General features: G+C 39.1%; 3 protein-coding genes across 7 annotated transcripts; 1 reads left to right on the top strand and 2 right to left on the bottom strand.

Annotated features, from left to right (window-relative positions):
• Positions 1–12,090: 12,090 nt before the first annotated feature.
• eva1ba (eva-1 homolog Ba (C. elegans)) lies at positions 12,091–24,625 on the top strand. 3 transcript variants are annotated; one of them, XM_086311167.1, is made up of 5 exons: positions 12,091–12,360; positions 12,473–12,550; positions 21,837–21,990; positions 23,115–23,207; positions 23,291–24,625. In XM_086311167.1, exons 4-5 carry the CDS (start codon positions 23,141–23,143, stop codon positions 23,716–23,718), a joined length of 495 nt encoding a protein of 164 aa, XP_086167293.1. In that variant the 5' UTR covers positions 12,091–12,360; positions 12,473–12,550; positions 21,837–21,990; positions 23,115–23,140; the 3' UTR covers positions 23,719–24,625. The 3 variants fall into 3 exon arrangements, with proteins under 3 accessions (XP_086167293.1, XP_086167296.1, XP_086167294.1); XM_086311170.1 differs by lacking the exon at positions 12,473–12,550; XM_086311168.1 differs by lacking the exons at positions 12,091–12,360; positions 12,473–12,550 and adding an exon at positions 20,959–21,117.
• A 2,915-nt stretch (positions 24,626–27,540) lies between these two features.
• On the bottom strand, positions 27,541–39,963 carry mnmip1 (manchette microtubule inner protein 1). The gene is made up of 17 exons (XM_086311156.1): positions 39,754–39,963; positions 38,989–39,146; positions 38,820–38,877; positions 37,763–37,869; positions 36,737–36,827; positions 36,595–36,656; positions 36,474–36,513; positions 35,970–36,064; positions 35,535–35,636; positions 35,150–35,201; positions 33,048–33,101; positions 32,840–32,957; positions 31,870–32,035; positions 30,460–30,528; positions 30,144–30,340; positions 28,514–28,577; positions 27,541–28,368 (listed from the first exon to the last, which is right to left on the bottom strand). The coding sequence occupies exons 1-17, from the start codon at positions 39,755–39,757 to the stop codon at positions 28,336–28,338; spliced, it is 1,470 nt and encodes a 489-aa protein (XP_086167282.1). The 5' UTR covers positions 39,758–39,963; the 3' UTR covers positions 27,541–28,335.
• Positions 39,964–41,382: 1,419 nt separating this feature from the next.
• On the bottom strand, positions 41,383–56,972 carry thrap3a (thyroid hormone receptor associated protein 3a). 3 transcript variants are annotated; one of them, XM_086311143.1, is made up of 11 exons: positions 56,796–56,972; positions 51,741–51,885; positions 48,390–49,301; positions 47,099–47,770; positions 46,828–47,000; positions 46,525–46,636; positions 46,158–46,242; positions 44,800–44,981; positions 44,502–44,691; positions 44,227–44,370; positions 41,383–42,811 (listed from the first exon to the last, which is right to left on the bottom strand). In XM_086311143.1, the coding sequence occupies exons 2-11, from the start codon at positions 51,860–51,862 to the stop codon at positions 42,572–42,574; spliced, it is 2,832 nt and encodes a 943-aa protein (XP_086167269.1). In that variant the 5' UTR covers positions 51,863–51,885; positions 56,796–56,972; the 3' UTR covers positions 41,383–42,571. The 3 variants fall into 3 exon arrangements, with proteins under 3 accessions (XP_086167269.1, XP_086167270.1, XP_086167271.1); XM_086311144.1 differs by lacking the exon at positions 56,796–56,972 and adding an exon at positions 51,972–52,157; XM_086311145.1 differs by lacking the exons at positions 51,741–51,885; positions 56,796–56,972 and adding an exon at positions 50,332–50,481.
• Between the last annotated feature and the right edge of the window lie 3,945 nt (positions 56,973–60,917).

The following is a 60,917-nucleotide window of genomic DNA, read 5'->3' as shown; positions in this document are numbered from 1 at the left end:
CAGAAGAAAGCGCGTTGCTAGGACTGATTAGAGGGAAATTTCATAAGACTATCCAGGGGAAGCCTTAATAGAAACATTGTTTTGTGCAAAGTGTGCAGAAAGGAGTTTGCATACCACCGAAAAACTTCAACCATACAGTAACATGTAAATGCAAAATATGTTGCAGTGAGCACAGAAACTGTGGGAGCTGTTAGCGCTAGCAGTACCAGTTCAAGTACCAACAAAAGGTGTCGGCAGCCCAAACTGGATAAAATAACTGGCTTCAGGCCAAAATTAGTAAGTCAGCATCGGACAAACTAACAAATTCTCTCGCAAAATGGACTTTTCTTGACATACAGTGCAGTGAAAAAGTCTGCACCCGTCCTGATTTCTTATTTGTTTGCATATTTAATAACCCAAGTAAATACAAAATGCTGTTTTTAAATGAGGATTTCATTTACTAAAAGAAAAAAGTTACCCAAACATACTGGGCCCCATGTGAGAAAGTAATTGCCCCCTAAACATAATAACTGGTTGTGCCACCCTTAGGAGCAAGAACTCCATAATTTCACTGTGCATGTGCAATGTCAATAAAGGGCTATTCTATTCTATTGGATTCTATTTTATTCTAACTGCAATCAAACATCTGTGATGACTGGCAGTGAGTCTTTCACTGTGGGGGAATTTTGGCTCATTCTTTTTTGCAGAATTGTTTTAATTCAGGCACAGTGGAGGGTTGTCAAGCATGAACGGTCTGTTTAAGGACATGTCAAAGCATTTCATTCTGATTTAAATCCAGACTGTGGCTAGGCTACTCTTGATTTTGTTTTTGTTTTTGTTGAGTCATTCAGAGGTGGACTTGCTGGTACATTTCAGATCACCATCATGTTGCTTAACCAAAGAGGGTTTGAGCTTCAGGGCACAAACTGATGGCTGGAAATTCTTCTTTAGGATATTCTGGTGGAGAGGAAAACCAAATCAATCAGTCATCCAGGCCCTGAAGTAAAAAAGCAGCCCCAGACCATTACACTGCCACCAGCATGTTTGACTATTGGTGTAATGTTCTTCTCTTTCTGGAACAAAGCACTTCCAAAAAGTAAAACTTTTGTCTCTTCAGTCCACAATATATTTTCTTGAAAGTACTTGTTTTTTCAGTGCACTTCTGGAGTAATTTTTATAGGATCCTGGGAAGGTTCTTTACTTCTCCAAGTTTCATCCATTTGTGGATAATGGCTCCCCCGTTTTTCACTGGAGTCCCAAAGGCTTAGAAATGGTTTTGTAAGCAGATAGATGTCAAAGATTTTGTTTCTTGGCTGTTTCTTTAGATCGTGGCATGATATTTTGCTTTTTTAAGATCTCTTAGTCTACCTCACTTTGGTTCTATTTAAGTGATTTCTGGATTCAACAGGTCTGGCAGTATATGTGGTTAATCTCAATTAACCACAGGGAGGGAGGCTATTGGGTGTTCACATAAGGTGAGATAGGTTTGTGTAACTTTTTTGTCTTAAAAAATGAAATCATCACACACACACACACACACACACACACACACACACACACACACACACACACACACACACACACACACACACACACACACACACATATATATATATGTTTGATGGTCTGAAACATATAACTGTGATAAACTATGATATGAGGGAGGGAACAAATGCCTTTTCAAAGCACTGTATTGCTGTTAGAGTCTGCTTTCATGCTAACAACAAAGAACCCAGTCAGTTCAAGAACTCAGTAGCCCTGCATTTTGAGTGACAGTTATATAATCTCAGGTGTGCCTGAAGGAAGAGATAGATTACAGTAAGAGGGTGCTTTGATATGGGTTGATGGTGGTCAAAAAGATGAGATATGTCCTGTACATGTCAGGTCTTGCTCCAGCTTCTCATAGGTAGGAGTAAATCATTAAGTGCTTCAGCTGTTATCTGTAAAGGTGTGCATGCATTCACAGAAGACGCTTGGACATTTTTGACAACTCCTGTGCTCTGGAATGCAGTTGCTGGTTTGCAACCAAACCAATTTCCTGCTGGCTTATCTGCAGGCTAAAGATATTTTCTGAGAACAGAGGACGGAGGGTTTTTCCCCAAGACCCTTGAGTTTGTGACAAACTCGGTCTGGCATAATTAAAAGCTGTTCATTCACTTTTGACAGCATTTTGCTCTACCAACTGTGCACCAGTGTCAAAGTGCTTGTGCGTTTTATATGAAAAGCAGCCCAGCTTGTTATCACAAGTGTCAGTGTTTGTTGACTATAACTGCAGGGGTTTGTTCCGCCAAAGAGGTAAATGACCAGCAGCCCACAGCAGTGACCACGGTCCAGATGGATCAGATGGATGCCTCTGTTTCAACAATGTTGATTTAGTCAACCATGAGTCAACAGTTCCCAGCAGAGGGGGACAGTAGGATGGAGGGGGACAGAGGAAAGGAAGTGCAGTGGTGTTGAACGATTACATGGGGCTTAAGCTTCTGGGATGGGGGCAAACAGGAAGCAGATGCCTGAATGATTCACAGGCAAAAAAAGTGAGCTGTGTGTACCAAAGGATTTGGGTGTGGACTGTTATAATTATGTGATGTTGGTGTGCGTGAGTGCATAAGAACACAGCCTGCCTGCTTCTTTTAATTTACAGTAAGACAGAGTCCTCTAAAAATCTATTTTTCAGTGCAAACTTTTCAGAGCGATGAACTAATCTTTTACCCTTTTCATTATACTTAAGGAGATTTGTCAGAGTAGGCCTATGCTACCATACATGTACTAACAGCAAGGTTTGCAGAGGCACAGCAGCTCTACCTTTTACATCTGCCCTGCCATCTGTCTCTTTTGACCTGTTGGATCTTGTTCTCAAAATGTGCTGTCAAGCAAACCTGCACTCTGACTTTCAGCATGGTGACTTTCAACCTGGCCCAGCTCCACAGTCCCTTTCAACAGCTGTGGAAGTGTGTTATTATCTCGATTACACTCCTCTAGCACACTCCTCTGTGCACCACCCTAATGAGAGGGAGAAAAAAAAGAGACAGCATCTAATGACTTTGACCTCCATCATTTACACATAAGTACATGCTTATGTTTGTCCTTTTACATGAATGTTCTCCTTGCGTATGTGTGGCCTTTCACTGTAAGAGAAGTCTAAATGGAAACATATCGTTTGTTGACATCTTTTTTTATAACCATTTCTGTTTCACTATATGCTAGGGCTTTTAAGCTTTTAAGAGTGCTATTCTCCAAAGGCTGCACAATTACTTGTGGTTTATAGTGAAAAACAGCCTTTGCCACATTTCAGCTTGATGTTTCACTTTAGCTTGTTCCCAGCAGTCATAAATACCAAAGACGGCCTGTATTTTTAGCCCATTTTATGTGGGATAATTCAAGTTCAACTCTAGAAATCTGTCTATCACTGTATATGTGAATACAAGTGCATGCAAGTGGATATATGTGTAAGAGATGACTGTTAGGCTGGGAATTCTTAAGTAAAACTGTGGCTTTGAGTCATATGTCAGGATTCTTAAAAAAGGGATGCACCCTGTGGATTTATTTGGCACCCGGTAGTTTGATTAAGTCCCAAGAGGGCGACTTTCTGCCGAAAAGCAAAGGACTTGGCATGAGGGCAAACATATTGTCTGTTTTTGTCTGGTCATAGTCTGTTTTTCTTTGGTTATATCCTGCTTCAAAATAAGCTGATTCCTTGTGTATATAAAAAGGAAAAGTTCTGAGTTTTCTTTATGGTGGAAAAACAGAATCCAAGTAAGTAGTCCGTATGTATAATTAGTTCAGCATCCTCATGTGACTTCACAGATTCTTTCCAGAATAAAAACGCTCCTGGGGCTTTAGGCCAGATTTGAGGATGATCGTTGCACTTAAAAAAGCGACTCTTTAATTTTGAAGCATTTTTTTCCCATTTTCTTCTTCATCTTTTAACACTGCACAGAGTCACAGTTTTTTGAATCCCAAATAAGATACAAAGCCATTGGTCAAATCAAGTGGGATAGGCTCCAATCCTCCACTGAATTGGATAAGCGGCTAAGAAGATGGATGGATGAAAGATGTATTAAACTTAAATTTAACAGAAAAGATATCTTTTCAGTTTATAAATTTAAGCCTACAGAATTATTTGCAGCATCATTATTAAAAGTACAGGTATTTAAATGGAGTTGCTAAAATACCTCAATTCAGGTTCCAGTTTAGCTCAGTGACTGAGGTTGACAAGATACCCATATGCTGAAATGCAGCAGTCCTTTGCTGTTTGTCTTCCCCTGCACTCTCTCCCCTGTTTCCTGTCTACTCTTCACTGCTGTCAAAAAAGACAAAAAAAATCTGTTTTAAAAAAGTGTTTGGCGATACACAAGAACAATCCATTGGAAGACAATAAAAAACCAGACTTTAAAACTGAGCAAACGTGCAGTCAGGAGTAAGTGTTTTATTTGCACACATGTTAAGCAGATGTTTGAGAAATATGTTAATATCTCGTTTACAATGGATTTGTAAAATGTGTAAGGTAGTTAAATGCACTAGTTTGGCATTCAGAAGTGATCTCTGAAGCATTAAAATTATATTTCCTAACATCAGCAAATCCTTTCTATATTCGTTAACAGGGACTTTTGGACTGTTATGGCTCAAGGTACAACCAATATTCTTGTTCACTGTGAACCATAAACAGTTAAAACCAGCTGAAAATTGCATTCTTGTAAATTGGCCCAAATTGTAAACTAAATTGGTAGCTCTGAAATCCCCTGAGGCACCTACACTGCAGTTGGAGCCTCCACTTGCAACATGTGTGGTGCTCACTGTGTAGTCGAGGATGGGAAGATGGCTGGAAAAGAGACTGGTTTGTGTTTGAAAGGTATTTCAAAAAAAAGTTTCAAGCTGTCACTTCCTAATCTGTGATACCAATAAGCAATGGAATTTTATACTTGGGGATAAACAGTAATCCTTATATTTGGTCAAGCTCTATTGACCAAATTGCTCTTGAGGAGGTTTTGTTTGCATGCAGGTAAACATTTAATGTGAAGAGAAAGAGTTGACAGGTTTCCAGATTGGATGAATGGTGAACATGCTTTTCTTGCACGGTGAAACCAATGATTTGTTTGTTTTTTCGTAAAGAATTCATTCATCAGCTTGTTTGGAACGTGTCTATTTTGCAAAGCTGGAACTAACATAGAGTCAATGCAGGGCAGAAGGCCACAGCAAAGGTATTGTTTGGGCCAAAGCTGGCTTAAGCTGTAGAAGTGGAGTATTTTACATGTGGCAGCCAAACAACAGCACTGTCATTTTGACAGTCAGTATCAGGTCTCTCCTTTTCTCTGCATCTGTGTAACTGTCTGTGTGCGTTCCTCTGCGTGCATGTGTGTGTGTGTGTGTCCGTGTGCGTGCAGGAAAGACAAGCAAACTGGCTCCAGCCTGCTCTGGGATTAATGCCTTTATCAAGCCATAATGACTACTTTAGCTGTTTTTAGTGTCAGCCTCAAATTTGATAGTGTGTAAGTGTTGGTGGCCATGGGTATGCTCCAAAACCTCTGCTGTTCTGTATAAACAGCCGTGTCTTTAAAACGCACTGGCTGCAATTGTTCTATCTTGGCTTTTCATTAAAGTGACATCCAACTGAGCTACTACAAGAGCTTGATGTATCGTATGAAAGTGTTAAATGCAAAGTTTTGCAAAGGAAAGTCTGAATACATTTTAAATCAATGTTGAATTCGTCACGATTTTCTAAGCTTTAACAAGACAGCTGTGCTTCATCTGTGAGAAATACAAAGAAACCGGCTTTCATCTCTGTCTGGACTTTGTGTAACAGTGTTTACTATTTTTTTGTTGTTGTTGGTTGTTATATACACATACACATGTGGAGCAGAATATGAACTGTGCTTCAGTGTTTTTACTCTACTTCTTAAATCAGAAACCAGCGTTTCACTGGCTGTATGGCATTGATCAAGTTTTTAATGATTCTCTAAAGGAAGCCATACACACAGTGCTGCATTGTTCATGCTTATTTTGAGGTATATACTTAGCATCTTTTACAGTTCTCTGCACACGAAAGCCCATCATTATGTCTCATGTGCAAACAGATGGGGAGTTTTGGTGTTGCTAGGAGGGGTGCTGCTTGCAGAGGTGGACGGAGGTGGAAATAATTATTCATTATCTTGGACTGCAGCTTTTCCTCTCCTACTAGATGTTGCTCTCACTGGTCTCACAGTGATCCTCCGCAGACTTTTACCCATATAGCCTGTGTATAGAGCACTCTAAGCCTGGCTGTGGTGGTTTGTCAGTCACATAGTTTCCACGTAGTACATACTTGTATACACACAAAGAGCTATTCTTAAATATGCAAAGTAAGGCTGGTTTATAAAAGAACAGTGTGGCCTGTTACATAGTCTTTGTAATGTTATTCAGATGTTTACAGCGACACCGATGGGACCATTGTTTAAGAGGAATATCAGTCCTTTTGAATCAATATTTGTGCTCACGTGTGGTTTTAAGTTGTTTCCCAATTTAAGTAAATTAAACAGGGAATCATACTTAAAACAGTATTAAAATGGATTAAGGACCCAAATCTGGTATTGGAGGAACAGAATAATTTTTAATGATAACATTCAAAGGCTTTTGCAACTCTCTTGGAACAGAGACAGGGGACATCTGTTTAAATCTACTCCTGTTTGTATGTTCTGAACTTATAAAATGCTTTATAATCATTAGCCCAGACTGCCAGAGTCACAGCAATCTGCTTCCCACAACAATACAAGCAAAATCATTACTACCAGTGAGTCACTACATGCAGTGTTGATCTACTAAACATACATGAAAACTATTTATGCCCATTTTTTTTTTCATATTAATCAGCCTGGTGACAACAGCTAAACAAAGCTAAATGGAGGTTACAGTCATGCCGACTAAACATGCCCCCTTGGGTCCTTTGTGCGGCTGACAGTGGGCTGCCTGTGCACATAGGTGTGGGTGACCTGTGGGGCTATCCATGCAGGGCAAACCTGCACTTATCCCACATGGTACCATGGTCAGTGTGCCCACACAGCGCCCAAAGCAGTTTTGCTCTTATATGGGGCCAAGAGAATTCTTTCTTGGGAACCCAAAAGGGCAAAACTGCCATGGACCCCAAATGGGTTAGTCTCATATGGGCCTCATGGCCTTCATATGGGTTTTCACACACAGAAAACCCATATGAAGTACCCAAGGTATGACGTACCCAAAAGGACAAAACTGTTCTAGGCCCTGTGTGCTGCCTGGTGCTCATAGGATGAATGTGAATTTGCCTTTCCCCACACAGCCTCATGTGTGGCAAACATAAGCTTGATACTGACACAGAGTGCATTCTGGTTCATCAGCTGGGGAATATCGTGCATTGTCATGCATGTGTTTTTGTTCCTAACTAAACCGTCGGAGAAAGTTTTAGAGGTGTTTATGTTTCTATCTGTTCTCTGTCCAGTATCTGAACTGGTTAACAAACAGCATTAGTATCCCAGGAGTACTGCTGCTAGCATGGAAAAAGTAAAATGGCAAAGTGACTGATGCATAATATTAGCAAAGGTTTAGGTTCCAACATTATCAATTTCACACACAAAGAACTGCATACTTGCATTGATTATTATTTTTCTTATGAAATCCAATAGTCTGCCATGACAAAGAAAACACATGTTTTCTGTTCTGGAAGGAAATTTAGCTCCTGTTACTTTATTTTCTTATTTTAATTTTGTCTTGTATTTTATTTAAAAGCTCCACAAACTTCACCATAATAAGATAAGCAGATCTTCATATTTTGGGAACTAACTGCTGTAAAACAAAGAGAGAGACAGTGAAAGAGATTTAGGAAGAAAGGGAAACTATGCAACTGTCAAGTTGCCAAGATGTTAAGATGTTTATGTAATCTCTCCCCTGAATTTTTGCAATCTTTGTGTTCCTTCCCCACTCATTTAACCCCTGTCAACCCTTCTGTGTCCATTGACTTGCGTAGGAGTGAGCGTGAGCACTGGGAACTTGGGAACAGTGTGCAGTATGTGCATAGACTGCGCCTGAACAACTCAGGATCATTTCCTGTCCTCAGCTTCCAGCCTAATACCAAACAGACCTCTTCCTTAATATCCTTTCTATTTACCACTCCATGGGTGTGCCGGAAGTGAGGTCATGGTCTTCTTGGCATGGTCTTCTTATTATAATAAAAGAACTGTACAACAATAAAAAAATAAAATAAAATAAAAAACAGCATACCTTTTTAGAGGTGTACCTATTATATACATAATCTGCATACCAGATTGTCACCAATGAAAGACTTTCTATAGTTTAAAGTACTTCCAGTAAAAATACTTCATAAAAATATCCACAAAGACGGCCGAAGACACATGTGCTGAAAACAGTAAAATTCCACAAAGTAATGGCTCCTGACAGTTGCAGTCATGGTGGAAACATTTCCAAAGATGCGCAGAAGATTTTGGCTGTTCCACTTTCTGGTGTCAGTGAGCCTCCTTGAGAGCATTGCTGACCCAAGATATCTGCATGATCTGCAGAGTTAAAACAGTAAGATTTAATACAAGAGCTAATCCATCTGTTTGTAATTGTGGAGAAATACTGAGTCGTCGATATGTGCTTATACACCTCTATTCATGTGTTCTAGTGTGTTTCTATGTGCCCAGGTATGTGCATGTGATTTATTATTGATGAACAGGGAGTGGAAAATCACAGCAGGAAAGAGATCAGGCTCGTGACAAAACAAACCCTGTGCACAGGAGCTGCCTTCTCAGGATCCCATCTGTCCCATAAAGAAGCAACTGCAAGCAGATGCCTCCAGTGTGATTGGTTTTTATGGGGGGGGCACAGAGGCCAAAAAGACAAGTATGTGCTTTCACGCACTGGAAAAAGTGCAGAAAGCACCTGAAAAAGACCTTGATGAGGTTAATCCAGGTAATCCACGAATGCATTAATGAGCCATTTGTGAAGGGCAAGTTGTTTGTACCTTGACAAACTCGAGGATACATTAAAAATGTTTCTTTTCTCTTTTGTCTTCACTCAAGCTGATGGTTGCTTCAGTGTTACTTCTTTGCAATATTTCTTTGCAGTTTTATGTCATTGTATGCTTTTGATTAAAGAAGGAATGATGCTAATTCTCTCAGGGCGCCCTCCCTGGATATTAATTTCAGTTTGCTGTTGAGTCATAGGGATGGTGTTTTCCTCCCCCTATCTCTCTCCCCTCTCTCTAACAGGAAGACAAAGGTTTATTATTCTTTCATAACTATAATCACATTATTGCAATACTTGAGAAAAAAAAACGCAGCCGTTCCCTAAACAGATTGTTTTGCATTTACATTTTAAGAAAATTGCGGATGTCAGAAGTGCAAACAGCCTAAGCACTTCTTCTCTTTATTCCGCTTGCTCTACTGTGGTTTCAGCCACCCGAATCCAAGCCTTTCATCAGAGGTTTCCATCTACTGTTCATTCACGCTGCCTCGCTGCGGTGCAGATCCCCAACAAAGGCTGTGCATGGCAACCTTTGGAAAATGAGTGGGTGTGGCAGCTCTCTCATGAAATGTACTGCAAATATTAATCTAGGTTAAATACTGTAGTTAGCTTTTGTTACTATGAAACCTGCCTCGAACACACAGCCTCACCTGATCCTGGCAGTTAGCTTTGTGAGCAAGTGCTATCTTGTTTAACTCTCCCCACCACCACCACTACAGTCTTTACACACTTTATGTTTCATTCTTCCCTACCTGCAGACAGACCTTTGCCAATCATTAGTCACACTCCCTTCCCCCATCACCGTTTCCATCTCCAAAAATGCTGTGAATTTATATTTATATTGAGCACCACACGGGAAGGTTTGGGTTTGTCTGACATGATCCAGGAAAAGTCTGTCTTAAAGCCATACGTGCTCTGTAATTAGACTGCTCTCATTATCTTTAAGTCATTTTCACCTCCTCCTCTTCTTCTGTTTCTTCCTGTTTTTATCCCCAGTCTCCTACCCTTAACATACCCACCCTCCTCAGACTAACCCAGTACTGGCGTGTAAATCAGCCCCAGGGACAGGTGGACATCTGCCAGTTATGAGGAGATTCAGGCAGGAATGTGATAGCTGATGCAGCAAAGAGAAGCATTCAAATTCTGGCGTAAAGGAACTCGGCTTTTCCACTAAAGGTGCTACAGGTTCTCCTTCAGCACCTCCTTCATCGATGCAGACGACTGGGTGGATTTTTGGAGAGATGCCTTCCACTTTCTTTTTGTTTTGCTTGCATCCAAAGACAAAGGGGGAAGCAGTAACTTGAGAAAGTGGTGGTGGGAGGATGTTTGATTTGGAACGATGATCCTGAAAGACCAGTGGGTGCAAAATTAAATGCAGTTTCAAGTGAAGTGAGTGAATGCTTAGATTTTAGAGCCTCCAAACTACGTGGGTTAACGAGCGAAATATGTGACCGAAATATCTAGACCAGGATGTTCTTTCAAGTCCCAGAAGGGTGTAGCACAATAACAGCTCAGTTCTGACACTGACCCTCTGGAAGGATAAAATGAACACTTGATTTCACTCTTCTCAGCTTTTCTTCCTTATTTTCCCATGAAGACTATGGGCAAAACTAATGAAAAATGTCACATTGCCCCCGCAATCATATGGCTTCAATAAACCTGGCAAACCCAGACCTTGTTTAAAAATGCTGGTAGTTAAACTGCTTGCAAAATATGACAAACAAAGGTCGGTGCATGCTGAGAATACAAAAATACTGTTCATGATATGCAGCAATCAAACATGAGAAAAACATTATTATTACCAGTGTTAACTCAGTGGTGCGGTCAATTCCTGATGCAAGATACTTTTTCATGTATCTTGCAGCTGTTCTCAATTAGTATGTCAACTCCTTCAGCGTAGCAGTTGACATATTATTGGGATTACATGTTTACTATGTTTTGTGTGAGGCTGCTTTTACCAGTGCTGTTACCAGTCGCACTATCTCGTAACACGACTCTTTTAAGTTACAAATATTCATCAAAAACACACATTTTGAATTATAAATCAACATTAAGCTTTGTCATTGCATCGTAAGTACACTGAGCCACATCAGTTTTTGTCAAAATAAAGCCAATGGAAGCTTTAGCTTACTTTACTTAAGCTGCATGTACCAGCCATACAAGCCTGGGATAGAATTAATGTAAAGTTATTTAAAACTTTATTTTCAAAGTAGATTTTAACATTCTGAAAGATGCACTTACTTTCTATTTAGTATAGAAGATCAAGGGCATTCGCATATATGCATTAAATATAATTAAGCTACAGGTTATATGAGCATTAACAGTATAAACAAGGGGAATTAGGAATCCTGGGTCTGTCTGCTAACATCTCTAAAGGTTACTAACTAACATGTTTTATTTAATATGTGCAAAAATTAGAGCACAAAAATTGCATGTTGTGTATTCTTGGTTATTCTCTTGAGATTGGGAGGCATACACTGAGAACTAGAATTCACCGCAACAAACAATTTCAGCATGTATTCTCTCCATAGCAATGCAACTTGACATTTTCAAGTGTCAGTTATTAAGCAGATTACTTAGACGTGACAGATCCAGGTAGCTGCTGTTCCCTTACAGTCTTTAAACTACACAAAACAAACCGGCGGCCTGCACAAAGTTTTCTATCAACACACTTGAGAGCAGAACTGATCTCATTCCTCATAAAAGAAAATGTTCTTTTAAAGAAATAGCTTGGAGGGAAAGAAGACTAGGATTTGTAATCCAGCATTTTCCTGAAGCTATTCACAACACCCATTAAACGTTTAGATGCGTGGGTGAAAAAGTGCAAAGCCACAAAACAGCAGTTCTTACACCATGTAACATATTGTTTCGTTTCTTGTCAAACTGCATGGAAAAACTTGGGCTAATATTCCTGGAGTTGCGTTTTGCCTGTTTTCTCAACAACAGAGGGAACCCCCGCTCTCCAGTGCTCCTACACACCCTCACCACACTACACACACCACAGCTTTCCTCCCTCCCCTCTTCTTGGAGCTTGCCCTTTTTTGGCTGTTCCTCTTTCTTTCTTTCTTTCTTTTTTTCATCTTTTTTTTTTTTTTTTTTTCTCTGAAAGAGGGATAGTGTGACAGCTTTTCCTGCTTGTAGATTGGAACCGGGAGAGAGAGAACTCTGTTACTCGCTCCGTCTCCAACTTTCAGAGGAAGTTACCACCTCTTCCCCAGACCCTGTACACATACTCAGGCAAACACACGCTCCCTTCAGGACTTGACCACAGCAGCAACAGAGCAACAGTCAAGGCTGCTTTTAATGCCGTGCTCTTTTTTTCCTTTTCTCTAATTCAAAATTTGGAGGGAAGGAAGATTAAGATTTGCAGTTTGCTTTCTGCGAGGACTGAACAGCTTCTCTCAAGAGTGACGGGTGAGTTTAACATTCATATCATAGAAACTCCTGTGAATCACGAACACTATTTTTTTTTTTTAAATTAACTCTTTCCTGTATTAGAGAGAGTCTGAGATTTAATTTGTTTTAGTTTAGAGAGATGCTTGGTCTTGGGAAAACCTTCCTGTGCTACAAAGTCTGATATCTGGTCTTCATCACAGCGAGTCTGGTAAGTTTTTACAAGAAAAAGCAGCTTATCTGCAGTTGTTTCTGTTTTGATTAACTGTGTTCAAAGGTTTAGAGAAGCTTGAGTGAAGTGACTGAGTTTTAGTAACAGCAGTGTGAATACATTCTTCAAACCTTTTAAGCACCTGGCATCTTTTTTACATAAAAACACGTTGTTCTACTACAATCTACTGTCTCGAACTAAGCTGGATCCTCATCTGCCGTGTCAGTGCATCAGAGCTGAGTTAAAGTGTTTTTAGCTTGTAACAGATCTAAGAAGAGCTGGTGCAGCACCAGTTCAGACAGGACAGAAGAGCTGGATTTCCTGTGCCTCTGCACATCATTTCTAAACTTAAAGCCACTAGATAGTTGTCTAATAAAAGGTTCAATATAAGCAAACATCCTGTTGCTGTTTTGTTGTGTTTTTAAGGCCACAAAAGAGCAGATTCTTACAGTAAAATAAGAGAGGTGAGAGAATTTTAAAAGCAGGGCACACATGGTGCGTATGGCTCTATTCATCTGTCAGTTTTTCTTTTCCTTTTTTTTTTTTTTGCATAAGCACTAAGAGAAGATCATGGTCAACAGCAGCTGACCATATGCCTCATTTCCATTAGTTCTAGCTTTCTGCTGGATGATTGTGGTTAGCACCTCTTATCAGAGAGAAGAGCGCTGATGGGTGGAGGCTGGAGCTGCTCTCCAGTGTCTTTTTATTCACACTATCTGAGTGGACTGCTTGCACTGTAGCCTCCCACATTCAATCAGATAATCTCCCATAGGAAGAGCATGTAACAGGGTTAAATGACCCCTTGGAGCCTGATTATCAAGACTTGACTTCTGCATGACCTCTCCAAGCTATTCATACTAGCAGACTTTTCTTTTTCCAAAACCCAGTTGACTCACTTGTCAGTTGGCCTGTCTTATCTGTCCTGAGGATGGTTGGTAACTCTCTCCATTTACTCAGAGGTGAAAGGTCAGATTCTGACTTGATTTGCTTGTCTAAAGTCCCATGGTACCAATCTGTTTGCAGAAAGTTTCAATCCACACAAAGCCAGGATAAGTCAAAAGAACTTAGCCCAATGGATAGCATTCATAAACAAACCCAGTGCAAGAGAAGGGCTAATATAGGCAGCTAGATATATTATCGTTACTCTTTGTAATTTATGTTTACACATGAACAAATAGCCTGTAATGATGTAATGCTATTGAAGCCCTGCAGAGGTATAGTGTGTACATACATTTGGCTGATTTAGCAGGACTCAAAATTGGGCAACAGTGCTGTTTTATCAAATGTGAACAATGCATTGTTATCACAAAAGCATCCCAGTAAACATTCTCAAAGTCCCATGTGTAGACCACCGCATCAAACTTCATGTTTCCAGTTCTTGGCTTTGGGAGAGAACAATTGTACTAAAAATTGAAGTAAGAGCAATGAGGTAATTTTCCATCAGTGCATGAATTAAGCGAATTAGATCTTAATGCATATGCATTTAGTGTGCCTCTTATGTCCCTTGGACATAACTTGGACAGATGGAAAAATGCTGAATCAGGAGTTCACTGTTGGTTGCTCAGTATTGCAAATTGTCCCAAACAAAAGTTACAAAAGATGGGAATGTCAAAGAAAGTAAATGAAAAAATGTCAGCCAACACCAATGAACCACTTTACCTACATTTATTCCTTGGAGTATTTTCAGCTTGTTCCAACTTTAACATTCCATGCAATGGAAATACGGTAGTTGTCTTGTGCATCACTTTTTAATTTCACATTGATTGTCGCTGACATCTTTTTAGGTGAGTTGGGTTTAAAGTTAAACTTGCAGTGGTTTGTTTCATATATGGATGTATAGCATATGTTTGTCCTAAGGTCAGAGTGCCTTTGATAACCACTGCATGGGGAAAAAAATGCTTTGCCAAAAAATGGTTTATTTACAGTGAAGATGCTGTGATAATGGTTTCATGGGGCATATTTAAGCTAGGATATGAAGTCATGCAGGATCAGATGATCATCAGCAGATCTCTCTGAACAACACCCAGCCCCAAAACAAAGTGCTCCATTTAAACAGCAGGCCTTCTCCTTTTAACTGTTAGTGCTGGTGGTTTTATTATAGCCGCTAACTGTTGTTACCAGGGTTGAAGATGTGGGAAAAATGGTGAGTGTTTATCACTTGTCTAGTTTTTCATCAGGTAAAAACACAGCTCCAAAATCATGTCATTCATCAAGCAGCAGCTGGTTTCACCTTAACGCCCTTTTAACACACTCATATATGTATACAGATTTAATTACTGCACTTTTAACAGCGGTTTTGTTTAACAGTTATATGGCCTTGGTCAAAAGGTGATAGCTAACACATAAAAAATATATATATTTTAGGTCACTGACAAATATGAGTTTGATAAATGAGGTGTCTCCAAAACTATGTTTAGCAAAGCTTCAACTAGCCGGTGATGCCTTCCAGGACTCAGGGCTTATTGTCTTCTAGCGGGAGCCCCACTGGCCTAGACAGTCTGGTCTTTAGATTTCAGTGGATGGTTGACATGTTAAGTCCAGTGGGTTTACCTAAGCTTACACTCCTATCTTGGATACATGTATGCTGAGACATATTTGCAGCTGGACACACACATACTGGAAGAAGAGGGGCATGCAGGAAAAGACACACGTTGAAAAAATGTGCTTGAGCATGCATAAATGTGTGGTGGGCATATTTTTGCTTAGGCTGCAATATTTAGTACATTTGCTGTTTGAAACAATGACAAGAGCTGAATGAATGTTATTTAGGCCCAAACTCAAGGCATTATTCCGCAGATATAACAATCAACAATAACTTGGCTATTATGTTAAGTAATATTTGCACCCTACAAGAACACATAAAATTAGCTCAAGTGACAACAAAAGCACTGTCAGCAAAAGCCATGTCACATTTTTATTTTTGTCTTGCTGTAAATAAACCCAGAAAATTGAAAGGATTAGTTTTAGAGCACCATGCCATCTTATAAACTATCATTTTTAAGCTATGCTATGATCTGTGCTCTAAGCACCTCCTCACATCTCTATTGTAAAAATATGACACTATCATGATCTAAGAGTTAACCATAACAGATGACAGCGCTGTTTTTCTAATTGCTACTGGTTACTAAAAGAAGTCAGTAGGAGCCACTACCTCAACAGCCCCTAAAATAGTCATACAAGCAGCCTTCACTTTCACTACACAAACTCAGTCCTGCCAGAGCAACACTTCGAAACTCCCCAAATCTACTGGAACTGCAACATATTTGTGGATAGCCTACAGCGAGCTGTATGGGCCCAATCATGGAAAGGGCAAACACGTGTTTTGTGTCACAGAGTAATCCGTAGGGTCCATGTAATTGATACAGTATGTGGTGCTGGCTTGCTTGCTGGATGATGGCCAAGGTCAATGAAAACGATGAGATCATGTCTCTATTTTTGGAGATTTCAATTTGTGCTGATCTAAAGCCCAAAGTAATTTAGGGAATTGTAGAGGAACGCTCAAATGAATCGATCTAAACATCCAGGAATTACTCAAACAACCTATAAGAAAAAACTGTACACACACGAATATATAAATAAACCTTTTCAGCACAACACACAATGGTTGTCATAAATTGGATTCCCTACTGCCATCAGCTATTTGACTTATACCTTGATGACGTCAGTATTAAGAAGGAGCATGGGAAATCTCTCCCTGATTTACATAGCAAAGCATTCTCTCTCTCCTCATATCAGGAACACATCTGGGTGCTATTAACCACTTGCTCTAACCCCAAGCTCAGTCCTGCATCTCTATTACCCTCCCATTACCTGCCATAACCCACAAAACATATTCTCCACAGGGCGAGCAGTACACTGAGGTTCACTTCTTCATGACATGAAGATGGAAAGGAATTAATCAGGGCAAGAGATGCTTTGCCCTGAGTCTACCACTGCCATCACGTTGGACAGTGAATTCCTAACCTAACTGTTGTTGAAAGCTAAATATCTGTTGTAAAATAATTGGCTGACAATACTGCCGGGAGTTTGTGTTCACTCCTGGAAAAGGGTTTGTCCTTGAAAGAAAAGCTGTTGTTCATTAGGCTTATGTAAAATACAGTACCCAGCGCCCAGAGCCATCAACGCATAAAAACCCAAGGTCTTTTTCAGCATCATATCCAACACTAAAAGATATTCAAGACATTCAAGACTCTCTAAGAGTCTCAAGAGGAAACTTGATAAAAGCTGGGCATGTCCTGACTTTTAAATTTGCTATGCTGTTTGTCTTTGCAGCTGGCTGTAGCTAGGGTGAGTAGTTCAGAATGGGGTCAAATATGATTGAAATTCTGTTTGTTTTTACCAACCGTGAATGTTACATGGGTAATTTTTTTTTCTCGATGATTTAATCATGTTCTGTCAAACTACTGGGAGTGGTTGGGTTCTTGTAGTAGTTCTTGAAAACTGAAAGTCTTCATGTTCATATTGGCAAAACAATCTTCAGTCATCAGCAGACAAAGCTTTCACTGTGCTCATCAACCTTTTCTTGAGCTGAGGCTGGAAATAAATGCTGACCTTGGAAACTTGAGGTAATGAGACAACCTGCACTCGAGGACCTCTCATTCGCTTTGGACGATGCTCATACTCTTCACCTGCAAATGTGGTTTGAAGCCCCACAGGCACTTAAATTCAAGGGAAGTTTGAAATCCTGCTGGTCTGTGATAACAGCGAAAACTTCATCTGCTTTTGTAATCAGTGTGATTCTAAATGGGCAAAAGAGCCAGGACAAGACAGCAGGTATACTTTATATTTTCAACTCTCATTTCCACTGTCAGCCCCAAAAAGCTTTTTTTTTAAATCTTATTTGCATGTTAAAGCTCTTCCTAAAACACATCTTTTTCTGAGAAGTTACGTTAACCACTCTCTGTTTAAATAAATGGTGGAAAGAAACATATCATTAATTTAAAAAAATACTTGATTTAGTTATTAACTGTTTGATCATTTTTCTAACCGTTTGGCTTTTAAGAAGCATTTTAAGAGCAGTGGTTCAGATCTGCTGGCCAGCTACACCCCTCTGTGTGGAGTGCACCTTCCCTCAGTATTCCAGCTTCCTTCTACAGTTCAAAGACAAGCTTGTTAAGTTAACTGGTTATACTAAATTGGTGTGACTGTGAGCATTACTGATTGTCCGTCTTTGGATGTTAGCCCCGTGATAGTTTGGCAGTTTGTACCTTGTCGCTTGCCCCATGACAGCTAGGCTAGGTTCCAGCCCTCCCACAACCCTCAGGTGGATTAATGGTTAAAGAATACCATATCTCTGTCCTTTCAATATTTTTCTAAAAGTTATCTAGCATAAAAATTTGGCTTTATTTGATTGTTTTTTGCTGATAAATACTACGCCTGATCAAACACTCTCAAACTCTCCAAGCTGTGTCTGCTCATGTTCAGCCTGGGTTTCTGCATCTTTCCTGATGTTACCCTTATGAATTTTTTGTTTCCAAATGGAACAACCTTCCTGTCAAGCTTTCACAACGGGGTAGCAGAACTGACAGAAATCATAGCTTGAAATCCAAGATGTTGGTGTCAAGAGTAACTTGGAAGAAATGTACTTTTACTTTCTCCAGAAATGCAGCTCTGTGCAACCCTCCGCCGTCTGAAGAAAACTTACAGGCACTTCCAGAAGAAATTACCCTTCACCCTGTGGACATCCATGAATGCTTTCACAGACACAGTTGACAGAGATCTTGGTTTGGACAATGTTTCTATTTACCAAGTGGAAAGTAATCTACTGCACTTCTGCTGTTTTGCGGAGAACTTGAAATTCCATTATGTTTGAGTGCTTGGAGACGGTTCGCTGGCTTGATTACAGGTGTCTGATAAATGGTGTGCACATACATCCAGCAGATATTTTTGTGATACAGTTTCACATTCTTTGGCATGTGAGCCAAAACGAAGCTATGATTCAGTAAATCTTTTTTTTTCTTTTTACAGGAACTTGCACGGTTTCAGAATGAGATCTGAAAGCTGGAAATAATGCGTTTGTTTGATGTTGTGAATCATTTAGAGTTTTTTTTTTTTCTATCGGCAGCTACAGAATAAGAGCATAATTAAGACCAAAAAAAGATGCTATAAATCCTACACAGCAAAATCTCCAGTGTTAAATTAACACTGGAGAGTGTCTATATGGGTCCACACCTCTGAGTGTTAAATACAACACTGTTGAGTGTTAAATTAACACTTTTGACAGTGTTATATGTTTAAAAGTAACCTGGTCAGTTTTGAAGATTAACAAAGACTAACACTGAGCAGTGCTGATTTTCTAACAATGGAATATTTCTAACATTTTGAGTTATTTTCCAGTGTTAGAAAATCATCACTGCTCAGTGCTAGTCTTTGTTAATCTTCAAAACTGACTAGGTTACTTTTAAACATATAACACTGTCAAAAGTGTTAATTTAACACTGGAGACTTTGCTGTGTAACAGCACCTTTTGTGATCTTGGCTACTAGAGAGAGTCTGTGTGTGCATGTAGATCTGGGCATTTTCATTTTGTGAAGTTTCATCCCAGGCAAACCACAGACACACTGTCTGTTGTGCTAGGAATCATTGCAGCTGCAAAGAAATTGGAGGTATTAAAAATATTTATTTTCTTCTGTGGTTCAGTGTGTGTGTCATTACAATGCGGAAATAACACAGACAGGCTTCCTTGTGTAATCTGACCTTTTCATGTTCTGTGTATAAATCAAATGTGGCTTGACTCCTCGCGTAAATTCCACTGAAGAGTTACAACTTTGACTTTTTCATTGTGGAAAAGGAGCAATATGGTTGGATGGTTTATGAAACTACTGTAACTGGTGAACTATCCAAGGGGAAAAGTGCGTCTATTCTGTGACAGACCTTTGCCTTGGAAAGCTGCCCATCTAAGGAGCCACCTGATAAACTGCTCAGCTGACATCTGTGTACAGTAAACAGCCCAGTCTATTCTGTCTCAACCTACTTATCTAAGACAATGAAGCAGAGGAAAGGCTTTGCCCTGGATGTTGCCTCTGTGGAAAGGGATAAACCTTGTGGGAAGGAAGAGCAGTTGTGGTTATCACCACAACAGCAAAAATATCACACTGCATAACATTTTGTAGCTGGTCCTCCACTCAGCTATTTCTTCTAAACCAAAGCAAACAATGCCGGGTCAAAAATAGCGCCTGACCTCTTCTCAGGCCACAACGTCATGATGTGTTTATCTTGGCTTCTGCAGTGATCTGACACAAACAGCTCATTGCTGAGTGACACACACACACATGCACAGAGATGAATGGTAATTTAGTTGATGCCCTTTCCATTTGTTACTGGAATAATAGCTGTTTTGATATAACAGGACATAAAATATAGACTGTGTGTTTCGCACAGAAAAAAAAGAAAATAATGTCAGGATGATGATTTGAGTGATTATTTAATATTCAGAGACATGAAGAAGACCTCAGACGGGGTGAGCCTAAGTCTTTGACCTGAGGGTATGAGACCCTCAGAAATTCTGCCTTTTTTGGACCTTAACAGGGCCAAAAAAGGTAGAATTTCAAAAGAAATGCCTCTTTCTGCACCTCGAACCAGATGAGTAGGGTCACAATATTTTCCAGGCTGTTAAAAATTTAACAACTGTTTAAGTAAAACATGATGGAAATAAATGATACATCAAGTCCCCAAAGCATGACTGTTTTCTTATAATGAAGGTCTCCTTTTTAAAGCTTTCGGGTTGTGCAAAACCTGCAAAAGAAAAACAGATTGGGTCACTTTGAGAACATGACTGAGAACTGAGTCATGATACAGTGCATGCTGCTGCAGAGGAACAGGTCTGTTAATAATTTCCTTGTTTGACTAAAACAAACACACAACAAAACAACAAGCCAGGATAATTAGTGTTTAAATAGGTTTTAAACAGCTCTCCAGTTATCATTAGCCACCAGTAACAGATGCCAAGATCCTAAAGCTCAGTTTTGCTGCATAGCGGTGTGAGTAGAGGTCAGTTAATGTTCTGTAGGTACCCAATCATTAGCTTTGACCTTGGCTTAAAAAGACTGTAGTCATCTGAGCCGTTTACTTTATTACCCCTGGGACAAAAACAAAATATTTCATTTAAAGTCTGTGCTTTTCTGCTCAGCTTGGATAATGATGATAGATTCCATTATGTGGATTCTATCATCGAGTGGGATTCGCCTCAGCAGGAGATCGGAAATGAATCTGTTCATTATTTGTTTATCTACTTTTTATAAAGAGAGGAAGCTTGTTTGGAAGACAGTGCACGGGTCTATCACTGCATCGTGGAGCAGCTGCCTCCTGTACGGGCCCCCCCCCCCCCCCCCGAGTGCTGTTTCAGTTAGGCACTGTGTAAAGTGCATAGGATCTGCCAAGAGTCAGCAAGATCAAAATCTGCCCTGGAAAGCTCAGAGGCTCTGCTAAACCAACTGCTGCTGGCAGAGGATCTTTTTTCCTAAACAGGGGTGCAAGTCAAAAAACTCCACAGCTCAGCATTTTCACAGCGCTCAGCTCTGCACCTGGCATGTAAACCGCAAAACCCCCAGGATGTTATAGGGCTTTTAGTAAGTATAGAAAATTGATTGTTATTGTTCAAGGTGCTAGAAACAAAAAGAAAAATCTCAAGTTCGTGTCACTTGTTCAAAGTTCAAAATGTTCTGTTTTGTCATCCTTGCACAATGCTGCAATGAGAGAGCAGCATTACAGGTCCCTGAGGCTGGAGAGTGGAAACACCTCACTTGTATTTTACTATTGATGACAGCTTTACATCTAATAGGTGTTTTTTCCCTACAGAGCCAGAAGGGGACCCTATGTTTTTGGGGATTTTTTAGCTGTCAGTACTCATTTTGCTAGTATCTTTGTAATTGGATCTGATGTTGTTCCCAGCTTTCTATGCATAAAAGTCTAAATGTGGAGTATCTTCAAGTCATAGAACAAAGTCCCACTAAGTTCATATCACAAAATAATTTAGTTCCCAAGATCTAATCAAATGTATTTAAAGACATCAAAAAAAAATTTACTTTTTCTTTTAGCAAAAAAAAAAAAAAAAGTTACTTTTCATGTTGCTTTTATGACACTAATATGCACAACTTGGCCATACCTGTGTTTTTTTTCTGTGTTGGAACAACTTAAGCACTAAAAAATGCAAAAAGTCTGCCTCTGGTCTCCTGCTGGACCACGTAACCTGCAATAGGTCTGTCTTTGTTTGCATTGCAGACGCCTCACTGAGTTTGGCTCTAACATAGCTTGACGTGTCTGTGTGTGTATTTGCTCTTTTTTTCAGGGTGGCCAAATCAACTATTTAGCCTGAAGACCAAAGATCACAAGCCGTGATCCAACAGCAGAGAGAAAAGAGGAGCGTGATAATTTTGCATCTGTTCTCCAACTTCTCAGAACAATATGAACTGGAACTGAAGCTCCATAGTTTCATTTTTGTGGTAAGTTTTATACTTTATCTGCACTCCCCTTTCTGTTTACTTCTACTTTTACAAGAGAATGTTTGCTGTGTTTTAAAGTTCATTAGTGGGCCATATTACATATGGTTTACACATGTGTGGTTTCATGCTTGAATTTTACTAAAAGTTCCATCAACAAGTAAGCACACATGCTAAATAAATTATTGAGGTAGTCACATCATGATAGAGATCAGACATTGAGATTATCACTGGGTGCAATTTAGAGGTAAATGGAAACATAAACATGTGGTTTGTGCAATATGAACGAGTCCATATGATCTCTATAGGCACAGTGACATGTGGTTTAACTTAGAGAAGAGCGCACACAGGTTAGAGTGAGATGGTTGCAGCGCTCGTCATCATATCTCGTGAACAGAATGGTTTTTTTTCCACAGTCAGCCACAACACAAAGCACATGCTAAAGAGGGATGGTGCTAACGTGTGTATGTGTGTTATTCTGAACTGGTCTTTTTTCTGTTGTCACCAGCACTCTTTTATGTAACTTGGTGCAGCTCTATGATGCCATCCTTGGGTAGTGACAGAAGTTATGGCTGCACATAGCAGCGGAAGAAGCACAACAAAGTTCATTTGACTGACAGGATATGGGAGGATAAGGCAGCTTAAATGTCAAGGAAACAATGGCTAAACATTAGAAAAATGTCAACCGTGCACTGGCTGCTTCCTCTGAGCTTTACAAATCGATCTGACAGTCCCATCTGACACGAAGGAGCCCGTTGCGGCTACTTGGGAAATTGACTCTTGACCTCATTTATATAGGGTTGTCATGGTTCAGAGAGAATGGCTGAGGCAAAGTGCCATGTGCCAAATGCATTATGATGATCCCACATCAAGCTAGTAGTTAATAGTGACACAAAGGAGCTTTTGTTGGGGACTCGAAGGCCTCATCCCACCCACCAGGCATATGAAGAATGTTGTGGTCAGTGGGTTTGACATCCCGGCGCTGCACAGAATATAAACCTGGAGGAAAAGAAGTCTGGCAGATATTTCAAAAGCGACTTTTAGCACCTGGAAGAGAACTGATTGATTAAGTGTCTTGTATCTTATAGCAGTCAGATTAAATATTGTGTGTCAAATGTCTGCTACAGGTGTAAAAGAAGAAAACCGAGTCACCATGGATGTGAAGAAAAAGGAAATGGACCTCCTAAGTAACAGCATTGCTGCCTATGCACACATCAAAGGTAAGCCACAGTGTGAATTTGCCTCTCATTTTTTAACAACATTTAACTGTATCTAATGCAGTTTGTTTTTGTCCCTTCTTTAGCAAATCCAGAGAGTTTTGGCCTTTACTTTGTGCTTGGAGTGTGTTTTGGCTTGATACTCACACTCTGCCTACTGGTGATTCGGATCTCCTGCAAGCCACGCACTACCATTACCCCCTCCACTCCTGAGAAAAAAAACTTAAAGGACATCAACGAGGAGGATGAGGACAGTGATGACGATGATGAAGATGAAGAAGTGGACGATGTAGAGGCGACTGTGCCGTTGCCCACCACAGAAATCTCTGTTGACAATCACACCAGCCAGTCGGATGGGACACTGAGCGTGAATGTGTTTACTTCAGCCGAAGAGCTGGAGCGTGCACAGCGACTGGAGGAGAGGGAACGCATCATCCGAGAGATCTGGAGGAACGGCCAGCCAGATATCCTGGGGACAGGAACGGGAACTATTGGAAGAGTGCATTACTACTAAGAAACATGAGGCTAAGGAAAGTGAGCCCTGAGGAAATGAGACATAGACTTTTGGGTGGGCCTGGTGTCCCTCAAGCCCGAAAGCCTGCGTTAGATACAAAGTGACTGGATATTAGTCATATTTGACATACTTAGCTCTGACAGAGCAGACTGAGATATTGCACTTCTTATGTAGCATTGATAAATCTGACTGATTAACCAAACCAATGGAGGTCTCAAGGACTGAATAATTCATATGGAAGAGATGTGGAGTGAATGTGGGGAATGATGGGACACTTGAAGTAATCAGTCTATTAAACTTGGTGCTTAATTACAGAAATGAAAAGTAGATTTGTGTATGTAATAAATGAAAAATGAAAGTGTCAATAAGTAAAAAAGAACTGTTTGTTTAAACAAAGACTATTTCCACTAACAATTCTCACATTATAGGATAATGAATTTGCAGGATAAATCAAAGCACTTCATGAGCATATATACGTGTATTCAACAACATCAGATACTGAAGTCCAAAGGTATATACTGATCAGCTTCAAAATGAAACTCTATCTAATTGTTGATGTTCTTCCTGCACTGCTAAAACAGCTCTGAAATGTGGAAGAATAAATACCACGTTTGTAAGGCTTACTGGGATGGGAGGAACAGGTACTGAATTTTAAAATAAAATCCAGACCTCAAAGTTTTTCAGGAAGAACATTAGTATTGCAACATGATATCCAGTGCTATTGATATATTAATGCTGTGGCTGATCAGTGTGTACAAATCTAATAGATCTAATCATGTAAAAAATAAATAAATAAATAAAATAAGCAAACATGTCAAAATGTCAGAAAAACACAACAAGAATCACTACACCTTTGGGCCATAAATATATTTTCAATAATAATAATAATAAAGATCGAGAAAGATCACTTTTGCCACTTTTATTTCTCAATATCACCGTAGTGCTTGATGCACATTTGTTCTTGATACAACTATTCAGTTTGGCTCTTGGCCACTTTAACACAGTTTTCTTTCATCCGCTGACATCCGGAAACTACAAAAGCTAATGTTTCCCTCCATAAAGCTAAGTAGCCTGCTAGCTTTTTAGTCTAATACATGCTAACTCTGCTACCTGTTGCCACTGCCTTTGCAGTCGAAGCTGAAGCAGGGTTGGAGTAAGGCTCTTGGCCAGGTTCCATGAACTCTGTGGTCTACACCACAGACCTCTAGTGCTAAGATTTGTCTGACATGTTCAGCGTCTCTGGAACATGAATCTTTTCGACTTATGTGACCTGTTTTACACGTTTAACTTCAAATTATTCCATATATGTAAGATGGGCATTAGGATGTTGCGTGAACATGCTAGCTTGTTAGTGCAGCACTGAGCTGTTAGGCTGTTCACCTGCATTTTTTTTGTTTTGTTTTTGATTGCTTATCTGTTTTTTCAGAGCTGCCTGATAATATCTGCTAAAACTGCTCATTTTTTGGTTGATAACCTTTTATATGCTCGTGGCTAATTTCTTCTCCTGCAACCCAATCCTAATTTACTTTCTACTACAATGCTAACCTGCTAACCTCTTCTCTTATTCTGTTGACCTCATGGTTGAATTGTCTTTCTTGGTGCTTTTACTGTTTCATATGCCCATTATGATTTTTTTTTCGTGCTTTTGATTCAGATTTAGAGAAAAATAATGGCAGTGTTAATGGATGAATTAGTTTTGGATGCCTCCTGTGGTGGAGAGGGTCTCCCATAGCTCCCTCCAAGTCTGGGTCACTGCTGTAAACTTGGATGTAGTTATTAGCCAGTTATTAGTGAAAATGAAATTGAATTTAATCCAACGATGACACTTGCAACCTTCTGCTGCACTCATTGCCCAGTTTCTCTGGACTAGGTTGTATGTTGAAGGTGTTTTGTTTAGAGCTGACCACAGAGGCCATTAGCATGGCTCATGCACACAAGGTGCTTACTTGGCAGCCTAATTCCATCTGTGGTCTCGTGCAGGGTAATGGCCCCAAACGCTTCACATAATGACTAAAGTCAGACTCTGTTTCTAATGTGGTCTTCAGAGACGTGCTATCATCACTCCCACTGCTCAGCTGCTCTGAATTTCAGAGCTTAGATGTCCAATATCAACTCTGTGTATTAGTGTAATAAATCTGTTCCATGTGAGTTTATAGCTTGGAACAATGTTTGGTTGCCAGTAAAGACTTACAGAACATTGATGAATTGTCCACACTGGTGGTGTGTTTGTGTTGAATATTATCACAAGTCACCCTTCAGCGGTTTGGTGATTTACAATAAATGTTAGCATGAATTCATGACACATCTGTAAATCCATAGAGAGGGTTAGTATGCACTAAAATACACATCATTGTAAGGCAATAATATTCCTTTTTTTGGGCACCCTGAAGCCGGTCTGGTCCTTGTGCTGCAGGACCAGATAGGGCTCAGGTTTGCCTTCGGGTCTCCGATTTCTGATAGCATCTTCTGTGTTGAGGTCTTGGAAAAGGTTCTCCTGTGGTCAGTGGCTTAGAGAAATTAGTAGCTTTGATTGTGTGCAGTCCTTTTAAGAGTCCAAAAAATATATTTTACTAGAGTCACGACTAAATATTGTGAACAGTGTCATTTTCATTTTGCTTAGGGCAATTAGTTCCAACATATATATGTGTATTTTTTACATAGGTAAAGTTAAGTCAACATCAACATGATTGAAATCTAGTAACCAAAGCCATAACTGAACTTATTTGACTTCAAAGTTTAAACAATAAGAAAATATATCTGTATGGATACCTCATTAAAGGTGACGTCTTTAATTTACGATTAAACAATGAGGAAAAATATGATAATAGGTTTACAGTTTGGTCTTCGAGAGGGGGAGGTGGTGCTCATAAGCACTGACCTGCCCTTTACTTGGCTTCTGGAAGCTGGACACTCAGTAGGAAGTGGGCTTCTAGGGAGGACGGGATGTTTAAAGACACTTACTGGAGCTAATGTTACTGCTGTTTCAGGCGATGGCTCAACTAAGGGGCTATAGAGCAGGCATTATGAAATGACGTGCTTTTTAATTGTGCAAAGCTTCACGGTTCCAAAGTAAAAAATAGCTGAGCCGAGAATCAGAATACAATGTTCCTTTTAAGCTTAGATCACAAATCTGTACAAGCTGTACAAATCCAGATTTGTTTCAGCATCTGTCTCGCTTTCTTTGTCAACATCTTTCATTATTTCTAAATTTAACTTGGGAATTTTTTTTGTGTGTGTGTGTGACCTTTGGGCTCTGATAACTTTTTCACTACTCCATTTTCAGTGCTCTCTACAGAGTTTAAATTCCACCAGTGTTACTGTACACTGTACAGAGTTCACCATCTAAGACGAAGGAATAAAGTATCTGTGCAGATATTCCACTTTATTTGTGTATCTCTGGTGTAAGAAGAACTTACCTTCTATAAACATTTAAATCACATGCAGTTCTTCACAGAGAGGACATTATTGTTTTTAGATATCCTATGAAAGGTTTCTGCACTGTCAGCAGACTCTTTGTTTTACTGTTTGTCCATAAAGGAACACATCAATAATGGGCATGATTAACAATATTTTTTTGTTTCCACGAGAGTTTCAGAGCTTGATTCCTAAATAGCTCCAGGTATTGTTCATATATGCTCTTCACAGAGACACTACCATTAGCATGTTGTGAAGACTGCATTGTCCAAAGCTGTTCCTGCGATGGGTGTAATAATTTCTCAATAATTTTCCTCCCATGTGTTCCGCATCCACTGATGAGTCACCTTTTGGTGTTTTAAGAGTGAGTCAGTGTTTCTCCGACACAAACTGACCACAAACTCCTGGTGCATTAAATCACAGTTTTATTTCTTTTCTTTTCCTTTTTTCCCCCTCTTAAGGCACTACCCATTAACATGAGCCACTCGCTTAAATCTTAAATGTTAACACAGTTACTGTTTGGATGAAGAATGTATTTCTTTCTTCTATTTTTCCTTCTCCAATGTGAGGTTATTTTGCCAGGGCATTTCCATAAATCCCAGCAATCACAGAAAAACTTAACACCTTATGTAAAAAAAAAAAAAAAAAAGTCAAAGAGGGCCCCCTAGTGGATCTTTGCAACATTACATTACATTGCATAAATTCACTAACATGGCATAGTTTGGACAGTAGTATCTCACTTGACATTCAGGTAACAAAGCCCATTATGATGATGTAAATTATCCTTTAGCTCTTTGTAAAAGACTTAACAATATTTCCTCCTATGTACAGCTGCATATATTACAAATTCTGATATTAAAAATAGCCTAACCTGTAATCCACAATAAAAGTAATAAAAAAGAAAACATGTAAAACAGTAATTTGCTTCCAGGCGTACCCAACTGAGGACCTGTATGAGATTTCTGGCATTCCAATATCAAACAGCATGTTACTTAAAAGTCTTCTGGAGGATCTGGTTCTTTTGCTCCATTATAGGAGTAGCTTGATATTAACTCCAGCTATACTGTTTAGGGAGGGGTTTTTTTGTTGTTTTTTTTTACTTTCTCAATGTCAGAAAAAAATGTTCATTTTCTGAAATTTGCAGTCCAAGAGCTCGCATGGCACAGTGTCAGACAAGCAGCTTAGTCACAGTCTGTGTTGGGATTATTGCTTCATTCTCAAACTCTGCACTTCCTCCTGTAAGAAACAACAACAAAAAGAACCCTTTTAAACAACTGATTATACTGCGCTCGTGATCTTGGAACCACAACTGCTGCTTATTTTTTCACCCATTATGCAGCAGGCAGTAAGTAATAACACTCACAGAAGTCAAGACACTGACCTGCAATGCTAGTCTTTTGTTTCTTTCATCCCTCAGTTCTTCTTTCACTTCCTGCATGTCTCGCCTTATAAAAAGAGACAAAGAGAACAAAATGAGGAGGTTGGAGATGCTGGTAAGTCTAAATAGGTCAACAACACTGTGCAGTGCCAGTCAAGATAATAATACATTTAGAAAGTTACTTCTGTAGCTCTAACAGGAAAGACATTTATTTTAATAGTTTAATTTTATTGAACTATTATGGTAATATAGGTTTTTGCAGATATGCTAGGGTATTGGTGTGGGTGCAATTTATTTTAAAAAAAACAACAACACACAAACCTCAAAATCTGGTACTCAGATATGCAAATGTTTTAAAATGTTTGTTTTTGTAGATGCAGCTGTCTAAGTGAAAGTCTCTTTTTTGTCTCCCTTGGGAGAAATTGGGGTTACACTACACAAACCCATTGCAATCTTCCATACGCCACAAAAATAATGAATACATACAGGGATTGTTTAAAATGGGTAAATAAATAAATAAATAAAAACATTTATTCGCTAAAAAAACCCGCCTGTTTGATGATCCAAACTGCACAGGTTAATGACTAACTCGAGTTTTTACACACATACGTCTCAGCAATAAAGGACTTCTGTTATATTTTTACAAACTATCACTCGCTATACTTTCTGAAAACACACAGAGGTGTTAAACCTAAATCAGTTTAAGATTTCATTATAGTCAAGCTTGCAACTGCAGCCACAGCCATTCAGCAGTTTCATACTTGAAATCACCAGGTGTTATAGTCGGTGGTATGTTTGAGCTTGTGAGTCTGAGCTCAGAGCAGACAACACCTCAGATTTACAGACAGATCGCCACATGCCTTTGTAGGTCTACCATAGCAGCCAAGCAGGAAGCTGCTGGATCAAAATGTTTAGCTGCATCTATTAATAACTGTGTAGGCATTTACAGACCTATGCATGCATTATGCACACACTGATCTTGAATACACATTCACAAATATCAGTTGCATTTAGAAAATCTTTTTATACGTTTAGAAAACTGATTACACAAACACGGCTTGAGATACAGTTACAGAAGTCTTCACACACATCCCATTAGGATTTGTGTATTTGCCTGTAATTAACATATACTGTCAAAGGTTTTACTGGTATAATGCAAAACGTTCAGCTACTGAGTGACTAGGGAACAACAGTAATTTGAGTTTCAAACTGATGGTTGGTGAGTTCAAAAGGCTTAAGAAGATCACTGATCAGGAAATGAAATGTCTACAGCTCTGCAGAGTGTGGCACATGTTTATCACTCAGGCTGCTATAACGTTTCAGATCAAGAGATACGAAAGAGCTGTTGAGTCAGGCTTTTTTTGTTTGGAAGGGAGGGGGGGTTTCCTATGATGGAACATGCACAGTTACATTCATTTGTATTTCTCTGCTAGGTTTGAATTACTCACTTCCTGTGTATGTTTGTGCTACAAGGCATCTTTCTTTTTTTATTTTAGAAGAGGGTTAGCTGAAATGTAATGAAGATCTTTTTTTACAAAATTGTCTTAATTTTGTAAAGTAACTTTAGGCCTGTCATAAACCTGTCATGTCTCAGGTTTCAAACATGGCTACAAAACAAGTGAGTTGTACTCACTCCTGTCGTTTCTCAAGCAGCTCCAAAGTCATCCTGAGCTCTTTGAGCTCAGCCTGCAGACTTTCCACAGTTGGCTCGTCTTTAAAGGTCACAGTTTTGTTATCTACGAGAACTTTGGGTGGTGCTGGTCGAACTGGAGGTGGTGTCTTGGGTCGAAGATCGGGCTTTGGAGGGGTGGGCAGAAGATTTTCTGTTGTCTGAAATGATTTTAATTGTCAAAAATATTACTGCACATTTTCCTACATAGAACAACTTTTTGAACTCAAACTTATGTGATTTCATTCATATTTCACCCAGAACACAGAGTGTTACAAACCTTTTGCAAGCCAGCCAGTATCTCCGTTTCAAACTTTTTTGGTTCTGCATCTGTCTGGTCCGTGGCGCTCTAGCAGTACAAAGGAAGAACAGTCAAGTTTAAATGTCAATCATTGCTAATAGTCATTCTTCACAGCATGCCTTAGGATTTCTGGTTTTTCAGCTTTGCAGGATTAACAGCTAGGTGGGTTTTTTGGGCGGTCAAGTACAAGCTCGCTTTCTCTTTCTTCTAATTCTTTCATTTTTTCCAGATGAATTGTTATGACCAAGAAGTCATTACAAGTGTTCTTGGTCAGTGAGCAAGAGGGCTGTCCATAAAAACTGGTCACTTTTCTGTAAAATTGTCTTCTGACAGCGTCGGGAGAATCTGATTGGGACCATGTGTAGCATACATTAGGAGATGGTCCCTTTCAGAAACTCTCAATATGCAGAGCATGAACCAAAATACATGAATGGAATAACAGTTAGCTGCCCTAAAGTCACAACTGCACAAATCAGTGCAACCGGACACAGCATGGACTTTAAACCAGGGAGGTGGCAGAGTAAAGACTGTTTATTGTACTCTCAAATGATATCAGATATCGTTAGCATTCCCATGTACACCTCCATGGGGTACTGTCTATAAAGGTTCAGGGCTTCATGAGTGAAGATGGTCTCAAAACATAACAACAACACAAGTGTGAACTGCAGAGGCACAAAGTTAATAACATTATTATTATTAGTAGTAGTAGTAGTATTATGGGCTTATGGTATATTATTGCTAAAAATGGTTCTAATCCCAACATGGACACAATATTTATAAGAATCACTAAAACTATTAAGGACTGTTTCAAACAACTGTGCTTTAACTGACTGCACAAAATTAAACAGAAAACTGATAAACCTTTGATTCATCTGCAGAAATATTGGTTAACACTGTATCAATACCCAGAAAAATACTTGATACCCAATACTATTTTTGATGCCACAGGAGCAAAAAAACCCTCAAACCCCCAAAACAAGAATGAAGATTAGAACAAGAGCAACAATAATATCCATGTTTGGGTTGTTAAAATGGAAGCTTTTTTGACTTCTCAAAATTCCTCCAGGTGTTTATTCTTGTAGTCTTGTAAATGTCAACTGCTTCAGCTGCTGGTAAGGGGAGGGCCTGTGTGGACGCCTGCATGCAGGTACTGTGTAAAAGTTGTGTGTCGGCAGAAGGAAGCAAAGACGACGCTGTCCGCATCAATACTGTTGCAAATGAGTATCTTATCTGACAGTCGTTTTTAGTATTGAGAATGACTTGTTTTGACAACCCTATTCATGTGGGTATGCAGGTTATAATTTGAGTGTTTCTTGTGAAGCTCTTCACATCTGTGTTATACACACTGCCACACAGATCGATCGGTATTGGTCGCTAATGCGGACATACTTGTGCTGCTATGGGGAGTCCTGACGGTGGTCTCCTCTGTGGAGGTTTGGCTCTGTTTGCTGTGGGATGGCTCAGCTTTTCAGTCGGCAGTTCCAATCCATCAAACTCGTCAGTCTCCTTCTCCTCCGGTTGTTTCGGTGGAACAGTAGCCGCATCACCATTGGTTCTACAGAAAACAACAATATACCTTCGAATGAACACTTTTTTTAAAATTACAGACAAATAAAAAAAGAAATCTATTGATGTGAAGAAATACTGACGCAGAGGGTTGGAGAGTTTGTATGTGGTTTCTGGTTTCCTGAATAGAATGGGCGCTGGTGCTAGTGCAGGTGCAGGTGCAGAGCATGGCAAATGAAGTCTTGAAAAATCACTATAATATTCTCTGTATTCAGAGTTACTACTTAAGTTTTATAACATTTTAAATGCTGGTTATAACTGATGTGTTTGTTGAAAAATCAGCCTGGCTGTAAAAGCCTTGTGGGATAAGCTTAGATAAACATGAAGGAGGAGTCTTAAAAAAGCTGAAAAAGGCAAATTTGCACGGAAACGCTTTTCAAAAGCGTGTTCTTCTTCTCAAGACGGGCCTGTTTTTGTTTTCTCAATTTTGTGTGTGTAAGGCTGTTTGTGAGCGATTGCTCAGGAAACAGGAAATGGGCTGCTCTCGTCTGTTTCGGCCTGATCTGACTCATCCCACAATTTCCACTGAGCCACTAAATGTCAGGCATCCTGGCATTCTTCTTTAAGGAAACCATAGCAACTGGTGGTTGCAACCAAAAACCTTTAACATCTAAATGCTCCACTGTTGGTGCCAGACCAGAGAGGAGAAAGTGTTCCTGACATTTTCTGAGGGCCTATTTGCTTTAGAAAGGCTGCATATGAATAACTATTCTGGTCAGGTCTCCAGAAAGTGGTTTCACATGGAGTTACAAGTAGTGAGAAAGAACATCACAGACGCTTCTGTAAAACTCACTTTGGTAAAACCTTGTTCGGCTTGTCTTTGACTGGAGGTGGGCTCGGTTTGATGATGGGTGGAAGTTTAACTTTGGTTGGAGGATTGCTTCTTAGGTCTTTAGGCTCTGGTTTATCATCTGCAAAACAAAATCATCACATTAGTCCACAGCAGGATTTTTTTAAGATGAATTAGTACAAAAATAAAAGCATCTACCATCTCTACCTACTCGTCTTTGTTGTTGTTGGACCGACTTTCTCCATTGCTGATTCCTCTGTCTTTACTGCAAAAAAAAAAACCCATTAAATTAAATTTTACCGCTGATCACTAGTTGCATTTGTCACACAAATATAACAAGTCCTCATTTAAAATGCTCAAGGCACTTTATTTAGTATGGCCATAACAATGGCAGCACAGACAAAAGCAGTGATGTCCTACATTGTGCTTTTGTCAGGAAAAAAAGGTCTTATCAGACATTTGCAGTTTCGCTGAAAGTTCTCTTGATCAGCAGAGCATTTCCCAGATGTTTTTCTCTGTAGCAGAATGAGTGAATGAGCATGCTGTCGCTGTGCTGTGCAGGGCATGCATGCTGAGCAAACATGCCATTGTTTAAATAATACTGTATTTGCAAGTGTGGTTTCTCCTGATTTTGATTCTGATTATTCAGCCCTCAGTTCGTGATAAAAAGTGCATGACTGTTTTGCAAAGAACTATAAGACTGTCCAAAAAGCATTATGGTGTAGAAAAATGCTAATGGTGTTCAAACGTAAGGTTTACGAGTGGCGTGTTATGGAAAAGATATGCACGTAATTAGAGCAAATCAGGTAACAGCTAGATTTAGTAGCGATGCAGTTACAGTTCCCAGGTCTTAACTGGCACTCTGGGTCATCTCATATGAAACAAATACAGCCCGTAAGAGGACTTACCTTGGAGAGAGGTTAAATCATTAAAGTTATGTGACAGATCTCTGTTTGTCATGCAAGTGAAGTGATTACTCTCAAACAGATAAGATGAGCTGTGTGGTTACAGGCCTGCTGAATGAATGCAATCTAAGAAGTAAAACTGCTCCAATGCAAAGACCTCAAGAAATAGGACAAAAAAAATGTTGCTTTAGTCTTAACATCAAACTCAGACATCTATAACGGATCGGATGAAAACACAGGAAGCCTACCTTGAGTGTTATGCAACGCATTGTGCAACATTCCCCTCGTAAATAAACCATCCACAGAGCAGAAGAAGCTCAAGTGCTGCTTGTTGCTGGTAGTGGAAATCTGTGACAGAGCTCTCATCTGTCCCCCACCCCCTTGTTTCCTCCAAGACTCCTAAACTATGTCACATGACCAGTTTAACCATCCCCCATCTTACTACGGTCTGAGACTTCCTGTGAAAATCTTTCAAGTGATACTGTGTGGAAATGATGAGTACAGTTTGGTACGAGGCTGCACTGTAATTCTCATAGTACTGGTGCCACTTCCTTTGGCCTTATTTTCACCTGCCTATTTAAGTTTCAGTGAGGGTGCATATTTTGAATCCTTTTAAAAAGCTGTCTGGGCAGACACTTTTGATGCTACAAAACAATTTCCACGAACCACATCCTGCTGTGTGATTCATAGATTAAATTTCTACCTCTTCGAAATTCAAAGGGTGCATTACTGGGCAGTCTCTTCAGAAAATATTAGATTTCAGACTAAACTAAAAAAGTTAAAAAGTCAATAACTGCTGTGATTGATCGCTAACGTTATCTTCTAAGGAAAAATCCCCCCCCCCCCAAAAAAAAAAAAAAAAAATCTGGATCCAGGTTGCCAGAATTTGCCGCTCTTTTGCATTTCTTTGTGATGAGTTTTCCCTGCGTGGCCCCATTTGTGGGTTAGAGAGTTTATGCTGTGTGCTACAGGGCAGAGTGTTTAAATCTGTTTAACCTCCTTTACATGGTCACAAGATGAAAACGTTTCATATCTACTGTAAATGTTACTAGGGCGTCTGATAAATCGCTATGTGGAATGCATGTAATCTCAAGAAATGTTCAAATAGTTCCTCTGACTTCAGGGTATTTTTTTCCCGCTACGTCTTTATTTTCTCATAGATAATAATAAAAAAAAAAAAAAAAACTTTTATATTTTATTGAATTATTATGTAACTGTGTAAATGTTGACCTGCCAAACCCATCACAGGCCAAACAGTCAGCACACTGCCAAGCAAAACACTGCTGCAGTCAGAAATTCCGACTTGGTCGTGAACCTCTAAATGTCAAGCTCCACATCATACTTTCAAAGAGCTTCAAGCACTGTGCTTCTTTATTTGATCAGGGAAACATTCATGCTGTTCTCTTACCTGAGAGTTTCTTGGAGTTGTTACGTGCAGGTGGTTGGCTTATGGTCCCCGTCTACAGGAGGAAAAAGAAATGAAAAAGTAAGTTTTCTGGTACTCCATGTGCCTTGTACTCTGCCCCATATTCTACACACTGTTTCCACAAATGGGAAATTTCAGTGAGTAACTCCAAAGCAGACGGTATTTAAAGACAGTACTGAGTCACTGAATACTGGTTGCAGACATGCTAAAATAGACATAATGTATTTTATTTTTAAAGGACATTTTAAAATGACAAAAAAGTATGCATAGCATCAATTACTCCGAAGCATGCCCATGGTTTCATTGCAGTGCAGTTAAACTCCAGTCCAACAGGGTTATGTTTGAGATTGTGTTTTTGTCCACTCACTTGCAAGCTGTTTATCGGTGAAATCACCATGACAAAGTTATCAGGAAAGAAGCCGCACCGGCCGTTTAGCTCTCCCTCCCACCAGCCTTCATCTGCTGTTTCCTTTAGATGGTGATTAAAGAGTCATTTGAGAGAGGTTAAAACAAGCTTCTGTCCTTAGGGATCTGAAATCTCTGAACCTAAGGTCATCAAAAAGTCAAGCAGATCACGACGTGTCAACACGAAGTAGCTATCTCGAATATTTTTTCCTTAGCATGTCTGGAGTGCCACATTTTTGTCCTTAAGCCTAGTCAGTCTTGAAAGTGACACAACTGGTTTCTCTGGAAGAACCATATGGTACATTTTAAGAAAGCAAATTATCCAGGAATTTATTAGTCTGTCATAAGTGTGACAGCATAGAACAGCTGATAAAAAAATAAAGAAGTGTGCTCAAACCTTGTTCAGTATCTTAACAACATCTCCTTTTTTCAGCTCCAGCTCATCCTCTGTTTTGGCCTTGTAGTCAAACATGACTTTGCAACACTCTATAGCTGAGAAGATACGGTGTTAAGAGATAACATGATTATTAACTTTGCAGAAACCGTCGTACGTGTGAGGAGGTTTCACTAGTGATGACTAATTCTATCCACCCTGAAACAACACTAAATCAAAGAACAGCAAAGATTACAAAAGACTGTAATACTTGAGGTAAGTTATAAACCTTTAACCCTGGAAGATCGCTCACTTTGATGTCTTTGTGAAGTAGTAAATCAAGGAATATTGCTGTTAAGTATTTTGGTTTGACCCCACCCATAAAGGTAAAAGTACAAGAATTTACCACTTGTCCTACTGACGTTGTATACTAGTCTAGCAGCTTTTAAAATGCTGTTCAGAAATAGAACCAGTGTCTCATGTGAGAAAGCTAGCATGTGATGTAAATGTATAAAACTCTGAACTTACATTTTTTTGCTTTGTTCCTTACACTTGCCCTCTGAGTTATCTGAATGGGAACAAAGACAGCATTAAGTAAAAGGAACACAGCTCATACATATTTAAGAAAAGTTTTTCCACTGTTACAAACCTCCTTATTGAACACAGCGTCAGTGAGTTTTGGTCTTGCCTTGCCCTCATTGTATTTTACATCTGTTCAGATGAAAAATGTTAAAAGTTATATATGAAAAATGAAACTATAAAAAACTCTGTTAATTGACTTTGCCACCAACCTTTGGGAGAAATGAAAATTTCTTTGACAAAGTTTGATGGAAATGCTCCTAGTTTGCCATTTTTCACCCCCATCCACCATCCATCTTCAATCTGTCATGCAAAGTAGGTCATGAGCCATCAAAATTCACAGGTTATTATATATTGTACAGAAAAACAAGTTCTACAATCTCTATTGTCATTGGTTGGTGCTATTAAACAAATTAATGAGAAAATTAAAATCTACTGAGAAGTCAAGGAGACTTGCTAACAGCCATAACCCAGAAAAATTAATATTATTTTACTGAAATCGGTACAATACTCTTAGATTTCTTGTAAATTGTGGATACAGTCAGCCATCAGACCCACAACCATCTTATCTGTTTTAATTCATTTTTATTTGATTATATTATCTGTCTGTTCAGCACTTTGGCTGACACTTGATGTCTTTTAAATGTGCTATTTAAATAAAGATGACTTGACTACTACTCAACATCGCTTAAGCTAAAAATATGTAAAATTACAAGTAAATAGCTGCACTACCACCTTAGGTTTACATGAAATATCATCTTGTAGTGCATTCCAGACACTTGATCGGCCTGTTTAAGGTGTCTGACGAATGATCCTCAGAACTGCCAGGACTAGTCTGATCAGTTCACATGGGATGTCAGAAAACGTATGCTTGCTGTGAACTATGAGTTTAATTATAAATAAAAAGAAATCGATCAAATAAAGCCATATTCAAATCTTTGTTTATTTACCCAAAGAAGTTCAGGCTGAGCAAACACATCGACAACACCCTGATTTACATATCATCGCTATAGTGCAGGGTTCTGACTACAGGGCAGCTTCAGGAAGTGACAGGAAAATGCCTCACTTCTCAGCAGCTGCTATCAGGTATTCACTATCATGTCATCGCAGAGATTTCTTTTCACCAGCCACAACCTAGTTATTTTAAGCCCATAATCTACTGCTAACATTTGACTCACAGTTTGGTATTTAGAGGCCAGATATAAGTGTGAAAACCATAAGGGTGATAAGAACTGTACCTCCCTGACGATCTCTATAGTCTCGCCAGCAACCAGCTCCATTTCGTCTTCATTCACGGGACTGTAGGGAAACAGTACCTCACATTTTCTTGTCGGTTTCTTCTTTGCTAAAAAAAGAAAGAATTGTCAGACAAAGTAAAGTTCATAACGTTCTTCTAATGAAAAAAAAATGGAGCTCTTTAACAGTGTCTTTGGGCTAGAAAGCATTGTTATCAAGTTTCAACAGGAAAGTGCTAAGATTGCATAGCTTGGAGCAATTATTCACGTTCTGAGCATGTCTGTTCCCACAAAGTCCAATTTTTTTTCTCTGAATTAGATATACTTTGCATTGCAAGGATGTGGTAAATGTCAAGAGCAACCTGTTTTGAATATTATTGTAATAAGTATTTTTACTGTATTGCTGTGATGGCTCGTTTTGTACCAAGAGTCTTTTTTTTTAGCAGGAACTTTACTTAGAGTAGTTTTAAATGACGCTGCATTACCAGCGTGGTTAATTTGGATCTTTTGCACACAATTGGACTATTCTAAGTTAGTGATCGCAGTGTTTTAGAAATTCCTTTTATTTTACAACAAAGCAGTTGCTCATATTTTAATTGTAATGTGCATCCTTCTCTAACCCAACTGGTCGCGGCAGATGGCCGCCCCTCCCTGAGCCTGGTTCTGCCGGAAGTTTCTTCCTGTTAAAGGGGAGTTTTTCCTTCCCACTGTTGACAAAGTGCTTGCTCATAGAGGGTCATATGGTTGTTGGGTTTTTTGTCTGTATGTATTATTGTACGATCTGCCTTGCAATATAAAGCACCTTGAGGCAACTGTTGATGCTGTACAGCTGAATTAATATTGAAGTGAATATTACATTTATTCATTAGTTTTCTATCATTTTTTTTCCTTTTTTGGAAAGCAAAGTCATTTCATAATTGCGTTGGGTTTCAATTTTAAATCATCTTTAAAAACTGCTTTAAATGCTTTCTGATTAAAGCGTCTGCCACTCCTGTCCTGCTTTTTAAGGTTATGACGCTAAAGAACAGAAAGTGCTGATAATTCAAACTCTGCATTTTACTTGTTCTAATGCTTCGTGGTTCCATCTTGCTCTCTCCTCTCAAATAGACTGGGACCTCCTGTTAAAACCAAGTAAGTCATATTTTAAACATGTTGCACGCAATGTAGATGAACACAAATATATCCATAGCAAATAGTACAGTACTGTGGACAGTAAAGCCTTGGCAGACCTGGACAAAGTTGGCAGGAAAGATGCCTTTCTTCCCTCTCAGCTCCCCATGCAGCCATCCTTCCTCACTGGCCTTGGTGACATTTTTGACCACATCCCCCTCCTTCACTGTGAGCTCGTCGTCGGAGTTGCTCTCAAAGTCGATTAGCACCAGCACCTCTACAGCGCATCCGTAAATGGGGCAGATAATTAGATTCTTTGCACAAAGGCTGGTGTAACTTGTCTCACAAGTGATGTGTCCTGACATCTTAAAAAACCAAGACAAACCCCTAAGCAGTGGAGGCTAGAAACAAATATGAGCTTGAATGTGGATTATTACAGTTAAAATGCTTAGTTTTCATTTATCACAGAGAAGTGAAACAACTATTCGTGTTGTCACTATTTTCCTGAATATAAAGAGAACTTTAGAGATTCTTAAAAGAACTGAAAGTGTGGCATTGTTATCTTGGATGTATGTAAAAACAGGTTTTCTCTAATTGTTTAGCAAACACAAATCTCGTAGATACAGTCTGTGCAAGAGCTAGAACGTACACACTCTAGTATCTGTAGAGTAAGGTTTCGTATTTTTGCATGCCTGTACATGTCAGGTACAATACATAAATTCTTGGAGGAGCATTTCAAGCAGATACAAATCCATTAACTTTTGTCAGCACTTTGCAGCTTTTCTTTACCACTGCCACGAATTCCCAGCAAAAAGGCAACTGTTAGTCAAAATACTCAGACATGACGTTGGTTTATTAAGAAAAAACTGATAATGCTGACTCACCCATAGTTGTCCTTCATTCGATCTCCCTTTGATTTGAATATGTAATCCCTCTACGAAGCAGCAAACAAACTCTTTGAGTAGAAGGAGAACTGAAAGAGTGTGGCTGTGTGTGTAACGCTGCTCGATATGGCAACGAAGGACCTTCTTCCTACTTGTCAAACATTAACATTGAGCAACTTTTCCTGCGGCTAGTCATGCTAAATCAACAGCAAAAAGTAGGAGTGGGTCAGACAGTCAAGAGAGAGAGAAGGAGGAGAGAGAAAATAAGGCAGAAGAACAGGTAAGACAGGTTTCTAGTGAAAGAGTAACTCTGATAAGTGAGACTTATGAGAATGACAGCATAATTAATGTGCAGCAAGCAAAACATTTGCCTATGTAAGTTAGACTTTATGAGCCACACAAGTGCATTTTACTTCCAGTCAGCTGTACTGTCATTTGTACTGCCCCACCCAATAATCTCAGGCTTTCCCAGAAGTTGAACCAACTCAACTAAACCATAACCGTAAATGTGTTTGTAGTAATAATTTTGTAGTAATAATAACGTTTTTACCCCATAATGTTAAGTGGCAGGAGATTTACAGCAAACAAGGGTTACAGCCAAAATATACTGTGATTGCTTTTTATATAATGTAAGTTAGTTGCATTAACAATGACCCTTATCTTTTCCTTTAACTCAGTTAATAGGTCACTGGCTTTAGTCAACAGACAAGATGAGCTCCATTACTTCCTTAGTTTCCATTTTGAATGTTGCCAAACAAGTCAAGTTATCATTATTTCCAACTTTTAAGATTTCACTTAGACCAGTTACAATAGGGAGTATGAGATGCACACTATCCAAATGTTTAGGGAACGTTTTGGACGAATATCCCACTCTAGCCAAGCCTGGGAGGTATCTGATCGGTCACTATTTAGCAGTGTGACAAAGAGCTCCAATATGCAACCAAATAATACAAAAACACCATGAGCAATAGAAAGAAACTGGGCAGATGGAGTTAGGCTTTGTTTGTAAAGAATGTTGTATTAACCTAATCATTGAATGACAAATATCCAGAGTATTTAAAACATCCTTACTTTATATTTAGTGCCTTAATATTTTTTATTTCACTGTAGTGGTGAAAAATGAATCAATTAGTACAAACTGACAATTTTTACTTGGTGAATCCAGTCACTTTTGACTTCAACCTGCTCTGATACAGTGATTGGTTGATAGGTGTTTGGTTGAATGGGATGTGCACAGGCACACTGTAGCTTTAGGCTGGGTTGTTTATTCAACTCCCAGTGACTTACAGGGATTTGATTGCTTTGATTGAAGCAGGTGATTTTGGCCTTTAGTCAAAAAAAAAACAAAACCATGGGTTGTAACCAAATCGGCTCCACCCTGATACACTCTTACCAATATTATGAAAGTAAAGTGCAAAGTGTGGTTCACTCATAGCACACAAACATAATATTTTTAGGCCACACCGACATAGGTACTTCTTATTGAATCATGAGCCAGCCTAAGTATGTTTAAGAGCCCCATGGTGTGTGGACCCTGGGAGCACCATCATTTCCATACACAGAGGTAAATAAAGATAACCTAAAAGACTGTAAAGATTCTTTTTAATTAAAGACACATACAGACAAATGTCAAAGTAATCAGTGTTTCTTTAATTTACAGTCTCTAAGAAAACAAAAACAAAAACAGTGACCACAACTATTTAAAATATGCAATATTCCCTAAGAAGTCAACCTTAAAATTTTAATCTGTAGGCCTATAACATACGCAAGTAAGACCAGTGCACCCACAGCAAGGTATACTTGTACTTGCATAAATGAGCCTAGAAACAAATAACATTGATATGCACAGAATAAACATTCCTGTTCTGTTTTACAAACTTGGATAGACTCTATACTAAAATTTTTAACTACTTCTCTCATTGCGTTAACAGTTGCACACAGTTAGCATCACTGCTAAAACCTGTTTGGTTAAATAAAAGCTTGCAAACATAAAAATGACAATACAATCTATAGCAGTGAAAACAAATTCTCTGTTACAATCGAAGTCAGAATCCTGCGTGGCCAAGTACAAATACCAAAATTAAAGTCTTTGCAGAAAGAAAATCACTATCAATATTATACACTAAAGTGGTATCCAAAAACAAGCTAAAGCTACTATTCGGATAGTAAAATGTTTCACAAGCTTGTTAAAAGGCTTTTAGCTAGTGCTGTAAAATGGTTGTATGCTTTATAATGACAGACTGCAGGGCACAATCTATGACCCTGTGCAGTTTGGTCCCATTGTCAGATCAGTGTTATTTCTGCCAAATTGGTGTTTTATGTCATCACCAACAACATACTTATTGCTGAGACATAGCTCAGAAAAACATAACATATAGTCACTGTTTGCAAATTAAATTAGATTTTAATATATTTGCAGTACAATAATTTATCTTGTTGCCTAACTGATTTGATCAAAAATGTGCAGTTCTTTTTTGTGTTAATTCAAAATTGCAAGTTATTTTCTAACCATCCTAACCAAAAAAGTGTAAATATTAATATAATGCTGCGTGAAAGAGATTTTAATTTACCAAAATAAAGCAAAAGCATAAAACTTTAAACTTGACAAGAAACTGCATTTCACTCTTAAACAGCGCTTTTACTAGTCTTGATGTAGGAAATGGTTGTGTCAAGTCTGAAGAAATGAAAACAAAGTAATATGTTTCATAGGAATATCTTAAAACATTTAATCTGCATTTATTGATCCATTGGATAAAATCACTCAGTCAGATCTTGTGAGAACACAGAAGATACGATTTTCTGCAGATTCCTTTGCTACTCAGATGTTCTCTCCATCAACTTCTGCCCTTTTATGGTCCTGTTCTGTCTCTTCTCTCTGCATGCCACCTTGCTCGTCATTGACCTGGAATTTATCGAGGCCCCATTTTGGATAGATGATATTGGGACCTCCAGTGGCTTTGCGGATAAGGAACCTCGCTCTTCCGCGAGTTAAACTTCCCCTCCCTCGACCTCGATTGTCTGTCCACTTGGATTCTGACTCTTCATCTCTGTCATCGTGCTAAAAATGTGGGAGAATGTGAGAGACATATGTCAAGGCTCAAATTCAACACATTAAATGCTGAAGCTGAAAAACAATTTTTTGAAAAATCTATGTTAGCCCTATGATCAGCTAAATACCATTCAAAGGAGAGAGTAGTCAGTTTATTCACTAACCAGGCTGCTAGCTGTCGCTAGGTAAAATCAGCCACAAAGAGGGTGCTACACCAGAAATCTCCCTGTGACCCTTATGGTTACTAGCAGACTATAGCAATTTCTCATAGTTGCATTGAAGACTGAACATTCGTTACTACTTGCTGAGTGTTAGTGAAAAAGAGCAATGCAAACCTGAAGAACAAGAACAACTTTCCTTTTAAGGGTCAGATGTTTCTGGATTTTTGTTGCACTTTTAACAATTTCACTACTTCTCAGCTAGCAGTCGCTTTGTGGTTTGGCAAGCAAATTACAGGTCACCGTGGCAACTTCATAATATCAAATCAAATCACTTTTTATTCTCACATCACATGTGCAGGTACACTGGTACAGCACATGCGAGTGAAATTCTTGTGTGCAAACTTCACAAGCAACAGAGGTGTGCAAAATGCAATACAATAACATAAGAACAATGCTAAAGCTGTTTGGTAGGGCACCATGCCTTCTTTGAAAGCACCTTTACTTTCATTGAGTGACTGCATGCAACCACTCACCAACTAGCTAGAGAAGATACATTTTCTTCCCTGGTGAGTTAAGGGGTTGACGACTCTGCTCTAGGCCTGCATGATTGGGTCGTTAGCAACTGATTTCACAATGACACCAGCAACCACTTGTTAACTTGTTGGGGAATGCACATTTTTCCACAGTGACCAGTGGTTGCCAGGAAGTTACTGGCAGGTCTATAACCCAGTGTAACTGAGGTATAAATGGTTAAGCTGATGGATGGCTGAATGGACAGATTTTCACATTTTGAATTTGATGCCAACAATGTAGTAAAATCATGACAGGGACATGTTTACGACCATTTGCATCACCTCTTCTTTTAACAACCATTCTAAGCATTTGGCAGCTGCTTGATATATAATTCCAGCTGGTCAACAGTTTAGTCCTCCTTAGTCATATTCATGGCTTCATAATGCTCCACATGTCGGACGAATAGATGTGGAATGCAGCCAGGCCGCTTTAGCACCGGGACTCATTTACTGTGGAGCCATGCTGCTATTAATAAACAGAATGGTGCCTGGGTGGTACCATACATTGCTTCAAAACCTGTATGTATTGTTCAGCATTTTTTCAGACCCTCAGTTTTCACTAGATGTGCAGTTTAAATGTTTGGCAAATAATTATATGCTTCTATTGTTTACATTTAACACAGCCTCTAAATATTTTCAGAAATCAAGGTTGACAAAATAAGGAAAGAGATAAGGAATGAGAAAACCTTACCAAGTAATATTTTTTGCTCTTGGGAGTATATTCTGGGTTCCAGTCTTCACTTTTTTGGTGTACAACCATGCTTACAGGATTACTGTGTGAAATGTTACCCTGATAGTTCCCTTTGCTCCAGTTCCTTCCACGTATTCTTACTTGCTATAATTGGAGAAAAAGAAAAAAATGCTCAAAATATGCAATACATAGCGATACATAGCAAACTGTCTATGATGGGAATTTTACATTATATTGTAGATATTACAACAAATCAAGCTTTTTATTGGCCTTACAAATCCTCCATGTGGATGTCCACTTTCAGCTGAACCTGATGATTCCCTTTGGCCCAGTCGGTTTTTATTAAAGTCTCCATTTTTTGAATCAGGTTTCTCTTGGGGTAAACCTTCATCTTTGTTAGATTTGGAGGATGAGGAAGATGAGGATGAAGTGGAGCGAGAACGTTTCTTCTTCTTCTTGCTTTTCCTGCACAAGGATTATCATGCAAGCAAATTCTTTACATGCAGCTGTTTATAGTGCAAGATGATTATGTCATCATAATGGTAGATACAAGTACAGAACAATTGTGCATACTTTGATTTCTTGTGGTATTTATGGAAGTTTTCCACAGATCTCTCTCTGCTAGAATCTGGGGAATCTCCCGCATCTCTTCCCTGATCCTCGTTATAATATCTTTCATGGGTCGAATATTTTTTACGGCGTTCAATATCCAAGCGAAGGTCCATTGGGTCACCCTTGATTTTTTCCCCTCCATCCTGAGCAAAATTAAAACAGAACACAATGTCGTGGATAGACTTTGGATTAGCATGTGGAGGGCTGTCAGTCTTCTCTGAGCTAAGCGGATTTGTAAACTAAATAGTGAAGTGCAGGGAAAAAGGGCAAAAACCCAGGTGACAACCAGCTGGCATGAATAAAACCAAGCTATTTTTGAGGGAATTTTGAGTGCATTTAATAGGCCAAGCCAGTAGTTTTGCATGTTTTTAGTGTTTCCTAAACATCTACTTTTCCAAATCTTATGTTTTGATGATCAAATTTTACATGACTTCCTGGTCACAAAAGTCTTCATAATTTCTTTAGATAGGTGGTTCAGCACAGTTAACATGTAGCTAGCCTTATCCATCCAATCTATTCAACAGCAATAAAATATCCAGCAACAGATTCACATATTTAAATTCCTAAACTTCAGCAACATCACATACTCGTGTTTTTCAAAACACAAAGGTTTGTTAAACTTTCAGGCCATAACAAGTTGAAATCATGTCATATCTTATCATATAGTATCATGAACCAACACCAATGGATGGCAGGAAGAAATCAGAAATCGGGTTTGGAAAACATGTGGGAAAAATGCCGAAGTGTAAACATGGATAAAACATGCAAAACCACCAGTTTGGCTCTTTCACAACAGTGACAGACAAGGCATGTGATTGTTCATGCTAATTTCAGTTTACTCAGTACTTAGTATTTCCTCTGCATGTTTGAGAGCTGACCAGATGTATCCATGCGCATCAATAAAGAAATACTATGATGGTTTACTCAGAATGTTAAGCAAGTAAACGTAAGCACAGGCACATGAAGTGCCTGCTGTTGGTTATTTCCGTTCCTTATTTTTTTAAAAGAATACTTACGAAGACGATTGCTTAGAGTCCCTTGAACAGCTTTGGCACTGAGGCTTCCATTTTTGACCTTATTTGATTCATTAGCCTTGGTCAGGCTTGTGCCCACAATACAACCCATTCACCATGTGAGGCGATATAACAAACAGCAAAGTCAAAGTGCCTTATTTTGCATTTGCTTTTCTTAGACTTGAGCATCTCCCTTCAAGGAAAGCCATGGGCTTTCAGAGAGTGCAGTCTAAAGGCATGTGGCTTTCTCACTTGTTTGAAGTTGTCTTATTCCAATATACTTCATACGTCAAAATGTTCAGTCACCTTGTAAGTGCCATCCTCTGAGCTTTTCATCGCCTCAAAAAGTTGAGGGTGTTTCTTAAAAGCACTTGGTGAAACATCGATTCGCCTGCAAGAAAGAAATCAAGATGGGATAAAAGAAATGCAAGACACGTGCCATAACAAACAAACGGTCAGCAACACTGAACTGGAAAGACAACACGAAACAGAAAAAAAGAAAACTGCTGGGAAAGTAAAACTGACCTCCACCAAGCATGAGAACAAATAAGCCAAGATAGTCTGTAGATTATCAGGGAGGAAAGGTGAGAAAAAATACCTGAAAGCTGTTAAAAGAGGAGGTGAAGCCACAGCACACTGAAGGTGAGAGGGGTCACTCAATAGGCGACTCTACCTGTGTATCTCTGGACTTTTTCTTGGCTTCATCATTTCCTTCTCTGCAGCTTGTCTTTGGTACAAGGTGAATCGCTCATTTAGAGTCATGCCAGAAGATGGAAAGTGCTGAGCTGATTTGGTAACAAAGTAAGAAGCAAAAGCTATGGTTACGTCACATTTTATTCAAGAGGCCATTGTGAATAATAATGCTGAAAATCAGTCAAGACAAAATATTTGATTGTTCTATGAATTTTGCATCATAGAGGGTATCGAGGGTAATGATTTGCAATCGCTCGATATGGTTTAGACACAGAAGACTCACCTTTGATGTGGTGAACAATGGTGACAATGTGCTGAGCAAACAGCTCAGAGGGACTTCTTTGTAACTGTGCAGCCTTTACATGCTGGAAGATGGAGCGAAATTCCTGATCCTTTTTAGAGGACTGCACAAGGTCCTGAGACAACTGTCGCTCTTCAGCTAAAAGATCTGACGAACTGAAATGATAAGTTCTTTAGTCTCTTGAATTTCTTTTGAATGAATAATGACATAACATTAAAAAAAAGAATTATTGAACCTATTGAACAAGGCTTACCTTATCAGGCTATCTCCAAGGAAATCCATTCTAACATTAAATTTTGCTTCCTGTTTTCTTGAGGACATGACAGGCGGGTCCTCTACTCTGACCTCAAACGTGTCTCTGTCAGAATTCCTCCGCAATGGTGGTGTAGGAGATGGGATAGATAGAGATTCTGCCGTCTTCCTGGCTTTACAAATCAAGTCTGGGGACAGTTCTTTGAATTTTCCCGTTAACTCCCTTTTGGCAGCGGCAGTGGCTGCTGTTTTATCCTGCTTTCCACTGAGATAAAGCTCCTCTGCCGTGGCATCTTTGTCACTATTAGCAAACTTCTGCCATTTCGCAAAGCACTCTTCAAACTGTTCTCGGGCTGATGGAGCGACCTTGGTCTTTGGCTTATAGGACACTTCTCCATTATTCCAATTTTTTGGAAGTGATTTAAATTGAGGCTTAATGATCATCTCATCCTCTTCTTCCCCATCAGCAGACAGAAATGGTGAGGCTTTGAAAAAGCTGTTCAGAGACACTCCAGCATCATTATCCTCTTTGTATTTTCTTGATACAGAATCAGAGACAACTACAGAAGCTTTGCCATTTACTTTCTCTTGTTCCATTTCCATACAGTTTGCTTCTGCGTTCCTGGCATTTTCTGAAGCAGATTTAGCTTTAGCTTTAGCTTCCTCCCAAAACCTAAAGAAGGAAAAAGAGATAAAAAGCTCTGTCTAACTCGAAAACCTGATTGTGAGACAGCTGCAAAAATGAAAATAACAGTGAAATATAAGCATTTTTTATCAGGGAAGCACTTTAGTAATGAAAATAAAGAAGAAGAAGGATGTTGTTTTCACTTGGAAAACCTTTAGAATTCCTGTAAATGGATACAGTAGCTGAAGCTTGCAAAGTTTATAAAATGCAAATATGAAATGGTTGTGTAGTTTACCCAAAGTAAAGCTCAAATGAACCTGCTGTCCATTATTGGACTACCAAAAGTATATTTGTAATGGCTTCTGGTACATTTGCCTGATGTTGACTTTTTTTCATTGTTTATTGTCGCACCACTGTCTGCTCAGCTCTGATGCATACTCTGTTACATGTCCTGCACACACAGCCGAGCCAGGCTACTTATTTGTAATAGATTTCTAACTAATTTGTAACTATATTGCTGGAAAACCTAATCTATCCATTAATATGGAATCAAACCCAAAAATCCACAATCTGCATTATGTGAGGCTCCAAACAGAAGAACCAAACAACAATTTGTGTTTCAAGTTACTAAAAATTGTCATGAGTGTAAACATAAAACTGGTCTTACTTCCTGAATGCAATGGAGATTGCTGTTTTATCTCTATCCAGGTAGTCTTCTTTGGAGATGTCAAAGCTGGAAAGGATTTGATTTAGACCTTCATTTGAAGGTTTTTTAGCCGAGGATGAACCACACACCATCTGCCAGGTGGGGGTGCCATTGGGTGTGATGCCTGTGTTTTTAGTGGGGCTAGACTGGTTAGCCGTTTGGCTGCTCTGACCAACAGTAGCAGCAGAGCCTGCCAGCGGACTGTTTTTCTTTGGACTGCTGCTGTAGTTTGTCAGGCCTTTCCAGTTCCCCTCAGTTCTCCCACCGCCAGCACCTTCTATATCATCTCCTGCCAATAACTCAACACGCTCCCCTGACTCATCCTCTCCCTCTCCTCCCTTTTGAACGTCCTTGGAAGCCAGCTGCTCATCTTTCACATCTTTTGAGGTTTGGTTAGCGAGCAGGGAGGCCGGCCTGCATTTAGGAGAGGAGGAGTGTGATGAGGCAGAAGAATGCTGCGAGTGTCTGGATAAAGGAGAACAGGATTTGTCGGACTGGTGAGATTGACCATGAGGGGAGGTCCCACAGTGTTTCTGAGAGCGTCCTTGTGAATGGTTTTGATGTTGTTTCTGTTGCCAATGCTGTTGCTGTTGTTGTTTCTGATGATTTTGTTGCTGTTTTTGAGGATGCTGCCTGAAATTCTTCCAGTTCTGATGATAGTTGTTGTTATTGTAGCCACGTCCACCTCGTTGGTAGCGTCCACGTGGGAAGTAGCCCCGTCCTCGACCCCTGAAGTTATATGGCCTACGGAAGCCGCGGTGATAGCCCCGGAAGTCCCGGTTGTTCTGGTAACCTCGCGGATATTTCTTCTCCCGGTTATAGGATGGAGAATAAGATCTTGATCTTGACCTTGACCGAGACCGAGATCTAGAGCTGTGAATGAATAAAGAAGACAACGAAAACATTACGTTTATTTCTACAGAGTTTGATATAGATACATTTTCTCAATAATGTATTGCCTCCAAAATAGAAACAGTAGATCTTATGTGAAACAACACTACCAGAAACTATAAACCACCTACAATTAACAGTTTAGAGCTGAGACAGACAGATGCTTGGTTAATATAAAAGGGAAAAAGGTGGAGCATATTTGCTTTGGCTCAATGACATACAAAACTAGGAGTACTTGGATGATTGCTTACAACTGTTTAAAAAAAACAACGTTTATTGCTGGTCTGAAAGATTGAAATGACATATCTATTCATAACTATTCAAATTCTAGGGAAGTTTACAGAAGAAAAACACACAGCTCCTATTATTCAGGATCATTTTGAAAATAATAACAATCCTTAATATTTTGAAACAAATGTTTTGAAAATAATCCTTAAATTCTGTGACGATGTATAACACTTGAATATATGTTATTATGATAACACATGGAGAACACAACATGTTGCGGAGCATACTGCAAGGTCAGATTAGACCACAGGGTGGCGCTGCTGCACTTCCAATAAAAAGCCTTCCACAGCGTGCTAGCCTTGACTTTTTACCAGGGCTTCAGATTATAACAGTCTGTTCTTCAGTTTTCTCAAATCAGCAATTTAATCAGAACACCATGCTTTTAAAAGTACATTTCAACACTGTGTCCACAGCTGTCCACTGTCATATTTGAGAGTATAACTGTTTCAGACTTCAAAGTAGTAGTGCAAAGTATCTACTGCTACTTGTATTTAACTGCATCTTCAGCAGCTTTTATAAAGGATGCATTTCTCACCACCACCCTCCTAAAATGTTAAGAGTATGAAGTGATTTACAAATAATTTAAAATCTAAAAAATGCTGCAGAGCAAAAGTCTAGATTAATGAATTAAAGCTGTGCCAAAGTACATGCAAACATAATACTAAACTAGATAAATGAACTTAAATTTAAAAAAAAAAAGAAATAAGAGAAGCATGTAACTCACCTAGTGTGCTTTCTCATTGGAATACAGAGGCAGTGCAATGAGCAGCACTGCACAGTGCGAGCTACAAATACTGCATCTCCTCTGCCCAGCTCTGGTGGAACAGGGAGTCACATGGACCGTATAAGGGTGGGAAATCTACTACTGCCTGAATTCTTTGACTCTATGCCTGCCAGTTAAAAGGGCTTTTCAGCACGTTTGGAGAGGATTAATGACAGAATATTGTGTCACACATGGCAAATCTGTTCCACCAAATTGTTGTGGATATTATTTTCTTTCAGCTTCCTGCTATGACTTGTCAGTGAGTAAAAAATCGGCCAAGCGAGAGCTCAGACCATGTACTTCTGTAAACTGTGGCTCTAATTACTAAGTGTGTTAAAGCAAGATCAGGTAATGTTGGAAAGAAAGAGTTTAAGCTTCGCACTGGCAACATTTGACAACATGTTTCCACCCAGCACACTGTCAAACCTGCACCTTTAAATGCTCTTTAACCTGACAACTGTTTCTTGTTCTAACATGCTGCCCATGTAAAACATGCAGGAAATTAACTATTTATTTGTGCGTGCGTGCGTGCGTGCGTGTGTGTGTGCGCAGAGGGTGGGCGGGGATATGCTTTTTTCTGTTTTTGTATTTACATTTTTGTTGTTTTCAAACTTGTACAAAGGTGTGCATTCACACTTTTCCAGTCCTGTTTTGCCTTCCCACAAAGCCATTTGCACACGTGCAAGGTAGCTTCAGGAAGAGTAGACCATTAAATTCCTTCCATAACTCTTATTTATGCTAATTTTAATACAAGCTGTAACACTGCCAGGAAATGAGCTAGCCTGTCATTTTATTGCCATCCGGGCGTCACTCTACCAGTAGCGGCAAAGGCATCAGACTGAAGCCTTACTGTTTCTTACGAAAGCACATCAAAGTCAGCAGAAAACCCTTCAGTCAAAGCTTCACGAAATAAAAGCACATCAACAAAATGCCTTTCAAAATACTGTGAAATGTGGTACAAAACATTCCCATATGCCACTGTGCAATATTATATTAGACTACCTAAACTAAATTCACTAACCGGGAGCTGAACTCTCAAATATTAATTTCCTGTGGATACAGAGCCTGACTCAAGAGTTTGGGTAGGACTCAAAGGCTCTAATATGCTCCACCAGCTCTGTCTATTCATGTGAAAACCAAACTCTTTAAATCCTACAGATGGCAATCAAAGATACACAAAAATACACAGTGTGTTTCCAGTCAGCCACAATAAGATTTGCTACACAAAACAGATGAAAATGGATCTCAAGAATGAGTTTTTAAATTTTACTTTAACAACACAGATCTGGCAACTAGGGTGGAACTTTAGCAATCAAGGCAAATGCATGTTATCCGCTAACAAGCTGTTGCAAACGGAAGATCGCTCGTACCTATAGCGGTGCTTCCTGGACCGAGACCTGGAGCGACTCCTGGAGCGGGAGGTGGAACGGGATCTTGACCTGGACCTCGAGCGGCTCCGAGATCTCGAGGCTGATTTTGTGGATCTGGACATCACTGCACTCAGCCTACCTCTAGCTGTGACACAAAAATGTTTTACAGTCAAGTTAGGATTGCTGAATATGTATACGGTGCGCCTGTTTAAAAAAGAATTATGACATCACCTGTTCATTTGCAGGAACAATTGGATGAACAATAAAAGAAAGGATAAACAAATTTCAGGAAAGCTGGGTCAAAAATCCCTTAAATGAAAATGTCCAACAGAGATAAACCTTCCAAAATGAGCTTCAAAAACAGTCTTAAAGAAAAAGCTGCATGAAGAAAAACAACAGCTGTGAAAAAGGAAGAGGCCAATCTGTAATAGTGTAAGGTTTAAACAGAAGGAGTTTTATTTATCTCACTCATCATTTGCATAGAGGGCTGTCTTCTATCAGTCACCTGACTAGTTTTTTTTTTTCAGCTAACCAAAAATATTATAAAACAATTATTCAGAAATAATAATATAATGATAATATAATATTATTATGATAAATAATAATATAATATACAGTTATTAGTATGATAGATTGTTTTTCAATTTCCTTATCACAGAAGACCTGCAGAGCAACATAAAATAACTTAAAACTGGTGACAGAAATGTTGTGTCTCAGTTGACTGTGCAGAAGAAAAAGTTGCCAGTTTTTTAATAAGGCAAAATAATCGAGAAGACAAACCACCAAATTCAGTACTATTTGTACTCCTTTGGGTGTTTGACACTAACATACCTCTAAATATACCTACATACAACATATATATATATATATATATATATATATATATATATATATATATATATATATATATATAGGCAGAGAGAGATATGTTGTATATGTTGACCAGACTCACTGAGTGTATGACATATGAGAATCTGAATCAGAGAGACTTTATTAATCCCAGAGGGAAATTGAGTTGTCATAGCAGCAAATATACAACAAACATCAAGCACTCATATAAAATGAGTGTAGAAACAGAGATATTCATAAATATTAAGATAAATAGATAAATATAAATATAGGTATAAATATACATATACATATAAAATATAGAAATATAGAGACATTTATATATTAAGATGTGCTAGAGATGCTGCGTACAAGGGCTTGTTTTGAGGAAGTCATAAAAGCCGTGCTAACCATGTTAAATGCAAAAGCTGCTACTTGCATTTTTACACCACAGCATCGTATGTAATCAAGTGTAAATCTATTCACATAAAATGCATGGTAACACAAGCCTCGTTTAGTGGTTTTTTTTTGTTTTTCCCCTTTTCATAACTTATTAAGAGCTTTCGTTACTGTTACACTTGCCCCTTGCCCGATCCTTTGTTAAATATTTAACCTACACCATGCCCAGCTAAAACCAGTTGATTTCCTCTGCAGCTACATAGAAATTTGCTTGTGGTTAATGCTCTGCTGTGAATCCGACACCACAGAGATGTTCTCACTGGATGTTCTCACTACATGGTCTGCACACACCGACCTCAATGTACATTAAACTTCAAAGGATGACTCTTCTGAAATCAGGGCTATGCTTGCAAACTTCCCGAATTGCACTTTCATAGTGAGAGGAGGAGTTTAGTAAGAGTCTAGTTTATTCCCTTCCAAGGCCCACAGGGCAATATCTGTGCCATATGATCCACAGAGTACAGTAAAAGCTAGGGATCAAATAATTGATCTTTCATTATGAGAATCATCTTCAGAGATTTAGGAAGGAGGAAATTGCAAGCTACACATGGCATGGATTACAAAAGCACCGAATGCTATCACATGGTAGTCCCAGCGTGCATCCCCACTACTATTTTGGAGAGTATCGAAATAGATCCAATCCCTCCCACCCCCACCCAACTCTTTCACGTGCTCTATGAACTTCCCACTTCCCTCATTTCTGGCAGCTTGTTTTTTGGCTTTCAGACAATAATTTCCTGAACGTCCAACCTAAATAAAGAGTTAACGCTGAGTTTAGCCTAATGTACACATTTCAGCAAAGGCAGACAGATGTGGTTCTTTGCAGCATCTGGTGGCTAAACAGTAAAATCAATTACTTTTTCATATTAGCTTTTGAATGAGTTTCAGCAGAAACTATGCACAAAAGATCTCTACAAAGCTTTGGTTACTCATTGCATTAAGACTGCATTATTAACACACCACAACCTCATTTCAGCATCACGTATGCATAAAATTAGATGTGTGACCATAACATTGTTTTTCCCTGTAGCTGGTAGAATAAGACAACGAGATCTGTTTTGATAGCGTCACCCTGAAAGTTCAATTGATAACCAGCTGCAGCTGTCTGTGCTCCACAATGTGTGGTCGACAGTCTAATCACTGAGATTGCACCCTCTTGGAAAGGCAGGAGGCAGTAGGCCTTTAATCACTAACTACTAGATTTCTGAACACCATTACTCTTACTGACACACATGCATGCAAATCCACACAAATGTTATTACCAGTATGTTTTTGTCTGCTTCCTCATCCATATCCTAATAATGAATCTATCTATTTGACATAGCCACTACATTTGTGTCAACAACTTAGATTATTTTCATTATTTGTTTGCTCATAAGCAAATTCAAGGTTAAGGTCTAACCTGAGTCTTACTGGTTTCAATCCAGAGTTTTGAAGGGCGTTTTCATAGCAAGGTTTCTGTAACAAACACAACAGGAACAGCATGCAAAACTAGAAAAGCAGGTCTGCAGTCCAACTGCTAGAGAAGCAATGATGGTGAAGCGCGTGTAGAACGATGTGCTAAATAGACGTGCTCGAAAAACATTAAAATGTCTGTTTAACACTGTCTGGTATTCATGTGGATACACACACACACAAACACACATGCTATTAAGGCTCCCCTTGGAGCAGTGAATGACAGCTGTGTAATCCTCATCAGCTGTTTATTTCATATAACAGCAAAAGTAGCTCTGATAAACAATGGTACAGCAACATGATACATAGCTCAAAGCATATGAGAAGAAACGCTCACTCATCTGCCCTATCATTAAGACTACCATGCCACAGTGGCAGCTGGAATCACATTTGCTATCTATATATGCCCCCAAGACACTCTTCTCTCTATTTCTGATAAAGCCACAGCAACTGTCACTGGTACAGTGTTTGGTTATTGACGTGTGGCAGTCCCTCTTAGTATTCCCTCCAGGCGCTTCACAGAGCAGTTGATGGATAACAAAGTCACTGGCAGCACAATTTAAGTTTGGGATTAATAGTTGCGCTTTCTTAGGAGGTTAATATCTTAAAAAAAAAGAGAAAGACTGTTTCTCTAACAGTTGTCTGACATTTGTTTGTCATTAAGGAGCTACTGTTGCTGCTCGAAAGACAAATGAGATTTCCTGCAGCATTATTCTCTAGTAATGATCAACAACGATAGATCAGGACGCTGTTCGACTTGGCACTGAGCTTTACCACAAGCAGCTTCAGCTAGCTTTCTGCAAAGCACTAAACACACGTCACACGAGGGGGAAATTTTGTTTTAAAGTATTTTTTTCGTGCAGTTATACTGTCATGACAACAATCGGTAGTTTAGAGACTAACAAATGCCACTGAATAGCGTTTTTGGCACATATACTCCTGCCTGTAAAAAAATGGCAGACGGCAGAGTGTCACAGTGGCATCCTTACAATCACATGCTTGCAGTTGTCTGTCATCACCACAGTAATGGACCTCTCCCGCATACAAGGGGGAGCTCATCAGCAAAAGGTCCTCTCTATTTTGGTAAGTTGGGACCAGCCTGGAAAATCATGAGTTATACATTTACCTTATATTTCCAAAATACACTCAGCTGTTGTTTATGTTCTTGTGGGCTGGAATCTCCATACAAACCCAGCGGCACTGCGTTTGTTTTTGTTGTTAATTAAGTGGTAGAATGTTTTCATTTCTAATTTATTTGAGCAAAGGTTATTACAGCAATCTGTAAAAAGTAGTAGTTTCTATGCTCATTAAATACAACATAAAAGAAGCCACCACAGTGATGGCAATCACAGAGATAGAGTTCACACAATATCGAAAAGGAAACTAAATTATTTGTTATGTCATGTTATTCCCGGACAGCATATTTGGACACGGCACACCTTTGTGTTGTCAGTGTCTGTGTGTGTATGTGTGCTTTGTTTGCTAAGAAGGCTCAACCTCATAGAGGATGCCACAGTACAGCAGGATACAGGCTTGGTAGTATTTTCAAACCTTTTTTTTTTTTTGCCTCTGTGGTCCATAGAAATAGATTCAAGCTGGATCTCAAACCCCAAACAGACAACTACAGACGCAGTTCTTTCTGCTATATATGACTTGGCAGGCTTGATTCCAGTTTGGAGCTGTTTACTGTAGGTGGAGGGACAGCTTAGAGAAACGTGTAATCACAAAAGTCATTCTTTCATTGGGCTAACCACCAAAGACAACAGTCAGTCATCTGGTGAAATTAAATGGCTCACTTTACTTTAAGTCCCCATTAAATCTATGGTGGTCTGAGGACGCACGTTGGGAACCTAAAAAAGGCTTCAGGGCTCTAACAGTGACAACCACTATATGCATCTTCAGATCATTTAGTGACAGGGGTGAGAGGCATATCCTCAACGAGACAGTCAATGCATTTCTGTGGCCTAGAAAACATTCATATACGCAGAAAAATTGGTCATTTAAACCAAGAGAAAGACAATACATCGTGATAAGGAATAGACTTCTGATGTTTTATTTGCTTAATTAATATTTACAGCCTTGTTTGAAATGGCGGTTTATTCGCCGAGAAGGAACTTCACTTCGCGGCAAAGAAATTCATAGTTTTTTTCTTTTTTTGTTGCGACAGATGATTCATGTGCTGCTCAACTTCCCCTTCACTTACTGTATTGTATCGTATTACACTTCACTGCCTCTGAAAATTATAATATTTCTATTACCTCTATTCGCTCTTCAAAAAACTGTTGCTAAAAAATAGGAAAGACTAAGACTTACCGGGTCGGCGTTATATTTCAGTGTTGTCGCGTCACATTCAGGAACCCTGGTAAAATATAGTAGAAATGAGTGCAGACTTTTACTCCTTGGCGAACTCGTCTCTTCTATTGTACCCGACGGTGTGTATGTGTGTATGAGTGTGTGTGTGTGTGTGTGTGTGTCTGCGGTGTTTAGAGGGAGGGTGTGTGACAGCTCCGTGCTGCTCAGAGGTTCATATTTCCTTCCGCCTTCTCGCCACGATTTGTCAAAACACCTTCGCTACCTTGCAGTGAATGAGATTGGAGTTCTGTAGTCAGTGGGTTAGGATTAGGCTAATATGTCTGCTGTCCTTTTAATACGATCGTTTTTGTCACTAAAACCTAATCCACGACTACAATTCACTGCGCTAAGCTTGTGTTCCTACAGTTTATTATAACTCCACTGTGCAGGTCTTATATTTGACCGGGGGGGCTTCATTTAGGGACTTATCACTCGTTTTGAACGCTAACCAGCTAGTTAACAGCATGAGTACTGAAATCTGTTTTCTACTGCTTGTATTTTCAAGCGAGCCTGAACAGGTAATACTATGAAGTGATGTGTGCTGCCTGTGTCTTTATCATTCCGGTACCGTATAATTCTCCGCTAATATCAGTCTGGTTTTAAAAAACTCCTTTAAAAAAAGTTGCCCTTTTCGCAGCAATAACTGATGATTTAAAAGATGGATGTGGTGGATCATAAAGTCGACCACTTGGATACATATTCCAACTTTAGCTGTCTTTTGTAGAGCGCCTCAAGTGGACACTGTAGGAATAGCAGGCTTTGGCCTTATCTTTCAGCTCTCGTGGTTGGCGCATAGTTTAAGCACTGAATGTTAGGTGCATGGCCAGTTTGACTGACAAGTGGATGCGGAAGCAGGCACCTGTAGCTAATTTTGGTCATGAAACTAGCCCTTGATTGTGGTTGTGGTGCTCTTCAGAGCATTTTGAATGCAATTCCAGGGCAAATAAAATGGGATTCTTCGCGGTTAATCGCACTAACTACACACACAAGGGTCAGTGCTCGAGCTTTTGTAAGAAAAACTTTGAATTATATTTTTATGCTACTTAGCACTAAACCGCAAACATTTGCACCTGTGTTGCACTCTTAGAATCTATTGATGCACTTTCCTATACACGTTTGCTACCATCAGCTGATATGATGCTCAATTAAGTGTCCACTTATGTTTAAAAATAAAGTCTCCTGTCCTTTCCAGATAATTCAAAAGCAATTGAGCGACTGAAGATTAAAATTTTGTATGTGAAACACACATAAGGTCCATTTCACTCCATATTTGATGAACTTGTTCAGTAAATTGAACCAGTAATTCCTGCAAATGCATTTGTAGTTGGCATAAAGCAACCACTGAAGAAACTAAGGGTGAGCCAACAATAAAAATAAAAGTGTGACGTATTATTTTCAGGGGACAAATTCAGTATTACTAAATAACCTGGCTTGTAATCGATTATTGTGAAATCAGCCCGGCTGTGAGAAATGCTGTTTTGAGTCAGCCCAACATAGTGAGTTTCATAACAACGGAGGAAAAAAAGGAGGACTGGCATTGGAAACAAAGTCTAATGGATTGCAGTTGTATGTATGACTAAGTCACTGGGAACAGAGGATCCATTCAGCTCCCTGAATGTTAATGAGATTCAGGTCATCTGTGCAATATTAAATAGAAGAAGTGTTTCTGACTTTATTGATATTAATTTAAAATAAAGACAATCTATGGTTTAAATATAAAATTAATGGTATGACTGATATGATATGTAGGACTGGATCTCTCAGGTTTTCCTTTTTAACCACTGATGATTTCCGACATCCACAAGCATTTATGTTTCATTTTTCCCATTAGCATTATAAAATATATACTAATATTAACACTTTTAAAATCTTACATTAACCTCTTTATCTATAACATTTTGCTTTTGATGTTATTTCTTGAATCTTTAGCACATAATGTAATATGCTGTATAGTACTAACTGTCAGCTGTTTTAAGGGAGTATCTTGGATGCATTTATTTATTTTTTATTACAGACTAATTATTCACACAACCCATCAATTCTGAGCTGAGGAGCATCCAAAAAGTCAAATAAAATAAAAGTCTAATTTCAACAGGTCATCGATAGCACACACTGCCTGTTTGAAGACCTGCTTCCGTACCAGTAATTGTGTGAATGCCTCACAGCATTCACTCAATTGAGATCCTGTTTCTCTTTATTCTTTATCTTTTATTATTCTATTTGCTCCGTTTCTTTGCCGCTTAACTACTCCCTCAGTTTTCAGTCGATTTTCACCGTTCAAACGTTCAAACTGCTATTTCTGCTTTCGACTGCTATATCTTTTGGTGATGGTAACTTTTATACTTTTTGAGATATTCAGCTTTTTATGCCATTTTTTGGCCCATTTTGCTGACAGGGACCACATTATCAGAGTGATCACTAGTTTTGCTTGCCAGGCTGAGCCATGTTTTAGCTCAGTGATATGAGCACCCGTTCTCAGACCAGGAGGCCCGGGTTTGAATCCCGCTTATGGCATCATTTTTTTTCAGTTAACACTTCAACTGTTTAAACTCTTTTCCACAAAAATTTCAGCTTTTTCACCTCTTTTTAGCAAAATTTTCAGTTTTTCACTACTTTTGAGCACAAATTCCAGCTTCTTGAGTTGTTTTTAGCACAAACTTCAGCTTCTTTTCCTCTTTTCAGCAGAAAGTCTGCTGAGTCACCTCTTTTCAGTACAATTTTAAGCTTTTTCACCTCTTCTTAGCACAATTTTCATCCTCTTCTGTTCTTATCAGCACAATCTTCAGCCTTTTCACCTCTTTCCAGCACAATTTAGCTTCTACTGCACAGTGCACGTTTTTTTTCTCTCATCATATCTTTGTTTGAGATTCTAATTGGTTTGGCGCAGTGGCGTGAGATCTGGTAGCAAGGGTTTGAGTACTACATGTGACAGATGCTGCACATCTTCCCTGCTTAGATGTAATCTGCTTTCTTGACACTCTTCAGTGTAGTCTTTCAAATAAAGCAGTTTTCAGCAGAGTTCAGCTTCTACACAGTGTTTTCAACAGATAGCTCTCCTTCTGCTGTTTTCAGATTCCGCTACACAGCATTCACACTGCATTTTCGCAGGAAATGCAGCATTTTCTAGTTTTATTTTATTTTATTTTATATTATTATTAGTCCTTTATTTATCCAGGTAAAAAATCTCATTGAGTTTAAAAATCTAATTTCCAAGAGAGGCTTGGCATCATGGCAACAAAATCAAAATACATGTACTACATAAGCATACAACACTTAAAACAAATACAATATCCTGTGCAGATGTCGAAGAAGTATATCTTTCATACTCATCTGATCTATCCAGGTTAGCTATTTAATAGGAATTCATGAGAAGGTGTATTTGCAATGGAAATTCTTTCAACCATTAATGCGCCACTGTGTGCACATATTGCCTTGCACATCCTGCTCATTTGACTGATTCAAAATACGACTACCAGGAAAATAACACAGCAGAATAGTTGTGGTAGGTCAAGTAAAGTTGGGATCATTAAACATCAGTGTGACTGGATGATGCGAGCAAGATAATACAGGAAGTGGTGTGTTTGCTTGTTTTTGGTTGGTGATGTAAAAGTGACTACTGAGTTTGTCAAAGCCCAGTGCTTATCTTGCAGATAAGACTATCTACTAAAAAAGCTAAGCAAATGACTCAGAGGAGCTAACATTTGTTCAGCAGTGTGTACTCAAAAAAGATGTGCACGTATTTGTTAGAAAGTATTTTCCTGTTTTCCAAACATAATATCGGGACTTATTTACACCCAAACTTAGGACAGTTATCCTGCCGTTTAGAATAGAATATAATTCAACTTTATTGTCATTGCACATGTCACAAGTACAAGGCAACGAAATGCAGTTTGCATCCATCCAGAAGGGCTTTAGCCATGATATAGATATATTACAGAAATGGGTCTGTTATACGTATGAGGGTGCAAAAATGGGTTTACTATGGGTATGTTGTAATGTACATGGTATGAAGGTATGTTATGAATATGCTATAAGTATGTACAGGCTGTAGTGGGTATACAAGCTATGTACAGGCTATGAACA

This window comes from Aulonocara sp. 'chitande type north' Nkhata Bay, linkage group LG11, assembly GCF_057382095.1.
Source record: "Aulonocara sp. 'chitande type north' Nkhata Bay isolate Kocher_YH1m ecotype deep benthic linkage group LG11, A_spYH_male_GT1.1, whole genome shotgun sequence".
NCBI classification, from domain to species: domain Eukaryota; kingdom Metazoa; phylum Chordata; class Actinopteri; order Cichliformes; family Cichlidae; genus Aulonocara; species Aulonocara sp. 'chitande type north' Nkhata Bay.
Note: the sequence above shows the minus strand (reverse complement) of the source record. Positions and strands in the feature narration are given on the sequence as shown.

Bases quoted from the DNA above. Each gene is read 5' to 3' on its own strand.
- eva1ba (XM_086311170.1), top strand. From the start codon at position 23,141: ATGGATGTGAAGAAAAAGGAAATGGACCTCCTAAGTAACAGCATTGCT. The intron at 23,208-23,290 runs GTAAGCCACAGT...TCCCTTCTTTAG, and splicing joins TGCCTATGCACACATCAAAG to CAAATCCAGAGAGTTTTGGC.
- thrap3a (XM_086311143.1), bottom strand. From the start codon at position 51,862: ATGTCCAGATCCACAAAATCAGCCTCGAGATCTCGGAGCCGCTCGAGG. The intron at 49,302-51,740 runs GTACGAGCGATC...ATTCATTCACAG, and splicing joins TCCAGGAAGCACCGCTATAG to CTCTAGATCTCGGTCTCGGT. The intron at 47,771-48,389 runs GTAAGACCAGTT...TTCCTTCTTTAG, and splicing joins ATCTCCATTGCATTCAGGAA to GTTTTGGGAGGAAGCTAAAG.
- mnmip1 (XM_086311156.1), bottom strand. The intron at 35,202-35,534 runs GTGAGTGGACAA...TTCCTCCTGTAG, and splicing joins CACCGATAAACAGCTTGCAA to ACGGGGACCATAAGCCAACC. The intron at 32,036-32,839 runs GTGAGTTTTACA...TGTTTTCTGTAG, and splicing joins CCGAACAAGGTTTTACCAAA to AACCAATGGTGATGCGGCTA.